At 38.5% G+C, this 72,089-nt stretch overlaps 2 protein-coding genes across 2 annotated transcripts in view; one reads left to right on the top strand and one right to left on the bottom strand.

Annotated features, from left to right (window-relative positions):
- Positions 1–3,854, bottom strand: part of LOC125614069 (spermatogenesis-associated protein 31E1-like) — a 5,551-nt gene extending 1,697 nt beyond the window's left edge. Inside the window, exons 1-4 of the mRNA XM_048796263.1 lie at positions 3,757–3,854; positions 2,979–3,097; positions 2,363–2,423; positions 1–2,105 (exon numbers count right to left, since the gene is read on the bottom strand). The exon at positions 1–2,105 is cut by the window's left edge and continues 1,697 nt beyond it. Coding sequence (XP_048652220.1) covers positions 1–2,105; positions 2,363–2,423; positions 2,979–3,097; positions 3,757–3,854 — 2,383 coding nt within the window. The remainder of the gene's footprint in view (positions 2,106–2,362; positions 2,424–2,978; positions 3,098–3,756) is intronic.
- Positions 3,855–28,573: 24,719 nt separating this feature from the next.
- On the top strand, positions 28,574–45,582 carry LOC107159597 (rho guanine nucleotide exchange factor 28-like). The gene is given in 7 exon segments (XM_048796262.1): positions 28,574–28,648; positions 28,957–29,064; positions 29,664–29,836; positions 30,806–30,897; positions 31,943–32,151; positions 39,656–41,268; positions 41,950–45,582. Coding segments are annotated over 6 exon segments (1,284 nt in total). The 3' UTR covers positions 40,283–41,268; positions 41,950–45,582.
- Positions 45,583–72,089: the final 26,507 nt, after the last annotated feature.

The following is a 72,089-nucleotide window of genomic DNA, read 5'->3' as shown; positions in this document are numbered from 1 at the left end:
CACCTAAGTTGCAATTAATGGTATCAAGAGCCTGGAGTGATGGATTCCACCTGTGCCTCACCCGAGACCTCATAATATCTGTTTCTAGCTTCAGGTGAGTTCCAGGGTCAAGGAAGGAAAGCTGCTTAACAGTGTTTACATAGGATTGCTGGTACTTGGAGGAAGCTAGATAGATGGTTTTTGTGTACTTTGGAAGAGTACAGTTGGCAGCAAGCCAGGATCCACGCACACACACAGGGAACATGCCCTCCTTGATCTGCACTGACTTTCTGCTCAGATGGTCTTGCAGGATTTTTTCCACAATTTTCTTTTCTAGGCCTGTAGATAAGTCACTTTGTGAAATACCCTTCCTAGTCCTCCTCAAATAACTTTCTGAAACCTCCTTATTATAATTCTGAGCCTTCCCTGAGGTGCTTCCTGAGCTCCAGGATAAATCTACTGGCTGCTTCTGGAGTTCTGGTTCTAGACCCTTGTTTGAGAAATCTAGTTTGAATGTTACAGAGCCCATTGTAGAGAGTCTTTCAGAGTGTTTAGTCTCCATCTTCTGCAAATCATTACCAGCGAGTGCTGACTGGCTGGGCTGCTCCATCTTCTGCAGATCATTGTCAGTAAGTGCTGACTGGCTAGGCTGCGAAGAGCCAGGCTTGTCATTTTTCTGGCACTGACTCTTCCCTGGAAATTTATCCTGAGGATGCATTTGTTCCTGAGATGCTAGAAATCTACAGTGAATGTCTAGCTGTGGTTGATCACTGATTAACTCCCCTTGAATATGTTGCTGGAGTCTGTTCTCTAGCTCCTGGCTGGCAGAATCCCCAGCAACTATGGAGACAGAGTTAGAAATTTGGGAGGCCCCGCTTCCCTGGGGAAGGTTGAGAGCTGGCTGGTTAATGACTTCCAGAGTCTTTATGATCTCAGAGAATAAGACCTTCTTCCATTTCCTTCGGTTCTGTAGGGGACATTCTGAATGTTGATCTTCAGTTGGGAGGAAAGACTGTACCTCCTTCTCAGATTTAGTGCTAGTTGTGCCAGACTTAATCTGGGATGAAGAAGGTGGTATGTTTGGAAAAGTGTATGAAGTGCTAGCCAGAGTCTGACCCAGAGCCACAGATGGGGACAAGTTTCGTGTCAAAAGTTGGGATTGGGCCTCTTCCTGGGCCAAGGGCTCCTCCTGGGAAAGCTCTGGAGGTTCTTCATCCTGATATTGTACTGAGAGAGATTCTGAGGCTTTGTTGAATGCTACATGTTTACACTGTGCAGTAGAGGACCTCTTAGAGACCCAGGCAGTAGCCACCAGGGACTCACTGTGCAGAGAGGGCAGACCCCAGAACAGTTGGCTGTATTTTTTCTCTAAAGGCCCCCCCAAGACCTTGTTGTAAAAGAAATTCTGAGAATCATGAAGCTTCTCTGGTTTTTCTTTTGTGTTCCAGAAGGTTTGTGCAGTGGTGTCTCTCTTGCTACCCAGTGACTCCAACATGTTTCCCAGAGAATACAGGGTGTAATCTGGACTCATTTGTTTGAAAGAGGACCCGTTTTTAGAATTTTTCTTCCATACTTTTAGTTCCACTCTTTTGGTGATTAGCATTTCCAGCAGCATCTGTACATCAGAGTTGATGAAAGAGAGGCCTCCAGACTCTACCTGCCAACGTGTGGGGTCTACCCAGAGTGTGACATCTGAAGGATGGTGGAAAAGATGTTCTTGCTTGGATTTGTTTACCCAGGTAGAGAAAAATAAGAGCTTTGCAGTTTCCCACCACCAGGAGAGGAATGAAATTGAATAGCTTATGCAGTCTACGCCTGAGATGGCTGTGATCAGGGATGCCCAGTATGAGTGACCTACAAGGGAGCTCTGTGGAACAATGTCCAGTGAGATTCTATTCAAGTCAGACTTGTGTTCATGTTCTTCCGATAAGGATGAGGCCAGAGGCAGAGTGTGTTTTGTCAGAGGAGCTAGAGAACCTAATGGGGGTAAGATGGTAGAAGGATCTCCCAAATGTTGATGAGGTAGCTTTTGAACTTCAGTAGGCTCTTGCCTGAACACCTCACCTGCAACATCTTCATATACCAGTAGAGGAGCACTGTCCTTGTCCCAGAGCTTCCCTAGGAGACTGCAGGAGACAAGAGGCACAAGCTAGAGCCAGGAGCAGGAAGGACCAAGAGGCTGGGCGGGGGTGAAAACCTATGGCCTATGGACCCTCGACTGCCCCACACACTGTCTTCACCAAACTCTTCCTATTCCTACCACCAGGACTTCAGTCACATTCCACTATGACCTGGAGTATTCCTACTAAATCAGCCTTGAACCTCAGTGATCACATAACAGATCTTGATGGGAAAAACACTGGAGAACTGGAAAGTTCCTCACCTTTGCAGGAGTAAAATCAGATTCTGAATCTCCATCAGATTCTTCAGGCGATTGCCTGAAGCTGAAAATGGAAAATGAATTGGGTAGAGAAGGGAGGATCCCAGATTTTACAGGATGTTAAGTGCAATGCCCCCTTGGGGGAGATCATGAGAGATGAGACTGGAGGCTAAGCCTCAGTGTCCAAGTCCAAATGACCAGTGAGGGTCATATAAAGACTCTGGGAAGAGCCACATTTTATCATTTGCAGGGTGTTTTTACCTCCATCCACCTCCATGATCCTCACAAGCACCTTATCGTGGGAAAGGATTGGTTACCTCAAAGAGAAATTGGCCTTAACAAAATGAAACAGCTTGACCTCAGTTGTACCTGAAAGTCCCACCTCCATATCTAGGCACTGCTGCTCTAGTGCCACCAACACCACCCTACTGGACATCACACACCTCTCATCCACCACACCTTCTAAGAACAGAATCTGAGAAGTGTCTCTGGTATGATGATTTCCTTTCCAGCATCTTCCCTCTCAGGTCTCTGCAACCAACATCCTCTGGGGCACTGATCTGGACCCTTGGAGAAAGGGGACAGTAACCACCTCTGGGGTAAATGGGCAGGGACTTACCTTTCAGAGTTCCACTCTTTTTCCTGTTCTTGTACAGCACCTTCTTCACCTTCACACGCTGACAGACAATATAGAAAAAGAGGCTGAGGCCCAGTTCTCCCTGTGATCTCCTAGACCAGCTGTAGACATTCCATGTTTCTGAACAGCAGAACTTCTACAGTTACCTAGTGGAAACCCTTTTATTCAGAGAACATTATTAAAGAGGCAAAATACTTTATTTTTTTTTCCTTTGGAAAGCAGAAAAGGGGATTTTTCTGAATAAACTACACCATTAATGTTGTCAGTGACTGATCTTCTGCTTAAAAATATACTCATTTCCACAGGCTCTTCTCAGCTGCCAGGCATGGTTCTGTTTCCTAAGGCCAGAGGTGACCTGAGAGCCTGTGATGGAGGCCCTCAGGCCCACATCAGCCCAATACAGAGGGAAGCCTTGTTCCAGAGACACTTACCAGGAGAAGGTGACTGATGGAGCAGTGCTCAGGGCCTGTCCTTCTCTAGAGGTACCCAGCACTCTCAGGAGTCCAGACCTCTCTATATGGTCTGAGACATTCAGATAGGAGAAATCCTAGTGCACTCTCTCTCTATGCCCTGCCCTGCCTACCCCAGAATGATTCTCTATTCTGTCCTGAAATTTCTCTTTTGTGAAGTGTGTCTACCTATTTTGGAAAAGTGGAAAGTAGACAAAAGAGAATCGTTTTTGTTGTTGTTGGGTGTGACCTGAGGGTTCTTACCTTCCTGAGTTTTCCTTTTTCCCTTGGTTGTGGCAAGGATGGATTACCTTGGAGGCGGAGCAATAAAAGGAGAAAGATTCCCAGTCCACATGCAAAGGCCAGGATCATATCCATTGCCCAGGTGGTGAAGCTGGGATTCAGCCATTCGGCATTAACATTATTTAGAGGAAAGAGAGGATTCTCCCTCATCTGAATTTCACTGTGTCACTTGGACAAATGAGTCCTGAGAGTTCTCTTCAGGAATGGGGAATGGGACCCAGGCCTATGTCACAGAGCTGTGCCTTCTCATCACAAAGGAATCCTGTCATTGGGGAATAGGCAAGAAGAGGAGGCAGCACCACACCCCTGCCCCACCCTCCAGCCAGCATGTCCTCTGTCTTTCTGAGCTTTCTAGATCTTTACTTCCAACTCCAGTTGCCCACCCTGTCAGAGAAGACCTCAGTCTATTCAATATTCTTTTCTCCTGGAAACCAGACATCACCTGCTTCCTTGTAGGTCTCTGAGATCCATCAATTTCATAGCTTTTGAAAATTTTTATTACCCCTGGAATTTTTATTTCTCCAGGATTATTACTTTCAGGATCTCTTCTCTTTGAAATTTCAACTCTTCCATACAATATGTTCTTGCCTTGATCAGTTCAGCAAAGAAGTGAAATTTCTCTTATGCTTATTTACCTATGCTAATTTTAAATAAAATTTTTCCAATTTTATTTTACTCTCTTCATCTAGAGGGTTTAGACAAAAAAAATAAAACCCAAATTGATACATTATTATTACAACCTTACAAAACTTAAGTATAAAAACTGAAATAACCCTCAAGAGACATTTTTGTATGTTTCTAGTATTTTTGTTTATAAAATTAGTGTAAGTTAAACTTTAAGAGAAATTTTGGGAACATGTCTATACACACAGTGTGAGGATGGCCTTAGCTTAAGCAACTCCATTTTAAAACTCTTTGTTAAAGTAAAACTGGAGTCCCTACCAGACAAGTTTACAGAGCCCTCTAATATTGTCATGAGGCATGGCCTGAAAAAATAAGTCACTTCCCACAACCCTGATAAAACTCAGAGTGAAGTCACTGTCATTTGCCTTTGTCTGATAAGAGTCACAGGTGAGAGATCAGGGCAGAAACCACCAGACCAGATGTCCTGACCCCAGAGTGAAAGACATCACTAAGAAACCCAGTCATATGTGATAGGGACTGAAAGAACAAGCAGAAACCCCAAAATTTAATATAAATGATGTAGCAAATGAAGAGACATTCAACCAACCCACACTGATGCCCCCATCCTGGAGAGCCTGATGAGGACATGTGGACTGACATCCCAACTCTTTTCATTATCTACCTGATCTTCTGTATCCTCCTCACCATTCTCCAACTCCACAGCCACATCTTGATCCTGATGAGAACAAGGACTTCTCCTTATCACTATCTCCTCAACCACTCATCAGCTCCATGCCATGATGAATGAAGCCTCCATGGATTCCTGACCTGATCACTAGAGTCTGAGTGAGTGTGCATCTGGTGGACTTAAGGCCCAAGACTTGAGACTCTAGATCTGGCACTTAAGCTTAGCAAGCAGAGGGAATGTCTGTAATAAATCTTTCATGATTAAGTATGTTTACAGTGCTTAGAATTGACTTGGAATTGTTTGTTTTGAATTGATTATGTCTATTGCAGTGGCCAGAATTAAAGATTGTCGTTTTCTTTATTAAGAACCTGTAGAAGGGCAAGAGTTGTTGCTCTGTGGTGGAGGGCTCACCTAGCACGTTTGAGGTACTGGGTTCAATCCTCAGCACCACATAAAAATAAAATACAATAATGGTATTGTATCCAAGTACAACTAAAATTAAATAATGAAAGACAAAATAACCTATAAAGTGAAATTATATTGAGATATTTGAGTGAATAAAGCATTGAAAATAGCATAGTGCATGTACATTTTTTATTTCTCCTCTCAACTGCATGTGTCGCACCTATGCCCATCACCCCACCCCCACACACACACCAATATATCCATCTTCCCCCCACATACCCTTTTACAAAGGGGAAGCATTGAAACAAGATGACTCTGTTTTATATCAAATTTGGTAAGTTTCCAGCCCTCATTTCTATAAGTATTTTTTATATCCCTTCTCTTTTTCTAAGGAGTAACTTATGTATAGAAGTAAAAGCTCTGCTATGCTCAGGTCTCAGGCTTTGGAAATAATCCCTCTGAGCAGCTGGTGCAATTAATAAACTGTTGATTTCATATCTCAGTTTCCTGACCCTCATTTCCCACTAAAATAATGCCAAACTTAAAATTGTTCCTATCAAATTGTTTGATGAAAAAATCAACAGAACTTTATATGTACTTTGTGAGAATAACTTGAAAGAGCAGTACTGTAACAGTACCTACAGGCAGCTTCAATTGATGATGTACTTTAATTATCAATGTGCTCCTTGAAATTAGTCCCTAGATGAACTATTATGATCCATGAGTTCATTTCAGATCATGTGGGCAAGTTCTCAGTCTTTAGGCACATGTGCCATTTGTACTGCTGTTCATTTTAAATGGAAATGGCAATTGCAGTGCATTTCCACTGGAAGTTTCACAATTAGTTTTCAACCGGGCTTTAGAGAATTCACTTTCATTACTTTACAATTTCCACATTTCTCCTATGTGCACATAGGTGTGTGTGGTCACTAAGTACAATATTATCTCTATTAAAAAACCCTCATAAAAGTGCCATAGAATTGGAATTGTCTGCGTTTCCATAGCAGTTTTAAACTGAATTTTCGGGAGTTTCCCAGAACAGCCTCCAACTCAAAACACACAATTCACATCTTTTCCACTAGTCCATGAGATGTAGCACTCATCAAGGTTGAATATCTCCTTTCTGAAAGCAACTTAAAAGAGAAAATATGAAATAGTATGTACAGGTAGCTTCTGCATGCAGGATGAAAATTAATTCATTTTATAGATTAATTGACTTGTATTACAAATGTACCTAATTGCTTGGATTCATAAAGTTTAAAATCAATACCCTATTTCCTGTATTGCCATACAAAGTAAAGTTTTGTTTTGTTTTGTTTTGTTTTTTTACAAATTAAATATTTAAATTTTGACAAAAATATTAAAATTATATGCAAAACAGTTATAAAAATGTTTAGTCTCTCTTCCAAAAAAGAGGTAATCTTTCCAGGATATTATACAATATTAATAGCATTCAGCATTTTTAGAATGGGTAGCTAAATTATATTATTCTGTTAGTGTACAAAAGTCTTTAAAGTAACAAAGTTTATTTTTATGTGCTCCAGTTAAGTATGAATGCCATCTGATTACAATGCCATCTGATTACAATGTAGTCAACTATCTTTAAAGAGTCAATTTTCAGCAACAGGGATAGGGTGGGGGACAAAGTAAATTTTTAGTGGCTTCGTGGTGATCTCTATTGATGAGGGTCTTCTGCATGGCAAGTGACATGAACCCCATCAAACAGGTTTAAAAAAAGTTTTCTTCTCTGGTTCATGCACCTGTTAAGTTCACAGGTGTCTTTTCCAGCAATGGCCCTATCCCACCCAGATAACCCTGGGACCTAAGCAGGATAACTATCAGTCTCTTAGGCACAGGGTCACTCTCAGGTCAACTCTGAAAGAAAGCATGTTTCTCATTCCCTTATGAGTTCCTCCTGACATCCACACATTTCTCTGAGTCACTGTCTATGGGCTCTCACAAGCCTGGTGCTGGGACTGAAGTCAGATGTCTGCATCACAGGATGCAGCTCACAGGTAGAGAAGAGACCCACAGGCCAACATTAGGTGCTGGCTAGAGAGGTGCTGGCAGCCAGACATTTTCACTTCTCCTGGGCAGTTGCAACTGTTTGTAGAGACAAACGAGGCAAGGCACCGAAGATAGCAGGAAACAGTTTTATTTGGCTGCAGCCAGGTTCAGAGGGTACAGCCTTTGCTGTAATCAATCAATCCCCTCAACCCCGAGTTCAGGGAGTTTCAGAGTTTTATACCCAGTGTGTAAGGGGAGGGGCTCAGAAGTTCACAGTCTGCAGAAGTTCACATAAAAGCAGCTTTTTCTTTCACTGTTCTGGGCAAGTTAACTCCTCAAGGACAACACCTGAGAAGGGGAGAGCATCATCTCCCCTTTCTTTCCTCCCCCTGCCAGCTGTTACCATGGGCCCATTTGTAACTTATCTTAAAAATGTAGACATCTCTGTGAAGCCCAGCTCAAGGCCAGAGGCCTTGTTTGCACATTTCTTCAAAGTACTATACTGGATACCTTTGTGAAAACTAGTAAAGGGGTGTCCAGCACCTGGAGTGCTAGTATCTTCTCGGCCAGTGGCCAAGTAAACAGGGTGACACGAAAATAGGAAGTTTATCTACAATGGACTCTTTTGCTGACAGTCCTAAAATTAGCCATGGTGAAGAGGGCTTTTCTATGGAGAAAGGGGGTGCCACTTCACAACCACTAGAAGTGCCTGGAACATCCCCTTCCTGACCCTGCAGAACACTGCCAGTAAAAGAATGAAGGAAAAACTCAGCATTGCACTCCAGGCAGTGGGTGTCCTTTAAGTACAATTCACATCTTCACACTTGATCTTTCTCAGAGCCTTCCATAGCTCACTATTGCAGCCGAAATATCTCAGCCACCTGATTACAAAAGATGCATGCAGGGAAATGACTGGTACAGTCTGGACTCCTCTTGTTACATTTGAGGCTAAGTCAGCATCAGGTGCCAATAAAAGTTGACTCAGTCAGACTTAGAGGAGGCAGCAATGCCAGACCCAGAAGTAGACAGCAAGTGTGAAGCTATGTCCAGACTATGGACAAACTGCCAAAGCATTTCAAGGAGATTCTAGTGCCCAAAAGCAGAAATGGTGCATATGGGAACATTTTCACAGTTGGAACCTGAGGTGCTTGCTAGCACAGGGCACAGCTAGGAAAAGGTAGAGTAATTGGGGTATACATAGAGAAAAATGTATGGAATAGGGTCTTAGAGCTGATTTTCAGCAACAGTGATAGGGTGGGGGACAAAGTAAATTTTTAGTGGCTTTGTGGGGTTAAAATTCCAGCACAGTTGGTCTTATTAAGCACCTTGGGCCTTGTTTTGTTATCTGTCAGGTGAGGCTTTTGCAGGGGCTGTTCCCTCTACTATTAGTTTTCTTCCTGGCTGCAGCTTTGAGGCCACCCCCTCAAGCAGGCCCCTCCTGAAGGACTTCCTGCTCTTCCAGCAAAAGCTGATGCCTTTCCAGGTCTCTGTGACATCACTTTGATTTGGCTCCCCTGGCTTGGGCCTGTTCTTCCAGCAGTGCTCTCAGAGGGCTTTTATGTGTTAGTTTTACATTCCTATGATGAAATTTTGGAGATAACCAACTTCAAAGAGGAAAGGTATGTTGTCACTCATAGTGTTAGTGGGGTCAGCCTATGGTCACTTGGCCCTGTTACTCTGGACCTGTGTTGGCAAAGTATATCAGGGCAGGAATTTTGAGAGAAGAGACCTGTTCACCTCCTTGAAACAAGAAAAAGAAAGAGCTGAGGAGGGTCTGGAGTACCTAACTTTTTCCCACTAGGTCCCACCTCCTAAAGGTTCAACCACTCCCCAAAGGGCCACACACTGGGGGTCAAGTCTTTAGAATAGAGGCCTTGGATTCATTTATCTTCCCAGTAACTCTATTCTGTGCAGAGTTGTCATTCCCCCATTATACAAAAGCACAGAGAGTTTAAACAACTTGCCCTAGGTCACACAGTTTATAAGTAAAGACATTCCCAAGAAAAGACCTAAGTTCCCCATAGTTTCATACCAACTAAAAGACCACTCAAATAGCTCACTGTGGGCCTATCTCAGAACCTTAGCTGTTCCTTTTTCCTCCATTAGTATTTTCCATTTTTTTTTTACAGAAATTCCCTGCTAATTGTACAAATGTTCCTTATGGAACTGATATTTACATAATTTACCTGCTTATTGAGGTACCAAGTAATCCCCACGCCCTAAAAGTCAGGGTAGGTGAGAAATGGGAGGTGATGAAATATGAGACAAGTTGCGAGCAGGTTGTAATTACACCCTCCAGCTGCCTCTTTCAAAGCAGGTGGAAGGGAAGTGTCCATGTCCGGACCTCCTCCTCCTCTATCAATCATAAAGTCCTTGTTGATTCCTAAAAATTGGATACCCAGAGTTTAATTTAAGACCTTCCCTTTGAAGAAAAACACAGGCTGTCTCTAAAAGGCAGGAATTAAGCTGAATGCCATGGTGGACTTGAGGGTATGTCTGATTCTGATGTCATCTGTGCCAATTGAGGTAGTAAGATCCACACTTAGGATTACATGTAATTTTAAACCCAGAGCATTGGAAGCATGTGTATTTCTCCAGTTTCTCCCCTGCTCCAGAGGCAACCAGCTTCACAAGAAGAACACCTACCTACCATTGATGCTTCCTCATGATACACACAGAACTTTCTCTGGAGATTATAATATATCTGTATATATTAACCCATAGTCTGAAAAAGAGTTGAAATGGCATTCTCTTCAAAAATTTTGCTTGGGGACAGGGGTTGTGGCTCTGTAGTAGAGAACTTTCCCAGCAGGTGTAAAGCACTGTGTTCAATATTCAGCACCCCATAAAAAGATTTAAAAAATAAAGATATTGAGTCTATCTACAACTGAAAAAAATTAAAAGTAAAAGCATTCTTTAAAAAAAAACTTGCTTGGAATGCAACTGTTTTCCTTGTCCCTCTTCCCAATCCCAACAGACATCTCTCCCATGCACCAGTGTTCACTAGGAGCTACAGTCTCCACTCACTCTGATTAGGAAAACTCACATGAGAGGGTGAGAATTATACTGACTCAATGCAGCCAACATCAGAGTTCACAATACTAGATGGGGAAAATACTATCAAAGGAAATTATTTAACAATCACAGTAAAGAATAGAGCATTTAAAAGTGTCTATTTTCTACAAGAATCATCTATTTCAAATATTGGTTTTATGTTTGAACACAAAGCCTAAGTTCTGACCTATAGAAATTAAAACAAACAACAAAAAACAAAACAACAAAACCACCATGTGTAGAGTGAACTAAAGTCACGAATACACAAAGGGGGGTGGGTAAACTTTCAGTAACCATTCAAGGTCACTGAATCAAAGGAAAATAATATTTATCATTACATAAGCATTAAACAGAATCATGTTTTAAGAAATTATTTTGAGACATAATAAACTATAACTACTCTTTTATGCAGAATATAAAAATATATAGTTCTATTGAACTGGTAAAATACATTTTGAAATTTACAATTTCTTTCATGAGCAGGGCAAACAAAAGGGGATGGAAAGGGGAGAAAGGAATGTAAGAAAAAAAAAGGTATGCCTATTGGAGAAGGAAGTTGATGTGGAAAATAAGGGGGCCTGAAGAAGAAGGAGAAGGTTTTAAAGTTTTAAAATCAATGTACATGCCCTAAAGGGGCTACCCTCCCTACCTTTTTGCCCATTTGGCTGCATTTAAGTGAAATGGGCAAAAAGATAGGGAGGGGAGCCCCTTTAGGGTATGTGCATTGATTTAAAAATTTAAGTTACACTTATTTCTATATACATTGTTTCAGATCACCATTTCATATGTAAATCTATCCAGAACATATTTTAAATGACAATAACTTTAGGCTTTTTGTTGCTAACTTTTGTTTTTATGTATAATTTAATGTTGTTGTTTTTTTTTTTTTTTTCAATTACTAAAGACAACTGTGGCTTTCACAAAGCCCAGGGGTCAATCCATGATGTAGAAATTTGTAGATGAACTTCAGAAAACATACTAGGAAAACCAAAAAGAGCTACTTATTTTTTAGGGTCAAATAAAGCTATGAGGCTAAGGTGTTGGAAGAATGTAAAAGTTATAACAAATTGTAACCTCAACAATGATGTCCCTTTCTCATTAAGAAGATTTAAAATTAATTGTGACATAATTTATGTGAATCTTTCTTTTTGTGAAGAGTTCCATGTTGTATAGTAGCTTAATATTTAAGGTTATATCTAAGCTGTTTTAGATCAGCAGTTAGTGAAACCTTTGTAAGTGGGGGGGTGACATTTACAATAGAATCATCCAAAAAAACATAAGAGATTTGGTTTCAAAGGATCAGCCTGGAAAGGCCCAGTATATACAAGATTACTAATGAGCAGAAAAGGCCAAATGCACAGTGTTATAAAGTGAAAATTTTGTCAAAATTGTAAGGGCCCAGCTAACACCGGAGGAAGAGACCACCAAGAGACTGACTTCATGCAATAAGCAGAAGGGGATTTTTATTGAGGATCCGATTCAGTGCGCTGAGGCTCCAGGCTCACTCAGGAAGGGGGAGTAGCCCAGAGCCCAGAGCCGGGGTTGAACAATGCTTAAGTACACTTTTTTGGGGGAGGGCGGGGACTTTACATACATCACAGTCTCCTTTAACAAATCACCATACACCGCGGGAAAGTCAAACAACAATCCTTAGACTTGATTAGTACATACATTGGCGGGAACAGGGCTAGCTGGAGTGATAGGTCATTCCTAAGGAGGGGGTTACATTTAAACTGATTGGTTTAGGCCCTGCGGTGTGTACGTGCTGGACTGCACAGGATCTTAGGCTATAAATCAACTAAATGGCCAGTAGGGCATTGTCTTAACTGCCTCAGGAATTTAACCCATGCTTTGCAGTTTAGAAGCAGGTTTACAATGCCTGGTCCTTTACATTTTAACTCAGGCTTTGCAGCTTAGAAACTTTACCCTTTCAAAATGTGGAATTGGTTGAGGATGAATTATTTTCTATCAGTAGTTACACAAATTACAACCAGTTATGTTTTCTTGCAATGGATTTGGAACACCTAAGGGCAGAATAATTTTATGATTTTTAGCACTTCTATGATCTTTCACCAGTCAGTCAAGTTACTAGGCTTGAGTGAGAAAAGAGCCAAAATTGATATTTTGGAGATTTACAAATTTTTCATGTTTCTTAGAGTTTCATGTTATTTGTCTTTCATTTTTACTATACATCCCAGCTCTGCTTGCTAAAAATGTATATTATTTTATAAATTTTGTGACTTCTAGTAATTACCACATAAAAGGTTTAAAAATAAAAGTTTCATGTTATTTTCTACATTCTACACTGAGCTTTTAAAAATTGCAGTGCTAATTAAAGTTTGTAGTGAATTTATACACACACACACATACACACACACACACATACACACACACATTCAGTACTGTGGAGTGAACTCAGGGTTACTTGTATGCTAGGCAAATGCTTTACTACTGAGATACATCCCCAAATTTCCCAAAATTTAATTTCTATTTTGCTACAGGTTTCCACTAAATGGCCCAGGCTGCCATTGAACTTGTGATACTCCTACCTCAGCCTCCTGAGTAGTGGTATTATAGGCATGGACCACTGAGTCTGGGTAATTTTTTTTATTTTTTTGTTGTCTCTACATCTATTTTAAATACGTTTAAATGTTTTGTGTCAGAATCAGGGCTCATTCACCCTTGACATAGTTCCTAGACCTCCTAATCCTCCTAGATCCTCAAAGGGGTCTATCTAGATATCTGACTCACATCCACTTCTTGGTGAACATCTCCCCATGGGACAGAAAGTTACAACTATTTGAAGCTCTCCACTGAGCCCCACAGCCTACACAGACAGTGCAAATCTGTCACAGTGACCATCACTCAGTCACAGTGTGATCACCTGGAACTCCTGCCTGCTTGCTTTAAACCCACTAATTAAAACTCCCCACAGGACACCTGTTTGGATGATTCCTTGAACCCAATAAAAGTGTAGACACAGGGCTCTCTTGCATTCTATTTCTATTTCTTTCTCTCTTTCAATGCTTGACTCCAATCTGTAAGTACAAAAATATTTATTTCCATCTGGTATCTCTCCTAATCATTGGAGAGATCCTGAATTGTAACAAAGTGTTTCTTAATTTTTTGGTATTTATTCTCAGAAAGAAACAAAAAAAAATTCTGTAATTTTCATTCAATCCTGAATTTGAGCCACAGAAATATACACTTATATTTAAAGCCATATTTTTAAAAATTATTTATTTTTTAGTTGCAGTTGGACACAATACCTTCATTTTACTTATTTATTATTACATGGTGCTGAGTTTTGAACCCAAGGCCCCGCATACGCTAGGTGAGCATTCTACTTCTGAGCCACAACCTCAGCTCCAAAAAGCCATATTTTCACTCAGGTTCTTATTACTTCTGCTTACAAAATATTCTTAGTACAAGATTTAAAAAAAAAAAAACTAAGGGAAATGAATTTTTGTAAAAGCCTCATTTCTCTGTGATGGCATATGATGGGGAAAAAAATTCACACCTTCGTTAGTATACTGATTTTAAGATATCTAAAATTATCTTGGCATATTTGTACTTGTTGCAGAAAATAATCAGAAGAAACCAAATTTTTAGTGTGTGAATGGTGCATACCTATAATCCTAGCAGTTTAAAGGGCTGAAGCAGGAGTATTACAAATTCAAAGAGAGCCTCAGCAAAAGTAAGGTGCAAAGCAACTCAGTGTGACCCTGTCTCTAAAAAAATACAAAATAAGGATGGGGATATGGCTCAGAGGTTGAGTATCCAGAGTTCAATAGCTGGTACACACACACACACACACACACACACACACACACACCATTTTTTTTTCTGGTGTATACAAGAGAAGAATGCATTTTGATTCATTGTACACAATTGCAGCACAACTTTTCATTTCTCTGGTTGTGAAAGAATTCCCCACGCAAAGACACTTCGCCGGGAGAATTCCAATTTTATTGCAAAAAGCTGTGTGCTTATATAGAACTAAGGGGGAGATGGTAGGGCTTAGATAAATGGCAGGCAACCCGTTTATTGGCAAGTTCTTCCAGATATCAGCTCCAGAGCCCAGGAATTAGTTCTCATTGGGGCTAAGGTTCCCCGCCAATGAGATTTGAAATTGGCGCCGGCGGGAGAGTTCACACGGGCGGGAACTTTTCGCGCCATTGCAGAAAAGAAGAACATAGGAAGAAGAGGTCCTTAGGTGCCATGTTGGGGTTTTTTCTCTGGGGTATGGCTGCCGTTTATACTTTTCCCAACAGGTTGTACATGATGTGTTCAGTCATACATTTACCTAGGGTAATGATATTCATCTCATTCCACCATCTTTCCTGCCTACCCCAATGCCCCTTCCCAATATTTCCTCCCCTTTACCCAATCAAAGTTCCTCCATTTTTCTCATGCCCCCCTCCCCATTATGGATCAGATCATCATTCACTTATCATACAGAACATTCAGCCTCTTGTTTTGGGGGATTGACTTACTTTTCTTAGCATGATATTCTCCAACTTCATCCATTTACCTGCAAATGCCATAATTTTATTCTCTTTCAATGCTGAGTAATATTACATTGTGTGTATATACCTATTTCTTTATCCATTCATCAACTGAAAGGCACCTAGTTTGGTTGCATAATTTAGCTACTGTGAATTGAGCTGCTGTAAACATTAATGTGGCTGAGCTAATAGAATATGCTTATTTTAAGTCTTTGGGTATAGACAGAGTGGGATAGCCAGGCAAATGTTTTAATATTAAGTTAAAAAGTAGGAAGAAGATTGTGTTCACATTATAACTAAATACATAGAAAAAGAGATATAAGCAGGGAAGTAATAAAAGGATATGCAAATAAAAGAAGTCACTAAATACAGTGGGAACTGTAGAATTTTTCTTTTCCATCAATTCTGTTACTTCCATTAATATGAACTTGTGACTTGTTCAATTACAGAAATTTCTAAACAAATTGCTATAGAACTGAATTTGAAAAGTATTTTGGCTTTCAGCATTTACAACTGTACACTGGTCAATTCTATTTCCAAGTGTATTTGCACACACATGGACATACACACATACAAACACACAAAGTAGAATCATGAAATACAACCAGAATAAACTACTGAAAGCAACAGCCATTATCTCCAAACAAACTCCCATAGAGGAATTTGGAAAATCAAAACAAGATTAAACGCTCAGATCAGACACTCACTATGCTTTTTCTTTAGCCAGATGTACTTGGAACTGGTGCATTAAAAAAAAAAGGTTCTATTAGGACTATTTTAATTCATTTAATGCTGCTAATTCCCATCTATTTGTAAGATCAGTGCAATAGGGGTAATAGTGGGAATTCTGCATTGTCATAGAAGATATGTGTGTGTGTAAGTGTGTCTTTGTGTATATATCTATTTATCTATCTATATACATATATATCCCAAAGAATACATTGACTTGATGTGGATATTTTATGATAAAAGTTAACCTAAATGAAGCAAGGCTTTGTCTTTCTGGGCATTGTTATGTGGCTATCATTTAAACCTTGAGATTATCAAATAGATTTTTAAATATTTTATTAAATATCACAAATAATAAAAATGAAGCAAAATAATTAGGCCTTTTTTAATAAAACTATTTCTCATTTATTCATAAAATTCTTGCTATGCTAATAAAATTAGTTTATTTCATTATTAATGGTACTTTTTTGTACTTAATAAAGATTTTTATTTGGCCAAGAAAATTGTCAAAAGTTACTTGTTATACTTGTGAAGATTATTAAAGTCAATGTTATTGAGCTGAAAAGGGCATCACAGTAAAAGAGCCTTGTTTTTTACCAAATGTATAATTTGATTTTGTCTCTAATAATAGGCTAAGCAACAAAATAATAAAGGCGAGTCTGTATAGATGTTGAAAGTTAAGTTTGACAAGTTGTGTGTTCTATAGGTAATAGCCTTATTATCTTAAATTAATTTCCATTCTTATATTAGAATTGATACTTGTATAGGCATTAATGAACTATAGTTTTAAAGTTTGTAAGAGAAATGCAATCTGAAATTAAAAAGAGAAAAAACATAATTAGTATAACAGCTATACATTGAGAAATGGAATTTTATATAATTGATCTCCCTATGTATATATAGTATTTTTTTGTTTAAGAATATAGTAAGTTGCATAATAAAAATAAGATAATGGTACTTTTTTATCTTGTTGTTTCACATTTTGCCAATTCAAGTTTGAGGAACATAACTTTAAGTGTAATATATTACATAAAATTGAATTCCTTTTCCACCTAGGTCTTTATTCATGCTTTTCTTGAGGGAAAATCTCCATTAGTAATAATTTGTATATAGCAATATATTTATTCTTAGTGCTTTTATTTCTTCAAAGTGTAAACTTCCTACATCTCCTGTTTCTCATATCTAGAAATACAATGTTACTCTAATGAACTATTTCAGAATATATTCCACAAATTTTCCACATGACTACTGAGAGAAATGTGATCATTCAAGTACCTGAAATCAATCTGTATGCATTCACTATTGCACACCTATTTACAGCAATTTCAGCATAGCTGTAACAACTTTAAGTGAAGAGCATTCCTTGAACATGAAAAGCTATCAGTTGCATTATGGATGATTTCATCTGGAACATTACAGATTGTAAAGACAGACACAGTACCACACTTCTTCTCATCTAACAAAGGTATGTTCTCACTTTGTAACTTTTCTGAAACTTAGTTCAAATTTAGGAGCACAGATTACTGTTCAAATTCAAGTAGCAATGGTGAGATGGTGATGATTCCTACTACAAGTGAAACATGCACACAAACACACACACACACACATGCACGCACAACATTCACAAAGGTTTCTCCATGTTGTACTCTGGATTTTAATTAGAAATTCCTTTTTTTCCACTTATCAGTGAGCAAGTTTTAAAAAACTCTCTTTAGCTCACACCAATCAGAAAAAGAGAGACCATATTAGAAATGAAAAGTATAGTCACAATACCAGTGGTTTTGTCTATGTAACAGGCTAATCACTTATATGGCAGTTCCCCTCTTTAAGGTATGACTTAGTTTCAAGCTCTTAGGTGTACAGCTTCTAGATGTTTCCAGAAATGGCCATTTTATTGAGCTTATACAAATTTTAGTACAGCCTGGGGCTGAATAAGTTCACTGTGGCCTGAGAGAAGTCCTTGACCCCCTTGAAGGCCCTGCAAGGTCAAGGAGAAATAAGGCAGGCCACAGGTACTGCCTCCACCCCAGGAGGAGACATCTGGCTGGAAGAAAGCCCCTCCCAGCTTCCCACAGACGTTTCAGTCTATTTCAGAAGTTTCATGAGTTTTGGTCTCTATGCATAGAACTTCCCATATGAAAACTCATCTCTAATTAGACTGTAAGGATCTAACTGTGGAAATGTACAGGACAGTGCTCCTCTGGTAAGCAAACTCTTGGGGGCACCCTGTTTTCCACATTTGGGATGTTTTGTAGTTTCTCCCAGGAACTAGTAAGATAACAAATGCATGTGCAATGCCTAGCTGTTGTGGCAATTGCCTTCATGAGGAGGCTCTGTGCTAGAGTCTTATCAGCCTTGACCTTGACCTCAGGCACTCAGATCCTGGAAATAAAGAAACTCTCTTGTTAGACAACCACAGTGTTTCACCATGCTATGCTGTGCCTGAACCTGTCCACATAACAGTAACTTTAAACAATGGACTTTCTTGAGAGCTACACAAAGCTCCTAACATTGCACATTGCTAGTATGTAACTGAGGAATAAGCTTCATGATATTACTAACTCTGTAACCTGCCTAATGACACAATGCACAATAATGTACTACTAATGCCATTGACCTAATATAAACTATTGATATGAATAAGGCTGACAGCTTGGGCAAGGGCTTTTTGCCTTTCTGCCATTCTGCCATCCTGCTATTCTGCCACTTTGCCTCTGCACCTTGCTTCTGTCTCCTTTTGATTCTCTTTACATTCGACTGCTTGTGGGGCATTATATAAATAATACAAACAACTGATGCTCATTTTCACCCTGAGAGGCTGTCCATTGTTTTAAGATCATTTAACTACAGTTGTCACTAGGCTTTTGAACACTTTTATTTGCTACCATTATGATTGTCCTTTGTCTCTTGCTGTATTCTCTCTGTGTCTCTGTCTCTCTTGATACAGTAGTATCCACACCTCTCCCCCTATTCATGGTTTCAATTTCCAAGGATTAAGTAACACAAGAGTAATGAGAATAGTGAGTAAAATATAATATGATACTGAGAGAGAGTGAGAGAGAGAGAGAGAGAGAGAGAGAGAGAGAGAGAGAACAATCACCTAAAATGTATTACAATGTAATTTTTTAATTTTTCTATTTTATTATTATTGTTGTACTTTAGATATGACGTTTCCCCCAAAAGCTCATGTATGAGATGATGCAAGAATGCTTATCAGTGAAATGACTATATAATGATAGAGTTAAACATTGAATTAATTCACTACATGAATCATCTGCATGGAAACTGTCGGCAAGTAGATGTGGTTGGAAAGTATGACCCTGAGAGCATTCCTTTGGGGTTTGTATTGTGTCCCTGATGAAATGAAATTATTTCTCTCTCTTCCCCACCTTCTGATTACCTTGTCTGGAGCTACTTTTCCCCACCACATCCTTCCTCCATGACATTGAACCTCAGCTCAGGCCAGAGCTATGGTATTAGTTGTTCATGAACTGAACATTTCTGACACCAGGAGCCTAAATAAACTATACCTGTCTTGTCAGAGCAACAATAAAGTTAGTGATGTACATTTAATTATTGGCCAGACTCAAACACAACCCTCTACTGTGTGGTAGTCTGAATTTGTAGCACAGGCACCCATGTAGGGCTTCAAAGTTTAGTCAGCCCTTCATAAACTACCCTAAACTTGTAGTTGAGAGATTGTTAAAGAAGAGGCAGAGGTAGGGAGGAGACAATGAAGAGTTTTGTTGGGCATACATTAACCTAAAGAGGCCTGCTGGGAATCAGTTCAAGAGCTTAGAGGGAACTTCACTGGAAAGAAGTGGTGTGAGTGGTGGTGTGAAGCAGGGATCTAAGGAATCTCTGCAGAATGAACTGGGTAGTAGCCTTTTTTCACCTATGCTTAATATTGGAGACAAGAAAGGTACATGGATTAGAGAGAGAAGAGCCAGTGAGGAGGGGTTAGCCCAAAGTGACCATCAGCTAAGCAGGTGCAGATGGGAGAAGGGGACCATTGTCCCAGAAAATACAGGCCCAGAGACTGCAGCTTGAACAAAGCCAACATCAAGGGAGGGCTATGAGAAGATAAGCTCATGTAGGTAACCATCTCCAGACAATTTTCTGATAGAAAAGTACAGGAATAAGGTGCAAGTGGGGTGCCATGACTATTGGCTTTTAGACGAGGAGCCTCACAATATGTTGTATTCTGAAGGAAAAGATACAGCTACCAGGGTAGCTCAAGAAAGAGTGAGAGGACACCATCAGTGAAGAAGTTAGGCTAAAGAGGATGTTGAAATTCCAGAGTATGGGGGAATGTGTAGGAAAGACTGAGATGTTAAGTAAAGAAACAATTCCACAACACATCTTAAAACATGGCAGAAAAGACTTTACTCCTGATCAGTTGATGCACTAGGTATAGGGACCACTATAATGTAATACCACTACACATGGGAAAAAGAGATTAGGCTAATCTGTGCATACAGCAAAAACAAATGGACAGAGAGTCAAAAATCAGGTTGGGGAACAGTGGATAGAAAATGAATTAAGAGGAGATAGAGGTATTATGGGTCAACCAACCAAAGATTCTATGAAGATAGACCTAGGTGATCAGAGATGTTACCTGGGCATGGCAGAGGCTGAGGAGCCTGATCAGATTTGGAGATCTTCTCAGTCTGGATTTGATATTGAAGTGCACAGAGGAGCATAGAGGAGAGTTAAGGGACATGACTACTACTTGGCCCAACCAAGAATCTCTGTCAGTACAGACCCAGAGAATGAGTGCATATGGCTCCATTTCTGGGGTGATGGAAATGGAGTGATGGAGTGTTGTGGTCATGGGGTGATGGAGTGTTGTGGACTGAGCTGGGGCTGCACTGAATGCAGACCATGTCTCTGTTTCTCTTTCAGCTTGGTGAAGTACAGAAGAGCCTACTGGGTCTGGGTTTTGCAAGGGTGAGCAAGACAAAAGGATGAGGGAAGCAAAAATATACATTTAATGGACATGCCTGGAGGCTGGGCTGGTTAGGAAGAAATAAGGACACCAGGGGAGTGTAGAGAAATGCATAGTTATAAGCTAAGTGTTTGGATCTGCTTATATCCCAGCCCTGGGTCCCACCCTGGGGGTTTCACTGCACTGGCCCCTGCAGCATTCCACTGCTTGACCAGCCTGAGTCTGGCACCAAGTTGAAACCATTCTGTTATAGGTTCTGCAGTGTGCTCTGAGAATGATCATCTTAGCCATATGGAATTGTTGTGAGTACTAAGTGAGATTGTCTGGGAAAGTGCCCAGCAGAAAGAACCTGGCAAAAGCAAAGTGCTCAATAAAGGGAACCTGTTGTTATAGCCTTTATTATTATTACCAATTGACTTAGAAACAATTGAAATGGTAATGAGATCTTAAATGCCCACTCTATAAAACTCAACTTTTCTCTTTGGAAGAGGTCTAGGTGAGCAGACATACATCATTTATTCTTTGCATTTTATCAGTCACATTTAGAACTAAGTCCAGGCAAAAATTATAGTTTGTTTCTTATGTCTCATTGTTATTACTTTCTATAATTTAATGTACAAAAAATATAAAAATAATACAAAAAGAAAAGCCTCATAAATTTTGTTCTCAGTAAAGGAATGAAAGCAAAATTAAGGCTATTTAGTTTATATATTCTCTCTTAAGTTTACTATAGTAGTATGAGAACTAAAATCTGTCAGATCATGGTAATCAACTAGTGTTACTCCAAGAATCATCCCACACCAAATTTCTGGTAGAATGAATAAATTAATGTATGTTAGAAGCTGTAAGTTATGGCCCTTCTGGCATAGTGGCATGGTGACCAAATGGAAGCCTTCTCAGGTCAGACCTTACCAATGGTCAGTCACTCCCTGAGCTTCTGAGGACATTAGTTTCCATGACTCTGTTACAGCAGTGTTTCTCAAACTATATTAGCCATATCCTTTACCTGGAAACCTTGTTTAGGTGCAGATTCTGAATGAGTAGGTCTGGAGCAGAGCCCAAAGCAAGCATTTTTAACAGGATTCCCAGGGAGGCCCATGCTGTTCTCTTTGGGTAACTAAGCTTTGCAAGAAGTAATTTGTCAAAATAGAGCCTCTTCTTGACCTTTCCTTGACCTTGTAACTCAACTCTGATTTTCTCTACTTAGCTTTTCTAGTAGTAAAACAGGCTTTTAAGAAATTAGAACCTTTTGTGGAGGAAGGGCTATGTGCAGGTCAAGAAGTGAGGTGTGTTCTTTGACAGGCAGCGAGAGAGAAAATCTTCCTTGTACAGATGGGCATCAGGATCTGCTCCTTGAGGTTTTCTGATCAGACCCTCCCAAATCTATGAAGATGTTTATATCCTGGAACTATTTAGACCCTTTTGAGGGTTGATTCCCATTCTCCACTGACTGCTCATTCTAAGATATATTTCTTCAGTTCTAGCCTCTAGAGAGTCTTTGGTTTCTCTCTCAGTTTTTCTTTTGTCATCTTCTCTTTAGCCCTTGAGTTCCAGTCACCTCATAAACATCATTTAGGTGACCTTATCATCAAATACAGAAAAGAGCTCACTTCATTTCTGTGCATCTTCAGGAGGCTATTTCAGAAACTCCTCCAGAGTGCTTTCTTAAGGTGATACAGAAATGAGAGCATGTGGCCAGTGGTTGAAAGTGTAACTACTGGAATTGATAATCATTTGCTCTGGTGACATGAGCATGACTGACTTGCCTATTAAGCACTGTTTGGAGCTCTTAAAAAATAGATTAATTTATTTCATAGCAAGTGAGAAAACTCTGAACGTCATCTTTGTTATTGAGCACTGTAACACACATCCACCTCAAAGAAAATATTGTAATTATAATGTTCATAGGTATGCCAACATGGCTGGAAAACACAGTTTTGAATGTTATTTTTTATGGAAGAAGGGATCCAGGAAGGCAAATAAATCTGAAGTTCACTCAGGTTACCCATGGCTGAGTTTGTAAGAGGATGGAGACTAGATGCCACGGATGGCTTCAGTTCTTAGAAACTTGGTGCAGTAATTACTGGATTGCTGTGTCTAGGAAGGTGTAAGGAAGCCCTGAATTGGCTGTGACAATTTTCCTACTACAGGGGATAGAACTCAGCTATCTTATTGTCCCCGAAAACATATTTAATAATGCAAATCTTTTATAATCAAGTATTTTAATGTTTCTTTTTGGGGAGTGGGAAGTGCAGAGTGATAATGTAGTATTTGAATTTAATCCAGCACTTTTCCCATGGAGTTTTTGCTATTTGGATATAACTATATTTAAAAACTAAAGGAAAAAAAAAAACCCTTTCTTTTCTAGTGCTCTTATTGGATGGTGTTCTTTCAGTGGCTTATTGTATGGTGTTCTTTCTCTCTTTTTCCCATGCAGAAAGAACTGAAGAACATAAAGACTTATGCAAAGCTCTTTGCTTAATTGAAGACATGATTGCAGCCATGGGTCTGAAAGTCAACAAATATGAGAAAAAACAAAAATGGCTTGAGATCCTAAGTAAGATCGAAAACAAAATGTACACAAAGCTGAAAAATGGCCACGTGTTTAGAAAGCAGGACCTGATGAGTACAGAGCGGACCCTGCTGTACGATGGCCTCGTTTACTAGAAAACCACCACGGGACGTTTCAAAGGTGCCTACACCAGACCCACTCCTCCCTTCATTCCTGTTGTTCAGGCAACAGAAGACAGGTTTTCAGAGGAAGGATGGTTCTGAGTGGCAGGACTGCATACACAGACGCTTGATTTTTCAGTTGAAAGATCAAGTTGTGAAGTTCAATAGGCAAGTGTGACCAGTGATCATGTCTTTGATGGGAATTTGCTGTCCCGACCAACAACTTTCCTATGTATTTTTATGAATGTGCATCTTTGTGATGTCTAAAATTAAAGGAGCTGAGAGTTCTGCTCATCATTGGCACAGGAATATTATTCTGTCAGTTGTGTTGATAGCAAGGTATTATCACACCTACACAGGTAGGGTCCATTGTGTGCCAAGTCAGCCTGAAGCTGTCAGACTGTGAAGGGAGCAAGTGAGAAAACTCTGAATATCGATTTTGTTATTGAGCACTGTAACACACATCCACCTGCTTGTTGGCCCTGTTGTAAGTACTTCCTCAGGCTACCTTTTGCTCATGGCATTAACTCAATTCTGTTAATCTGGTTAGACTCTAAACCAGCTGATTTCCATTCTTGAGGTCGTATAGGTAGGACCTTGCCTGACCCAGGCTTTTTTACTCTGGCTACACGCTAAAATCACCCCTGGAGCTTAAAAAAAAATCAATGATGCTTAAGTCTCCTCCCAAGATTCTGATTTTGTCAGTGAAGGGATGAAAACCAGCTCAGAGGGATGTTTTAAAGTTCCCCCAGGTAAGTCTGCTTTGCAGCCAGGAATAAGAGCTACAGGCCTGGTCTTCTTGTTTTTAACACTTCATCGTAGTAATGTTCTCAGGTGATCAACAAGAGGAAGAAAATGTTAAATTCTAGTTAAATTGTTAAAATCAAGGTCATTATCCACATGAGGATGATCAGGTTTTGTTGGAAGTTCAGCTAATGTCTGAAATGGGATTTGTTGTTTGACAGGTTGCAACGTTGTATTGAAAAAGCATTAACCACTATCCATAGATCTGATTGTTCCTTGTCCCTTTAAGAGATTCACTGTGCAGGTCAGCCTGTGTGTGCAGTGGTTCCAGTGAAGGTGGGCTTTTGTAAACAATTTGCAAGAGAAATCTAAACACTCAAACTTCACTCAACTCTCCATGAAACAAAGGAGCAGGTTTTCATATATAAGTTGATGTGGAAGCTGCCTTTTTATATTTTTAAAAAATATTTATTTTTTAGTTGTAGTTGGACACAATACCTTTATTTTATTTATTTATTTTTATGTGGTGATGAGGATCTAACTCAGGGCCTCACACATGCTAGGTGAGTGCTCTACCGCTGAGCCACAACCCCAGTCTCCTTTTTACATTTTTAATTGAGCATGGTTTTCCCCTAAATGTAAGGGCTTGCTCCAGTCTATTATAACTTTCTTTCTGTAAGATATTTTCCATCCATTTTGAAATCTGCAATTTAAATTCTGTATGTATATGTATAGTTGTACATACAAACATGCACACTTAAAATTGGCTTTTTACTAAGTTGTTTGTATATCCTTCATGATCATAATACTGGGGATTTAATAAAAGTTTTATAATTAGACTAACCTGAGTCACTTAATTTTTATTCAATTTATTTAAATTGGAAGCATGAAATTAGAATATTTAATAAAGGCATTTGAAATATGATTTGCATCACTAACATTAGTAATGTTTTTTTTTTTCTTTGAAGATATCCTAGCTATACTTCTATCTGATGTGCTGTGCTTTTTACAAGAAAAAGACCAGAAATACATCTTTGTAGTGGTAGTAAGTATATGACTATATGATGCATATTTTTAATAAGACTTTATTCTGCATTTCCTTGGGGAAAAAAATGCCCGAAATTCTTAGTGAAATAAAATGCACCTCATATAGTTCCATTATTATTAGTGATTTTACAGCTGATTTAGTAACTATTTGAATTGTGAAAAGATTGTAGTACTTTGGTACTAGATAGTGAATAGGCACTTCCCTGAGACCCCCTGCCCCCCAACCCCGGGTAGTTCTCTGTTATGTCTATCTCGGTCTTTCCTCTTATCCCCAAACCCTATATCCTTCTCTCAGATCTAATGACTGAAATGTTAAATGCTGGGGACAAAGGGTCACTTTCAGCATCTTGCTCCTTCCATTCCTACTGGGATTGCCTTGTTGTGCTGCTTGCTGGCCCCATTTGTAACTGTCACTATAATGTTCCCTCTGCCAAACAAGTGAACACCATCCTGACATCTGAAGAAGAAGATTCTGAAGAAGATTCTTTCTTATTTCTACTACAACCGGTTCTGATGACTAAGGTTGTGAATAACACTTACCTTTGTAATGTGTAATCTTATTATTGAGTTGTAATTAGGTTTAGTGAAAGCCAACAATTTATCACATTTCTTACATAGCATCTATGTAGTCCACAATGGTGTGGAGAAGGAAGATAGCATCCATTTACTTCTTATGGGCATCATGGAGCATCAGGCTCTGTTAACAAGAAGAATCCAAGAGACAGTACTGACAGGGGCAGTACAGTGATGGCTCTGTAAAATGTATCTATTATCCATTGAATGACATGCTATTTGGTACATTAGCAGATAGCATTTATTCCATCTGGTTTTGGAAAATTCAAAGCTCAATGAAGTTTCTATCTTGCTGTTCCAAGAAAACAAAGAAGCATGTCTGTGGTGATGAGATTCTCGGGTGAGATGGCTGGAGCAGTGTTTGCTGGTATGTGTCAGTTGGCTAGAGAGGCTTCTTCATTCTGCTCAGCCATGCTGAGTTGTTCAAAGGTGAAATGTTTTTCACAGAGCTAAAGCAGAGGATGACAAGAAGCCTTCAACAAGCCCCATGTCCCTGATGCATTTGCATTGTAACTATTGCAACTTTCATGAAAACTTGCTGATTTTTCCAGCTGCCTCTCTGGTATCTGGGATATTCTGAAGGAATATGGAGAAAAAAAATGGCAAGTGAAGGGAACAGTTTTGATTAATCCATGGGATGGTGAAAACCAGGCTGGAAGAAGGAAAATCTCAGCATATCTTTATAGAAACTGAGATTTCTTCAAAACTGAAGGCCAGAAAGAGAAGCAAATCCTGCTTCTTGGGTGGTATTTCAAGCCAAATGACTGGCAGATTAATCAAGAATTAGATACAGTATGAAGACGATCATCTTGTTTTCTAGGCAATATAGCATATGGATGCAGGTCAAGCCATGATGCTCAACTTACAGTATGACTTGAGATATGGATCTGGGCCTCTTATCTCACATGATCTGCATAGACCACCCATAGACCACACTTAACTTTAAACAGGCAGTTTGGAATGCAGTTAGTCAAATATCAGAATGAAGGCAGCCACTACTTAGTTTTTGGTAAAATGTGTTTGGCCATGAACAATAGTAAAATGTTGCTAATATTGTTTCTGCATTCATATCATAAGGGTGATACCAGGGAGTAAAAGAGAAAGCAGGATTTTATCCTTAGTGTCAAGTGCACCCTGCTGTTTGCTCATAGACCTTTTAGTTACATCTGTCTGACATCTCTTATATCTGTCCGTGCGCCATCAATCTCTTTTAGTGAACATCTTGGAGAATTGAAGCATTAGCTAGGGGTACACAGATACCCTCATTTCCTAGTTCCCATCCTAATGTTTCAGAAAATTATTCTCACTCTCAGATCAAAAAGAGAGATTCTTCATTCCTTGTGCCCTTTAGAAAAACCTTCATTAGTACTAAGATGTTTATCCTGCTGCATGTTATAGAAGACATGATGAACTGGGAAACAGCCAGAAGCTAAGTATCTGAAAGTAGTAAGAAGATAGAGTAGTGTCCTTACCAGATGGTTTTGTTTGTTTGTTTGTTTGTTTTTAAAGAGGACTCAGCTGGGAATGAGTGGGAACCAAACCTACAAAATGTATAGATAAGTTCAGAATCAGTGCAAAGTGGATATGATATAACAACAGAACTAAAGGGAGCAGCTCCTTTTTGTCTTTCCCTGCATCATTGGTCTTCAGCTTCATATGTCCATAAGGATTGGGCAGGAATGGAAGTGAGTGAATCCCAGTTCAGCATCAAGGAGTCAGTGTGTCGGAGGCAGCAGAGAATGATGGAGACTGTCGTCAACTAGTGATACACATTCCAGCTTAGCAGAGCCAATACTCAGCCATAGTCAGTGTTTTTAAATGAGAATATGTACCTAGTATTGCCAATCTTCTGTTTTACCAAGCACACAGAATCCTAGAGGTTTTTTTTTTCAATGGTAGAATCTCTCCGTTTTTAAATGTTAGCAACTTATTTTGTAAGAAATGGTTTTTAAATGCTATGGCACAAATAAACATCTTTGCATTACCAGTGTTTAATATCTGTCTCCAGAGAAGCCATGTTGCCTTTTATCCTGGGAATTTGAGTTCTTGTTTGCAGCTTAGTGGTTCACATAATTACTATGAGTAGTGATGGGCTTGCCTCGGTATGGTATCTTCTGGCCTAAAGGTTATTTAATGAGTGAGACTTTATATCCCTTTATCTATTCTTCACTTTTTAAAGATCTTATCATGCCAGGTGAGGTGGCACCTGTAATCCCAGTGGCTTGGGAGGCTGAGGCAGGAGGATCGATCGTAGGTTCAAAGCCAGACTCAGCAATTTAGCGAAGCTCTAAGCAACTTAGTGAGACCCTGTCTCAAAATAAAAAATAAAAAGTGCTAGAGATGTAGCTCAGTGGTTAAATGCCCTTGGGTTCAATACCTGACACCAAAAACAAAAAAATAAAAACAAAACAAAACAAAACCTTACTCTGCCAGTGCCCCTCCCCCAATAACTCTGACTCAAGTGATTTCACTCTTGCTTATGTCTTAAGCAATTTAAACCCACTCTGAATTTTTACATATAGACACCATCAACCTTGTAATCTGAGAAAGTTGAAACAGTACATTGAATCAAGGGAGGCAGATGATACTTCAGGTAATAGGGCTGTAATAGAACAACATTGCTCAGAAGACCTTTCCTCATTACAGAAGGCCATATTGAAGAAGGCTTGCCAAAAAATTGCTTTTGCTTCCATTTTCAGAGGCCAAGCACAGAACCAGGTAGACCAATTGTCTGTCTGTCCCATCTTATATTTTCATGCTACTTTAAAAAACATGGAGGAGGTACTCCAGGTCCCCCCTGGCACAGAACTCCGGATCTGGCAGTGATGACTGCAGAGTCAGGAGGGCAGACAAGCCAGTGCCAAGGAGCCAGCAGCAGTGCACAGAGCAGCATGTTTTGGGTAAAGGTGTCACTCAGTCCATGGGGGAGAAAGTAAACCACATACTGCAGCCAGCTCTGTAAACAGTGTCGAGAGCCACAAACCAAAGCCAAGTTTTCATTTTTACCCCCACACTGCTCAGCGGCAGGCATTCTTTTGGCCGTTATTTCAGCTCCTGGTCCAAGTCAGTGTCAATCAAGGTTGTCTTCATCTTTGGGTCACCAGAACTGCACGTGAGGCATCTAAGGACTACAGTGAATGTCCATAGAACAGGTGGCTGAATCACAGTGTGGCTTCACATTTTAGGCTTTCCTCCTATTTCTCTCCAGTGGAATCATGTTAAATCTATTTGTTGTGTGCCTGCTCTGTGCAAGACAGTGTGCCTGGCGCAAAAAGATGAATTAGACACACTGTCCACTAATCGGCTTATCTGGCTGGTGAGGAGAGATACCTACAGATAGAGCTGTAGCAGTTCTGTTGCTGGGTTGTACAGGACAATAGCAGAAGAGGCTGGTGACATCTGGGGAATGTAAGGTCTGGCCTTCTCTTTCTTACCTTTTTTTTTATAGTCAATGTTGTTGATATCTGGGGATTTGTGCCCATTAAATAATCACTGAAACTATATTGCTATTAATTGCCAAATTCAAGGGACTCTTCAGGTCCATCATCCTTCTCCATCTGTCATGTTTTAGAGACTATTTCCTTTCTCATGTCCTCATAGAAAAATCCCTCGTCCCTGACCACAGCATTTTGATATTTTTTAAATGAGTTCTCTGACTTTTCTCTGTCTTTTTAAAAAGTTGACTTTTTAAACCACTAATTGTTAACCACAAACATTCCCCTAAACCTTTTCTTTCTATTCTTTCTTCTCCATACCCTCTCCCTTAGAGATCTTATCGACTTCTTCAGCTCTTTTGAAAAGTGGGAAGTGAAATAAAGGTTTCCCTAGTCCTGTGTTTCCATGGCTCATGTGTTCAGCGTGACCCTTAGAATCGACACGGGTTCATCTGCACATCCTATTTTATGTAGGGATTAGAAGCCATCCGTTATTTCCCTTCAGAAGCTTACTGCTAGAGAAGTTGCTAATGAGGAGAGAGGAATGTTTCTAATCAGTGCTTCATCAACTGGTCCCGAGATGTATGAAAATCACACCAATTCCAAGGAGGAACGGAATAACTGGATGAGGTGGATCCAACAGGCAGTAGAAAGGTAACATTGCCTTCTGTCTTTGGTCCATGGAATGTGCTTGTTCAATTGGGAAAATATATTAAAACCGTGTCTCCCCTGCATGAAAATGCTGCTTCAGCCAGAATGGTCTCCTCCCTGCCCCTGCACCTGCCTGTGATAGTGACAGCGCATCACCTGCAGGTCTGTAGTCCACACTCCTCTTTGCATGCAGTGCCCTCCCCTTCCCTCTGCCTGTGCACTGTGGTACAGCTTCTGTCCTCACCTGATTCATGAAGACTTAGCATTTGCTCTCTAAGGCATTTATCTGGTGCTTGTGGATCTTATCTTTTACATGTATGTACATATATATGTGCTTATTTCATCAGATTGGAAGCTCCTTGAGGGCAGGGACATGTCATGCATACCTCTGGGTGCCTTGTATTGAGGAATCATTCAATAAATGTTTTTAGATTAGTGGAACTAAAGGTTCTAAATCAATCTATTTCTCTTGGGTACTCAAGGACAGTTTGTATAAATGTGGGTGCAAGACATCACTCTTAATGGTAATTTGATTAGTTGGATTTTACTATTATGTAAAATTTCTCTATCTCCACTGTATCCACTCAGTATGGCTCCCTAATTCCACCCCCCAATGCTTTTACTCTCACCTGTTAAAACACCCAAATGTTGTAAAAAATAAAAAAATATTATCTTATTTGTACCAAACATGGGTGTTGGGTGTGTGTGTGTGTGTGTGTGTGTGTGTGTGTGTGTTGGAATATTTGAATCATCCTACACTGCTGACTTTGAGAATCATGTTATATTTTTCACAGTCCTTTTCTCTCAAGAAAACCAAGCTCTTGGCCAGGGAGCATCACTAATTCTCTTTATGCTGATTTTTTTTTTGCTTTTATAAATTAATTTTATTACCAAGTTTCCATGTTTTCCTAATGATCCTACACATACTTGGATTTAGTTTCAGTTGTGTTCCTTGACTATTGTGTCTTAAAGTTGCCCAGAAGAAGAAGGGGGAAGAACAAGTGAATCCGATGAAGAGAAGTGGAAAGCTGAAGCCAGAGTGGCCAGAATTCAGCAATGTCAAGGTATGGTGTGGGCCCTTCTGGCTCCCTGGTCATGGTGTGCTAGTTGGGTATTGGGAAAGCCCTGGTGTCATGAATGGAAGGTTAACTGTGTGTTTCTGAGGCTTGCACTGACCATCTTCCAGGAAGACATCCTGATACTAGCCAAGCTCCTTCTTTTACCTTAATGATTAAAACACACAGAAATGCATGCATGAAACAGTAACTGGGCAGTGTGGTACTGATGAATGTTGGAACTGCTTCCTGATGGTTTAATTTTAGGTCCAACACTGTCATATTGTAGTTTTATGACTGCACAAGGAACCCAATAGGTCTGGCCATCAAATGCAAATCTGTAAAGTAAGATTAGCTCACTTGAGGAGATTGCTCATCCTCAACCAACTGACTCAGAATCAGTGAGGTGTGCAGAGTAGACCTGAGTATTTTTAAACTCCCCCAGGTAATCTTGAGGAGCACAGAGGGCTGAGAACTCCTGGATTAGATTTTGGTTAAGGTTTCTTAGGTTTAAGAATTTTGTAACATAGTGAAATCAGGAGAGAAGGATGCATGCAAGGGTGGTCACAGAAATTGGGTGTTTAGAAACAAAGAAATAAGCCAGCATGCTTGGTTTTGACCATGACTGGCTGAGGACTTAGGAGTTTCAGTCTATTTGTGTTTATTTGTATGTCTATTTGTGTTGTTTTCCCCTGTGGGCATTCGCTCATTCTGGACAGGGCTGCCTCAATTTTTATTCCTGAGCAGGGTGTCTAGTCTTAATAGGAAACAGCCTGCATAAACAAAGAAGAACTTTGCAGGGTTTTCTGGAAATAGGGGAATGAAGTGCAGAGGAAGCTGAGAGTGTTGATAAGTCAATTGCTGGGGGCCACAGTCACTAAGTAGAAGAAGCAAGATTTGAACCTGGGTCTGTCATACCCAATGGAATTAGCTTTACCTTTTAGATCACACAACTCACTAACTAAGTAGCATCTTTATCTCCTAACTTGAATTTGTATATAATTTGTTGTATTCATGGTAGTGATAAACTTCTATGGTAAATTCTATTCCACAGAAATACTCAGTAATCAAGACCAGCAAATTTGCACATATTTGGAGGAAAAGCTGCATATCTATGCTGAACTGGGGGAGCTGAGTGGCTTTGAGGATGTCCATCTAGAACCTCACCTCCTTATTAAGCCTGATCCAGGAGAGCCTCCTCAGGCAGCCTCTTTACTGGCAGCAGCACAGAAAGAAGGAAGGTTGTTTTGTAAAGATTTGTTTTGACAAATGAAAAAAATGTTTATTGAGTACCTACTATATGTCGTGTACCATCGTCTTGGTGCTAGGATATAGTAGAACAAGACATGAATACCTGCTCTCCAAGAAGTTAAATTTAGGAAGAACAAAATATAAAGAAATAAACATGGAGGCTGCATCAAGTGCTATAAAGAAAAATAAGCAAGGCAGAAGAGATAGAGAGTGACAGACTTAGAATGGTTCCATTTTAGATAGGGTGGCCAGGGAAGGCCTCTTTGATATAATGCTATGAAAGCAGACATGAAGGAAGTGATAAGGCCAAGTGACAAACCACTTGACTTGTGGTTTAAAGGGAGACATCTGACTGTGGCATCAGAGGGGCAAAGTGCAGATATTGCACTGAATGAGGCCCATTATCAAGTATCAGCATGTGCCAGTGTAGGAAAGAACATAAATGTGTATGTCATCTATATGTGGTAAATGTAGCATTTTGTATTTGGTATAAAATATGACATCAAGGGCTGGGGATGTGTCTCAAGTGGTAACGCACTCGTCTGGCATGTGCTGGGCACTGGGTTCCATCCTCAGCACCACATAAAATAAAGATGTTGTGTCCACTGAAAACTGAAAAATAAATATTAAAAAATTATCTCTCTCTCTTAAAAATATGACATCAAATAAAGAATTTTAAAAAACAGCACCACAAAGTAAATATCTTTTTCATCAGCGTCCTGATTAGACATTGTTTCATTGAAATACTATGTGTGAAAGGGCCTCAAAGGGTCTAGCTTTAATCAGTGTAAGGTGATGTATGTATTACATATGGCTAGGAGAAAAAGTTCAAAGATTTAAAAAAAAAACATAGGAAAGACAACTGTAATTTTAAAACTTTATAAGACAAGTGAATGTGACAAAACAAATATATATATATATATATATATATATATATATATATATATGAATGTTTTATGTTTTCTGATTGTAAACTTTCTAACTTATGTGTCTTAAAATGTTTCTGCTTTTCATCCTTCTCAGTACAGACTTCACTTTTAAATCTGTTTTGTAGCTTTTAACTGTTTTCATGTTATCAGGAAGGAAGGAAAGAGGGAGGGAGGTAGGAAGAGTTGGTCAGTGATAGTTTAATCTTGAATGGAAAGCCATCGCAGCAGCTCCCACTCATGATTTAGTCACAGGAGGATAATCGAGATTAAGTGTCCAGGTTCCTCTTTGTATTAACCTATCTAGAAAATTTGGCACTTAATAAGGCATTTTGAGGAACTAAGCTGAGGTACCACTTGAAATCACACTCTTAAAAATTGTATAATGGATAGTTTCCAATTATCTCACTTAATAAGGTAAGGTTAAAACATATTACTGAAAGAATTAAAAAAACAAAACACCACCACCCACTTCCAAAAACCCAATGGCAGAAATCCTGTTAACCACCAATTGCAGTTATGCTCTTGAACCACAAGGTGGCAGACCAACTCCATTAAAAGGATAATGTGCAATTTCCTTTCTCACTAGTAATGGTAGTTCTTGGGTAGCACAAGGCAACTCATTTCTATGTGTTTAATTTTTAGAGTATAAAAATTCTATACCATTGGATTTCTTGCTACAAAAATAATAAAATTTGGATGGGCAAGGACAGAAGCATTAGAAAAGCAAAAACTCCAAAACTCACTAAAGAATGGGGATACTTAGTCCTTGTTATCTTCCATAGGGTTGATCACAGATCTAATGCTTTTTAAATCTCATCTCCTTTATTCAGACTTTGTCTTTTCTCTATTGGAGGGTCTTCTCAGTAATGAAATTTTTAATTTGCCATATGGGGGAAGAGAAGATCTGGTTAGCTCATCATCAACCTGAACTGATTGCATTTAACAACAAGCTGAAAGTTACCTGAGAACATTACCATGGCTGACTGTTTTTTACACTTAAAATTAGATCTTCTCAGATGAAAACAAGCAGCATACTGGAAACTATAGGCTCTTGGAGATCAGGGAGTCAAATGATCTCCCATAGGATAAAGCATAGAGTCGATAGTGGGTGATCAGTACTTATTGAGTGGAGTGCAATCAAATTCAAGTGTTTGTTGCATGCCAGACATCATTCTTAGGTTTGCAGATATAATATTGAATATGCAAAGTCCTGCTTCTCACTGGTTTACGTACAATTTGAAAGATAGACAATAGATGAATAAGCAAAAGTTTAATTCAATTCCGGAAACTGGAAACCCTTAGTATCCACATGTTCCGTTAATGTGTGCTGTGGGCAGGACAAAGAATGAAGCATAGACCCACTTCTCAAGGAACGGATGTCTCCTGTGACCTCATTTATAGTCTTTGCACTGGCCCAATGAAGTCTAACTGAGGCAGGCTCTGGGGGAGACCAGTTTTCTTATCCCAACCAGGGACTATCTTAGCCAGTGAGGCAGGGAGCTGGAGGCCTGATATAATGTTCTCTGTCTTCTAAATCTGGCCTCTAGGATGTAAAGGGTCAGTGTGACTCAGGAGACAACTTCAACCTGGGCACAGAGTGCTCAGTTTATAGTGCGGTCTGCATGCAGTAAATATGTGTCCCTTGCAAGGCTTCCTCTCAGTCCTCCCTTGTTTTAAGACCTGGCTTGGTAAAACTTGCCATGCATCCCTAACACCAAGTTTGCATGAGGGAGGCTCTTGCTTTCAAGTGGGGGTTCCTGTAGGTTTTTCTTCCTAGGAGGATTCAGAGTCACTATAGATGAGGTAACTGAGTTTAGAGAGGATGCAGGTCATGCATTTTAGAACAGCTTTTTCAAAAGGTAGAGTGGCTATTCATTTTCTTATGTTTTTATGTGTTGTAGATGAAATATAGATGTTTTTCAGAATCTTCACAGTCAGAGGTAAGCTATGTATGCTTTAAATATATGACTATGCTTTTTTGATTTGTAGCTAATGAAAGATTTTCAAGAATTTGATATATACCATCTTATTTTTCAGATTGTACAAGCTATACAGAATTTAACCTGTCTTTTATATAACCTTCAGGTAATGACCTTCTGCTAATCTTTGACCTTGTGAATGTTTCTCTTAATGCAATTCACTTTGATGATTCCCAGACTTTAGAAATTAGAATATCTTGAGAGGTAGTAAGTGATCTCAGAAGAATACCAACCCCCTAAGAGTAAGCCAGCCAGATGAGCTGAACTTCACCTGGTTTTGTAATCATGAGGCAACACCACTACTACATTTTATACCATTCTTCTCTGAAACCATAAAACAGTTCACATCTTTAGAAAATAATGATGAATATGTTCTGGCTTTACATTTACAATGAAGCTCTTAGGTGAGTGTAGCATGACTTCACATTTTCTGGTGAAAACTTAAATTCACACCTAAACTTTTTCACTTCCACATGTGGCCTTAGGAGCATTTAGGAGCAGTTAAATAATCCATCCACTCTTTTTTTTTTTTTTTCCTTTCCCCATTGCTTAACATTTTTTGAATACCCCCTCTGTCTGTGCTGGACACTGTGCTGAGGGTTAAGTCCACAAAAGCAAAAGGACCACAAGACCTATTCTCAAAGGTCTTATAAGGAAAAATAAGCATAAAAATATGTTTGAATTGAGGATTAGAGTGCTGAGGGATCCCTCAGGTCATGCACAATAAAAGAGGGTCAGGGCACCCAGTTGCTTAATTTACTGATTAAAAAATTGTAATGCTATAAAATCAATGTTTATCTAGTAAAAAGGATTTGAAGAAATTTGGAAATACAAATAGATAAAAGAAATGGCTTGTGAGTCTGTGGAGAGGAATCACCACCATCATCTGGTGCACATCCCTCCAGATTCTGGATTGTTTTGTGTATATATGTTAGCAACACCTGTCTGTGCCATCCTCTATTCTGCAGTAGCATGATTTTCAATGAATATGTAATATTCAAGTCTATGAAATTTATGCAATCACTGATTAACTACACTTTTGTACTATTAATAGCACAAAATGTGGACATCCTTGTATGCTGATCTCTGTAGCCATAATTTATCCAGTTTCTTCAGGATAAATTACTAGAACTATTTTCTTTTTCTTTCTCTTTCTTTCTGTCTTTTTCTCTTCAATTTGAAAATGGGTCAAGAATCTGATTATTTTAATTTGCATTTCTGTGATTACTAGTGAGACTAAACTTCTTAACCCTTCCTGGTTTATTATTCATTCATATTTCATATTTGTATACCTTTTGAATCTTAAAAGAAGTTTAAGTCTAATTTGTCACCAAAAAATGTTAAATCATACTGCATTTGCTGTGTCCTTATTTATACTTCAACCCAATTACATCAAGACTTCATTATTATCACATTGATTAATGAATAAACTTTGGATTACATTTGAATATATGACAGTGCTAGTCTCCTCTTATTTTTCCATATATTTACATATACTTTTACCAGAACTTTTGAATCACTCTGTCAATTATTTCCTACCAAGGCCACAAAATCAAAATTTTATTTTATTTATGAATTAAATTGGAGAGAATTGGAACTTCTGCCATAACCAGTCCTCTTGTCTAAGAACATGGGCCAGTCATCTCTTATTTTATTTTCTGTTAGAAAGATTTAGAATATCTTCATATAGGCACTATATATATGTTTCCCTAATGGTTGTAAGTAAAGGTATTGATATTTATGTATTTATTTTTTAACTGGTATACTCAATTAACTTTTTTATTTTAATAGTTTTCCCATTGATTCTTTAAAGTATATCCCAGGTAGAAAATAAAAATTTGAAAATATTAGTTATTTAACTGCTCTTTAATAGTCCTATCAATTTCATTTTCTTGATTTATTGCTTCAGATGAAACTTCTGAAAGTCTGTTAATTAACAGTGGTGATAGTAAGTTCCTTATTCACAGTTTGTGGAATTGCCTTTAGTGCCTTACATCAGAGATGCTGATCTGGAATAGGTGTTCTTAGAGATGAATTTATCATGTAAAACAAATATGTTTAAAAATATGCTTTCTTTTAAATGTCAACTAAGGAATAAAAAAACTTGAGCATCCTGGGTTGTGTTACCTGGTAAAATACAAGTTCATCTCTCTTCTATTCAACTCTGAATGCAGCCAGCCCCAAGTGGATTCAAGTTTCAAAATGCCCTGTGACCTAAATGACCTCATTTTTTCAATGCATTAGGTTGAAGCCACTTGGGAAACACCAAAGTCTACAGTAGACTTTTTCAACCAGGCTAAAACTTTTTGGCTGCTCTAAAGATATGGTCTCCTTCCATTTCCATGCAATTTCCCTTCTCTCTCCCTTTCCCTACCGATTCTGCAATCTGTATACGGGGGGAAAATGGGAGTTCATAACCCACTTGAATCAAATGTATGAAATATGATATGCCAAGAGCTATGTAATGTTTTGAACAACTAATAATAAAATAAATAAATAAATAAAATAAAAAAAAATAAGGATATGGTCTCTGAAAGATTTTCGTTCATGGTACAGTCATCTCTTTAGAAGCTGAATTTCTTATCCATGCTTAACGTTTTTACATAAGCGTGTCTGAATGAGATGAAAATGAAATTTTATCATTTGAGAATAGGGTCAGAAAATAGGTAGAATGAGTGAAAAAAGGAAAAGGCACAGATATTCTGGCAAAATAAGTGAAGAGAGAATGAATTGTGGATTCCTAAAAAAGTGCTGTTCTCTCCTAAAAATAAGTGCAAACTTTAATTTGGGAAATGAATATCCAATCTTTGAATCCCACCTCTGTGTAAGGGAAGAAAATAGTCTTATCCCAAATGATAAGTAGACAAAAGAAGTCTTCATAGTCATGCTGAATTATTCTAATGGTAATCCTTACCTGAGAGTTATCATTGCCCATGTTCTGCCAGGTCAGCGAGTCCTGAGTGGTTTATTATGTGCTAATTATTTCATATTTAAAGAGCATTTTAAATATCATCTATTCTCAATGATAATCATTGTTCTCTAACAGCTCTTAAAGGTCATTAACCAAATATTCAAGGGAGCCTGAAATTTTAAAAATAATTCTCAAATCTAAAAATATGAATTTCATTTCAAAAGGCCCCATTAATGTCTTTTTGAGTCTTACTCTAAAACGGGTACACATTTAAAATATATTTTAGTTCTCTAACTTTCAAAAGTTTAGAAAACTGCTGAACAAAGAACTAATAATATTCAAACCCCCATCTTCCCAGCATATGTTATATGGACTGTTTAAAAAATTCTTAGAAAGGAAAAATGTGAATTTATTCCTAAGAAAGTAATGATTTCTCATATAAGTCAAAATACACACATACCCAGATACCCAGTATGTGTCCATTTTCAATCTGCCCCTTCTGTACATCTTTGCACTTTAAATGGGAACTTTCAAAATGAAAAGCTTCCAAGGACATTCACAGAGAATTTTTTGGCTTAGTGGTATCTATCCAAATCTTGGCAATTATTTTCTGTGATGTTGCCAAACTTTTCATAGGCAGATACCATAACTCAAAATGTTTTTTTAAAATATGTTTGGTAAGTCCTCTGGGATTTAGAGTATCTATTTTAATCATTCCAGCCTCCTGTTAGCAATCTATTAAACAAATGAATTTCAGCTTAGTGTTTTATGCATGACCTTCCTGTGAAAATGCAAAGACATAACAGTAAGCAGACTATTCAGCCACTTACATATATCCTGAAAATAGCATTAACTGCTATCCTTAAACATTATGCTATAAAGAGATATTTATCAAATCTCTCCAAATAGTTAACTTTTATTTTTATGTCTTTATGAAAGCAACCTATGTGACTCAAGTAATTTCTGGTTTGGGATTCAAATAAAAGATATTACTAGGTTTACATAGATTTTAAAATTAATGTGACTATTAATTTATTAATAGGGAGAACTCAGAATGAGAATGAGGTCTAGAATGAGAATGTAGATTATGAGTTTATGTACTATATTATTATTAAGTAGACTTACTTAAATATTATCCAATAGCTGGCAATCAATGACATTTCCAGAAAAGGGATTGAGTAAAATGAACCTTCTGTAACCACATTTTATGCATCCTTTCATTCAAACAACATTGGATAGAAAATGTAGGGAAAAAAATTCATAAAGTTCCAAAAAGCAAAACTTGAGTTTGCATCTTGCTGAGTATTACACTGGCTTTGTGCACATGAAGTGATGTGTGGGCATTGTATTAGGAATTATGAGTCATCTAGAGATGATTCAAAGTATGCAGGAGGATGTGTGTAGGTTATGTGCAAACACTAAGGGAGTCCTGGAACCAATCCCCTCAGACACTAAGGAAAAATGATATTGATTCTGTGCATGATTTCTTCTCTCTGTAATTTCCCAGATAATGTCATTAAGAACTAAAGATAAACCTATTTGAAATGCCAAAGTCTGTCTTTACATGTGATTTGGAAAAAGGACAGAATATTAAAAGAAATAGTTTGATTATACATTTTGTGTTCAGGGATGTTTCCAACCCAAGAGGCAAACAATACACAAGCTTGTTTATTCATTTGTCCTCTGCTGCCCTATAGGCCTCCTTGACCATTCAGGATAGCCACATTGAGATCCACAAGCTGGTTCTCCAGCAGGAGAGCCTGGCTCCCAGCCGCTCTTTGTGAGGCGGCTCCTTCCAAGACCAGGAAAAGTCCCGCAACCTGGAGAAGCAGTGTGAGGAGCTGGCTAACATCCATAAGCTCCAACACCAGTTCCAGCAGGAACAGCAGTGTTGGCACCGCAGGTGTGACCAGCAGCAGCGGGAGCAAGAGGCCAAGGAGAGCTGGCTGCAGGCGCAGGAATGGGAGTGCCAGACACAGGAGGAGCTTCTGCTGAAGAACTGCAGTGAGCTGGACCATCAGCTCCAGGAGTACCAGCAAAACCTGGAGTGGCTGAGTGAGGGCCAGAGGGTGGTGGAGAGGGAGAGAGAGAGAGAGAGCATGGGCACCCAACAGGGCCTGCAGTGTCCCAGGAAGCACAGCCGGCAGAGTAGACTCCCAGCAGCCTTTCCACCAGGAAGCAAGGAGGTATGGCTCTTCCAGGGTGTCGAAGCAGCTTTCAAAGGCAAGCTCAGTCCTCCCAGGATGCTATACACACACTGGTGTTACTCATTGTTGTGTAAGAGCTCACAAAAGCGTCTCAAATTAGTATATAATAAAAGCTAGGAGCTTTCAGAAGCAATGCATGTGTCTTGACTTAAAACATGGAAATTTTAAAGACCAAGGTTCTATTGGATCATTGTATTCAGAGACACCTTTCCCTGAGGAAGGAACATAGAATCAGATTGACCCAGTGAGGTGAGGGCAGGTTTGCCTTAGAAGCATGTTCACTGTGAGCATGCCATTTTTCCAGTATTTTAAGGACCCTGTTTATATAATCTATTCTTATAGGATATAATAAGAATATTCTATTATCTATGATTCATGCACCAGTTAGGTATGAATATATATTATATGCAAATAAAACACTATTCTGTTATGCTAAGCTTATTCTCTCTTTGTGAATTGGATAGATTAAATTCCAAATCCATATCACTAATAATAGTTAACATGATTTGCACTGTCACCATAATGGGACTCAAAGAGATCTGTCCAAAGAAAGATGATACCTCTACTCTACTTTCCAGGCTCTTGACCTATCACAGAAAATAATTTAAGAATGAATCAGGTTTTAGCAAAGAGGGAGTGCTTCCTTAGAAAGTGAAAAGCAAAAGCCAAAAGAAAGTGAAAGTGCAGATGTGTTTTCAGAGCAGTGCTGTTGAGTGTAAGAAGCAGCTTTGGGGTCTCAGATGGGCATGGAAATGTAATTGGGAATGGCCTCAGCCTGGTGATTGTGAGGCCATTTATGGGAGCCTGGCCTTTCTCAGGCCCTTAGTTCCATGTTGTCTCCTCTATCTGATCGGTAGGTAACATTGGGAATGTATCCTAGATTATAGGTTTCTAAAAATATTACATCTCCCTTTGTTTAGTCTGAAAATACGTTGTGTAAGCTAATAATGCACTTGAGCTTAATCAAAATGAGGCAATTTTCATAGATGAGTGAATTTATAATAATTCTAGGATTCATACATTTGTCAGTAATTATTCATTTTCTACTTTGCTGGATTCAGTTTGCTCCAGGTGTGGAGGAGAAACTGGCCTGGGGATAAAAGGTGAGAGGAGCTTTCCCATAGGCTCTGGAGTTAAAGATACAGTTTCTTTTCCTCACCCTTTTGTTTCCTTTCTACCTATCTTTTCTATCTTGCGTCAATGCTAATTAATGACCTGGGATGTGTCTGAGTAGGATGAAATCTTTCTCAGCAGATTATGTGTTTTCTTTTCATCCTCTCTGACAAGGCTTGGCAATTCCATTATCCCAGGAGTTTAGTTTTCTGTGCTATATGTGTTGCATGTATGCTTTTTATTGATGATGCATGAAGTTGTAAAAGCTAATGAGTATATAAGAAAGAACTGTGTTGCATCTGATTTTTCTTTCAAGTTTGCTAAATTACATTTATTGCAAATTCCTTACGTATATATGGATATGTTTTCAATTTTTATTTAGTAAAAATTAAAATGTTCTCTCTTTGATTAAAATAAAGTAGAAACTCTTTAATAGTCTAAGACACTTCAGCTTTGTTATAAAAGACATTGTACATAGTGAATTGAAAGCTTTGGTTCTAGCTCATTTAAATGGAATGAGAAGAAAGAGTAAATGGTGATATTCTTATTGATGTCACTCTTATTGAGGTCTTGATTGTGAGATTCTAGTAGAAATAAACACTTTACTACATACTACATTTGTTTAAGTTGCTGGATAAATTATAGTACTTTTTCTGTATTTCTTTACACAGGTAATGGAATTTAATCGATCTGAGGGTTTGTGTCATGAAAATTCACTCCTCATCCATGAAGCTTTAGTACAAATGTCACTTAACACTTTCAGTAAACCGAGTCCATCAGACATCCACGAGGATGCCACTTACCCCCCAAATATAGCTAATTCTGATTTGGTGAGGACTAGTGAAAATCAAGTAAACCTCAAGACGGAAGTTTCTCAGCCTTCAGACGTCAACCATGAACTGTGGACAGCTGTTGGGCCCTATCATCAGATACCTCCTCTCCATGAAAGTAGCAAGGATTCTTGTAAATATGGTAATTAACACCTTACACATCGCCTGTGTAGTTTCAACAAGAAATTGTATTCTCTGAATGATTGGCTCTTCTGTAGATTGAATCAAAGTGAGCCCTAATATGGGAGTCAATTGGTGATGACGAGCTGGAGTCTGTACACACACTTTTCTGTGGGGAAGTCTGGGGATGGCCTTCTCTCAGAAGCATCTAGACAAACAAAGCCACGAATGTAGGGTTTAGGAAATGAGATGAACACATAAGAACCAGGTGGTTTTTAGGCCCATGGGCCCAAAGGGTCATGTCCCCTTAAAAGTGAAGCAATTTGTTCTTTATTCCCCACTGTAGACCCTGCTATATCCTGATACACATATCCGTTGACTCTCAGAAATAAAAGATATGAACAGTGTTTGCAATAAGACTTTATGGTCTATCACAGCAATTTCCTGTAACATTAGAGAAATCTTCTGTACTGCTATTAAACACCCAAAATGAAACTGTTAACATTATTTGTCATTGTAAAAAAAGGTGTCCTCTCTCCATAAGTACCTCATAATAACACAATTTGCTAATCCCATTAAAGCATTTGCCAAATATAAAGGAAGGGCAGCTCGAGTTTCCAACTGAACGTGAATCCAAATGATTTAAATCTATGTCTATCATACATTGTTTTCTGTGGGATATGAGGTAGGGAATGAGAAGAACTTGAAACCTCTCTACTGAAAAACAGATGGTATGCAATAGAATAAACAAATGGCTGGCCACATGGACCTGAAATAAATCACTGACAGTAAAATGTTTCAGAAACATAAAACAAGCAGTGTATAGAGATCTTTAGAACTGGACATGGACTTGTGTCTGAGACTAATATATATTAGTTTGTCAGTTGGGAGGATGATTTTTCAGCAACAAAATTATTTGAAGGTGGTGAGCTTCTTTCAATTAGGGAATCATAATTCTGACACTACCTTCAAGTTGATTTATTGCTGATGCAGAAAATCTTGTTCTTAATAGTGAATAATTTTTTATACCACTTAGCCACTGCTGTGATATTCTTACTTCTCGTCAGCATGTAGGAGATAATGAAATAGTTCTTAAAAGTATCATTTCAAATGTTCCTTAAATAAAAGAGAACAATACATTGGATTAATAGTTTTGACTATAAAAAAGGTTAAGCAAAATTTAGATAATAGGACTTCTTTAATGTATTATCTTGCAGTTTAATACTGTGGAGACCACACTGCAGGGTGCTTTTTTTCTAGGCACATGTTGCTTTGCTCTTCTGATTCATTAACTTGCTACTTACAGGGCTTTATGTGTTTTTGCCAGTGTGGTTTTGCATCCTGGCTTTGATATAATTCAAAAACTCAGTTTGAGTTTAACCACATTCAGCTTTTGTTTAAGAGAAGTATTTCTCTTTTACTTGTTTTGTGTATCTGCCATCTTTTTCTATTGCCTTGTGCTTCAAAGTAGAAGGCTTTTAAACATTTTTTTTTACAGCATACCTGTAGTAGATAGAAAATGTACCAAGGAAATAAACAGTGACTATACACAAAGCTATTCTATCTGCCTGTAAAGAGCTAGATAGGGCCAAGACAATTGCTGAGAAAATGGACTTATGCTGAAGAAATCGAATGTCCAGTATAGGCCAAGGACACTCAGCACATTTACAGCAGGGAGGGAAATCAACTTTGGCCTAAATCTCTCAGGAACATCCTGGTGTATATAAGTACAGATTGGATCAGAAATGCTATGTGCACTGTTAACCACCAGAGTTTTGCAACTAGTCAAAAAACCCTATTTATATTTGCATGATAAACAATTTCTCAAAGAGACAGAAGAACAGGGAATAGGAGGTGATAGGGAAGTGGAATGAAAATGTGATATATTTTCTTAAGAGGGCAGTCAGGGCCAGATAACATTGTTGAAATGGGTCCAGACCTTTCACAGTACTATAAATGAAAGTAGCAGAATATCAGCTGCTGGCCAGGGTCTCAGCTGGGGTGTGGGGTCAGTGATGGAGGGGGAAGGGCTGGTGGAGGCAGGCCCCTGGTGTGTTGGGTGGTTAGGAGCACAGTCTGTGTGCTGGAGTCAAGGTCTAGTCAGAGTGTCCAGTGCCTTTCATACTGTACTACTGAATCTTTGGATGAGTGGTCACAGAGACCACTACTGAGAATCCAGTCCCTGTGGTTCACAGTATGCTGGCCAACAATATTTGCCCATAATGTTCTGGGCTGGTGAATTTGTCATTTAACCATTACTTTAACCATCAGCTGTGCTGATTATTATTTCATCTATAGGCCCTAAGGTCAGCTGTTTCAGGCAACACCTTAAAAGATGGTTTGCTTTATTGTCTGGTCCAATACTGTGTATGAGCCCAGCTCAGATCAACAGATGTGAATTTCAGGAACATTAAGGAACATTCAGGAACATAAAGGCTGATGCAAAAAATTGTATGTAAACAAAATTTGTGAATGTGTTTAGAAATCACCTAGTCTGGAATTTTCATCATTTTTTATTGTTTTTTGTTTTTGTTTTTGTTTTTTCCCCAATCCAGCCTCACCAGTCACTTTATACTCACTCTGCTCTGATTTTGGTTAGTTTGAATTACTCTACCACCAATAACCATATGGCACATCGTTATTTCATTCACTAAGGATTTATATGGAGAAACTTCCTTTAATATGACAACCCACTGACATGATTCTGGTTATCTCCATTTAAGAGGGGAAACTAGGATGCATAATGGTTAAGCAGCTTGTCCTAGATCACATCGTTAGGAAATGGGAGAAATGGGAATTGAACCCAGAAAGACTGGCTCATGCTCTCAATGATTGCATTATAAATTATTAATTTCTAGAGAACCGGGTCGAGTTGTACTTTCAACTTAAGTTGCAGTAGATATAAAATAAATCCTTTTGTAATGACTGGCAGGATGTTCATGATTAAGGGCCAGGTTTTTATTTTTGTTTATTTCCTTTCCCTCCCTTTGTTTTTAATATTTCCATTTGGAAACAATTTCTAAGTGCTTTGGATTGCGGTGGCCAACTCTTACATGGAGCTTGAGCATCTTTAGATGTAATTAATATCCTTTAGTTTCCCTCTTTCCTCATAAGGCACCCTTTCTTAAGAATACTTTGTTTCCTAATGTTTAATAATAATCCCATATTATTGGCAAATATTTTTAAGGTGGCACTTTCAAGTTTACTTTGTAATTTTGGAAGTTATTCCATGGACAAAATTCTTGGATGTTTGCATATTAAATCCAAATTCGTATTTGACTTTCTTCATAATAGAAGAGATGGTTGGTTTAAAAACTTTTTCTGCCCTCTTCTGAGGGACACCAGCCAAAACCATACATACACACACACACACACACACACACACACACACACACAAATTAAGCAATGAAGTCTCTGTGGGGCGATTGCTATGTATTTGGCCCTGTGAGATTCTCAACTGCATTACCCCTAAAAGAAAAAAAAAATGCTGCTGTGACTTTTTTCCTTCTAACTTGAAAATTCTAGAACATATTTAATGCATCTGTTAATTTAAATTATTTGTCTTTTTTGTTAATCAATAAAGAAAACATTTTATGAAATCAAAAATCTTCATAGTATTCTCCTTCAATTATATTTCTATCTGTATCTCCATACTATATTTTCAAGTTACCTAAACAATTCTTTGTGAGGCAGTTAAACATAATACTGTAATACATATGATAAAATTTAAATCAAGACTCAAATTTTATGGTAATCCTGTAGTACTGAAAAAAAGTAACTTTATTAAATTTGAATTTCCAAATGGTGTTCTTTTACTACATATTAGATTTTGGTACCCAGCAAAATGTTTTAAAAATTTAAAGCATCATCTTCAGATTAATTCATCTTAGCAATGTTGTTTTTGTAAAAAAAATAGACAGCTGTGTTAAATTTTCAGTAACAAGTTTTTTTTGTACATAGAAAATTTCTAAATGAAAAGCTATGCTATACTTAGTATTTAAGCAACAGTCTTCAAAAAATGAGAATATGGTAATTTCCAGTGTTTAAAAAATATTCCATAACTCAGATATTGGCACCTTATTTATGTAATCTGTGTGGAGAGAAGCTTTGCAAAGACCTTCAGGCAATCTCCCATGAAACTGAAATTGGCATTAGATATCATAAACTTGGAGGACAAAGGTGCATTTGAGGAAGGAGTTATATAAGTTTTCTAGGGCTGCTATAACAAACTACCTCAGACCCCGTGGCTTAAACAACAGAAATGTATTCCCTCACAGTTGGGGAGACTAGAAATCTAAGATCAAGGTGGTGCAGGGAGGGCTGTTTTTTTTTTGTTTTTTTTTTCTGAGCCCCTCTCCCCTTGGCTTGTAGATAGCTCTTCTCCCTGTGTCTCCACATGGCCTTCCCTTTGTGCCTGTCTGTATCTTGATTCAGTCTTCTTACACCCTCATATAGCATCAGGGCCTGTGCTAATTACCTCATTTAACTCGTTTTCCTCTTAAAGGCTCTGTCCCCTAATATATTTAGAGATACTTCAATATGTGAACTTTTAACGGACACAATTCAGCCCTTAATGGGATAAAAGGCTTATTTTAAATGTTACAAAAGCCTGATTTTTTAATGCACAAAGTTGAACTATAATTTACCTGCATTATTAATTTTTTTATTTGATTAGGGTAGTGATTTGAATTTAGTTTTTAAAAATTTGCTTAATGACAAGACTATGTTAAAAACATATTAACAACAACAAGAAAAGAATAGTTCTAGAAGTTAGGCCTGGCTCTGGGTCATCCTTAGCTTAAAAGTGAAACACACACACACATACACATACACACACATACAAACGGCCTCTGGACCACATATTTGACCTCTCTAGAATGGTGTGACTTTAGTCTCAAGGTGATTACTCACATTTTGTCCTGTTTCCTGGGAGATTTTATTTTATCCTTTTTTTAAAAAAATATTCTTTTATCATTTTTGTTTTTTAGTTGTCAATGGACCTTTATTTTATTTATTTATATGTGGTGCTGAGAATCAAACCCAGGACCTCCCATGTGATGGGCAAACACTCTACCACTGAGTCACAACCCCAGCCCTTTTTTTTTCTCCTGAACATCCTGCTGTTCTGTCAATTAAAAAAAAAATCACTACCGTAATTTTAATTTCTAAGATATTTTCCTTGTTTCTCAGGGGTCAGTATTTTATAGAATCTTGTTTTGTGGCTGAAAATTCTCTTAAATATTTCTTTGAAGATAATAATTATGATTTGGGGAAATTTTCTTTTGCTTTCCACATTCTTGAGTTGTGTTCTTGACTTTTCTAGTTGGATTTGTCTGTGTTTATTTTAGGCTTCCTCTGCCATGATCCATAGTATACCTACCATTTGTATAAGAGATGTGTGCATGTAGAAGAGTGCCTGGAATTTAACAAGTACTCAATGAATTGTTTTGTCATTTTAAAGGCTTTCCACATGCCTGGATATTTATAGATCACTTTGAAGTACCTTAAAAAATAAATGTAAATACTGAGACTTTACAGGAAAAAATGATGAAAACATAAACCACATTAGTGTTCTGAGAAATATAAGAAATTTTTCAGTTCAAAATATATAAACCTTCATCTGTTTTGATCAGTTGTGAAAGCCTGAATAATACATTAGAAATAATGGAGAAATTGCTTAAGTTTGTAAACCATTGACATTTGACATGTATCATTTTAAGTTGGAGAAAATTCAGGTTTGCCCGAGCAGTTCTCACTTGCATCCTGATGTACTTAGTAGCTCAGGAATTACTAATAATTTGTGACCTATTTTATGTGTGGGACCCCCAATAATTTGAGCAAATATGTGGTTGTGTGCTCTGCTGTGAATGTCATCCAGTGTTGTGGGGAGATTTGAGGTCTTCCACCTAGTTCACATGCCTCAGTAGAGAAATAAGGACATGAAAGTTCACTATATGGTTACCTAAGATCAAACAATAGTAGTAGCTTAGTGGGAGAAGCCTGGTTATGCAGTTCTAGCTTTGTTACATCTCAGTTTGATTCTGCCAAGAGGACAAGGATCAAACAAAATGAGATTTTAAGGTCTTTTCTAAGAATAAGAATTCCACATTAATGATTCCCTGTGACTCTCACGACAGTAGATAGAATTTTTGAGCCAAATATTCACAACTCATTCACTCATTTGACAATATATATTGTTGGAACTAGCTGTACTATTGTATTTCTTAAATGTTATTTTTTTTTGATACCAGGGATTGAACCCAATGGCATTTAGCCACATTCCTAACTCTTATTATTATTATTATTTTTAATTTTGAGACAGGGTCTCCCTTGGTTGCTTGTAGTCTCACTTTGTTGCTGAGGCTGGCTTTGAACCTGTGATGCTCGTGCCTCAGCCTCCAAAGCCACTGAGATTACAGGGGTGCACCACTGCACCTGGCTCAAATGTTACTTAAAAATTTTAAATGAATTCAAACTTTAAAAGCCAAAATTCCAAAACAAAATTATCAGTTTATTGCTAATGGAAAATACACCCAGGGTATAAAATAAGTTATTTTTGCAATCACCTAGAAGGTATTACTGTATTTTCTAGATAAGAGCAAGAACTATACCTAAATCAATATCATTTTTATCATATAAACTCAAATGAACCATATTCATTTTATCCACTATTTGTAGTATCTTTCTACATAGATAGAAGCCTATAGACACACTTGCCAATGACTTGTCATACAGTTGCCTTAAAGTTGATACAAACATGCTCAGCATCAGAAGGAAGCCTCTCATTTATCACCAAAGTGTTCCATTTATATCAGATATATAGAAGCTACATTGTTGGAATAGCAGAGAAGCCTTTATAATATTGTAGTCCAAATGTATGGAAGGCTATTGATTTTAAAATGTTATCATAGAAAATTTGAAACATACAAAAGCAAAATAATTTAATGAATACCATCTGCCTACACTGAACTTGACAATTATCAACTTGCAGCCAGTCTTGGGTGGATGTCCTTTTCTATTTCTTTCATATTGAGTTATCTTTAAATGAATCCAGGGAATCTTTTAATTTCACCCCAAAATACTTCAGTATCTTTCTCTAAAAGTAGGACTTGCTTTGTAAACATATCCATAATATTGTTATCATATCTAAAATGATATTGATAATTGCTACTTAAAATCATGATGTCAGTATTTGTCTTTGATTGTTTCACAAATGTCTTTTCCCCTTGGCTTCTTTAAATTAGGATCCAAATAATTTCATACATTGTGTTTGGTTGCTGTCTCTCTTAAGAGTCTTTTAATGTTCTCTTTTCTTTAATCTTATAATTTATGTGCAGAAAAGACCACATTGTTCATTTGTTGAAAGACCAGGTTGTTTGTTTTTTTTTTCTAAAAATATTCCCAACTCTGGACTTTTCTGGTTACATTCCCATGGTTTCATTTAATGTATTCTTCTACTCCTTAGTTCCTATAAACTAGTATTTGGAAACAGAGATTGGATGCAATGCAAGTCTTATTTTTCTGACATGAAAATATCTCCATGGGTGGTATTGTATGTTTCCTATTGCATCCTGTCATGTGACACACAATGTCTGTTCCTCTCTTTAAGATGTTAAGATTGATCCCTGGGTTCAGATGTTGCCAGCCTGATCTTTTATAAAGTTTCCCATCAGCTTCTGTCTTAATAGTTTCAGCAGCCATTGATGATTATTGCCTGGGTCTCCTATAGACATTATATATTGGGTTATGAGCTTATAAATTTGGAAAACTTAACCTATTTCCACTTTTCACCCCTAATTTATTCTAGCATCTCAATTATTTACTTTTTTTCCTCTCTCAGTCTATAATGGACTTATAGTTCTCTATGACCTGGTCTCTAAAGGGTGTTACATGGAACATAATACTATAAGATACACTATCGAGAAAAGGCTTCTTGAGTGGGGGGTATGCCTCATAGTGTCTGTTTTCTTCCTTTGAGGAATTATAATATTCATGAATGTACTCAAGTTCTGAGCAATTTGTCAAATAAGAATCTGACTTACCTGGAGTTTCACCATCTTACATGATCACTGTTTTCTTTTATTATGAATACTTATTGATATCCTGCTTAGAAAAACACTTTGAAATGCGCCTCAAGGATGAGGTGAAAAATGTTCCCCTCAGGCTTGCTGATTTTGAGGTCATAACTTAACAATGACACCTTCTTGAGAGAAAGATAAATGTGAGAGCCATCAAAGTTCAGGTGGCAGATTCATGCATTTCACTTTTTTGTTAATATAATTTCGTCTTCATTGTATTGATTACTTCAATTTCTTTGTTTATTTTCATCTTTACTTATAAAACCAATATAGAATATTCCAAATATGTTGATTATGAAGGAAATAAAGTCCAACTGTCACAATCACAACTTAAAAAAATTATAACACAGTTTGCTTTCTTGACAAATTCGTATATGCACACACACACACACACACACACACACACGCTCCAAAGCGCATTTCAATGATTTTATTTCAGGTGTAACATTGGTACCAGAGGAATAGAAAGGGAAATCATAAAACTAATTTAGATTTTTTTTTTGCTTCAGATATCAATTCCAGATTGGTTTTCATGCTAGAGGCTCACATCCTGTTTGTGGCTGTCTATGGAAAATTGAATTGAGCAAAATTAGGGACAGAGACCAATTTTCCTTTGCTCTGAAGATACCTCAAGCTCTCTACAGTAAAAGTTGTCCACTAGATGGAAAATATTGTTCATTAATGCTCCTCAGAAAAAACAGTGATTGCCAGTAATGCCATCAGGAAATGATTTTTCAATGTTTCAGAGTGTAAGCATGAATCAATCACTAAATAGGGAATACAATTATTTTGCAGAGTTGGAACATTAATGATAAAATCATAGATATTTCAGATACAGTTATTCTAGGAAAGTGTGAATTTTTATTTTAGGAATGTGCACGAGGAATATAGTCATGAGAAGTACAAGTTAGAGCACTTGATTAAAATAAACAAGGGCAGAGCCAAGACTAGGAAGGAATGAGGTTCTGTTCTGTGACCCCGTTGAAAAGGATGGAATGGGATGGATGAGACGTGAGGGGCTTGAGTGTTGTGTTATAAGTGATTTTGATAGTAGACTAAACATGCTTTGGTGCTGGACTTCTGGGCTCTTGGCCATTGGGTACACAGTTGAGCTAAATTCATACTTTGGTAGTTGTTGTTTATGATGAAAATTACACAGTGATTTTGAGTTGAAATAAAATCTTCATTTAAAAATGAAAATGATCATGATTTTAAATGTGTTTCTATTCAGAAGAAGGCCAAGACTACATTAATTCAATATTTTTACATTATAGACAACACTTTCCTGCTTGTCACAAATTTATTCTTTATGAAAGTTGCTATGAGGTTTAACAAGAGGAGAGATCAAGTGTAGATTATGAGTGTGGATGTTATTTTCAACTCATTAGTTAGCCTTCCGAATTCTATCCTTTGAGGATTGTGTGTGGGCTTGCCTCAAATATGTTGGGAAAACCAAAGATAGAGGGGTGGAAAAATGTCTGACTGCCACCATAAAAACATTATTTTAAGTACACCTTCAGGTAATGAATTTGATTGCACTTCCTCAGTAAAAAAAAGGAAGGAAAACACATTTTTTTAACTTCTAGTATGTTACTTGATAAATCAATCTGCCAAAACACACATGTAAAAATTCACATGCTATGTAACAAGTTTGAGAGGCTTTTGTGATGATTTCAGTTCAATCCTTCACGAGCTGATGTTCAGAGGGGATGTGAATTGCCCAGGGTTTTTTCATTTCACCTTGTGGTTTAGGAGATTTCATTTGCTTCATAGTTTAGGGTCTACTTTATTCATTCTAAATATGACACACAGTTGTATTTCACACATGGAGTCTTAGACTGATCTTTAAAAACAGCCAATTATTGAGTTGGCTCAAAATAATAATAATGATGAGCTGATGGGAGGGTGACTGATTCTCTTCCCTGTTAGTTAGAATTTCCAATACTAAGTGAGCAAAGTCTGAAGATGATAAATACAAATGTCAACAAACAGGTTTCCACTAGGGGATAAAGATCAGGAGACTCAGGGAATTGCCCCTGATTATCATTCCTCCATGTATGCATGTCCCTCGGCAGTTTGGGTATTTTTTTGCCCCATGTATCCCCAAGAGAAAGCAGCCATGCCAACTAGAATGTAAATAACTGTAATTCTCATTCTGTTTCATTTCCATAGATTTGGTTAGGATCAAATTAGTTCTGTTATGTCAAAAGAGACAGTGTTGGTTCTTTGCAGTCTGAAGTTTTGTTTCATTATAATAGTATTTGATTTTTAGTGGACCAAAATTATGATTGTATTAATACTTCTATGTTAATTAAAAATAAACCATTCAATTTTTATCTCTTATTAACAGGCATTTTGATCATAAATGGAATTGGATGATTAATTTTATACCCCAAGAATCCTGCTTTTGGGATCAGCAATGTTTAATTTTCACAAATGTTTCTTTCAGCTTGGGGTTCTATGTGATGAAAGTATTCTCTAGGGTAAAAGGTGTGGAAAAAGGTGGCTGGCCCTGAGAAGCCCACTATTGCTGTGCTGGAGTTCTTTCAGGGTTAAAAGGGAGTAATAAAGCCAGAAATCATGGAACGATTTCCAATTTCAAAGACAGACTGTCTGACCTTGCCTGCATAGTTCAGGTAGAAACCAAGAAGGGACACAGAGAAGGAAATTGAGTTTCTGTCCAGGTGACGCACAACCACAACATCATCCAGCAATATATCTGAAATTACAACATGGGCCATTTTACCGTCAGGCTCAACAAGCTCTTGTTAGAAATGTTTTCTACTATACTTTTGTTCTAATTTGAAAGCATTTTGATTAAATCTCTGCATTGTCTCTGTCTCTCTCTCTCTCTCTCTCACACACACACACACACACACACACATACACACACACAAACACACACTCACACGGTTTCCCCACCTCACCATTCCTACTTGTTCCTCTATCTTCCTAAACTCAAGCCTACAATTTAATTTAAGGTAATTCATCCTATTATGCATTTGGTTCCCTGGCTTGTTCTTTGGACAAGTCTCTTGTAGCCATTAAAGGGATTTCCTAGGTTCTCAGGCCCATCAGTGTTCAGGACCTTTTGCTACATGTTTCACCTCCAGAAGAAGTAAACTTACATGGATTAAGGGCTTCCAGTGTGCCTGGCATTGTCACAACTCTCAGCAGTCACCTCCCAGATCCTTGTTCAACAGATGAATAAGGATCTCAACGTAATATTTCTTGCCCTGGCCAGATTCTTTTTTGAAAAGAAGGCTGTGACTACAACAGCTTTGGTGTCTGCTCACTCTGCTACATAGAAGTTTTAAGAGTTTTTTTTCTTCCTTTGAAGTTGTGTGATCTTTACATGAGCAGTTGAACTGGGGCTTTTTGTATTTAGAAGTGGCTTCATTCAATGGCTGGAGAAAAAAAAAATGGAGCGTATGAATGTGTGTCATGGCCACCAACAGACATACTCTGTCTCCCAATGGGTAAAAACGATGGGGAACATTCTAGATTGATATGCTCTGATAGTGAAATCTGTTGGGGATATTTGTGTTTGCCTGATTAAATGGACAAGGTTCCCAGTTCTGTAATAACTGTTGTCAGTTTTGAAAGGCTCATGATGTCTTTGCTTTTGTATTTTTTTCTCTTTTGGTAAGTGACGGTTCAAAATGTAGAACACTTTTGGGAGGGCAAGCATTAAACATCCAGATTCTCTTACCTCAGAAAAAAAGCACAAGTCATTTCTGGCACACTGAGAAATGGGAACCCTGAGACTCTGGAGCTGCTTAAGCAAGGTGTCTTCACAGGTCATGGTCCTCTGAATGGAGAGCTAAATAACTTCCTAGCTGTGTGATGTCCTGTTTAGAGTTTAGCCTGAGAACAGCTTCTGCAGTCAGAGAGGGTTCTGGATAAATGGTGGCAGTTAGAAACATCCTCTGTAGTTGTTTTTTTTTCTGTTGTTATTGAGTTATTGGCATTCGAGGTAAGGTATCAGGGGCAAGAGAATCAAGTCATCTCATTGTAGGTAGATTTTTTTCTTTGTACCCCATGGGCATGTAAAAGGTCAGGATCTGAGTCAGGGCCAGGGCTGGCCTAAGCCTTTGAACATGCTGTGGAGGGCAGCCTCCCTCCCTCCTTTCCTTTCCTTCAGAGGCACAGTTCAGCTTTTGCCGCAGTCTGGCTGGGCACAAATAACCAAGCTGCCACAAAGCCTTGTAGGTTCAAACAACAACTACTTTATTTCAACTCTCACCGGCACTGCACGTGCACTTTTCTGCCAACACCACACACGCGGTCTTCTCCCGGGACACACCACACACCAACCAGAAATCCCGCCTCCAGAAAACCCTCCTTTGGCACTTCCCCAACCAATGGGAACTCTCCCCCGGAATCCCCAGGAGAACTCCAAAGTAGCGGGCGCCAGAGGCAGCAAGAGCCGCCCCATTGCCTGATAGTAAAGGTCAAATATACAATACAATCAATCCAGCATCACAGCAATTATATATAGCTTAACTCAAATCATCATCTCAATGGTTCGCTGGCGTCACCTTTCAAACATTCCCTCTGCCAAATGCCAGGCATCATTCTGACTGGCCGTGGCTCTCAACATCTCCCTCCTTCTGTTTAATTAAACAACAAGCAATGTGGCTTAGGGACCCTGCCTGTTAGGTTGTCCAATACTATATATGGTTCTTACCCGTCATGGGATGAGCTGACCTCAAGGTGTCAGCCTCCTGTCTTAGGTTGGTACCATTACAATTGGATCTTACCCGTCACTGACTATCCAGCATACAGCCATACTTGTGGATAGGCCTATGCACCAGTGTGGGGGTGAGGTTCTTTGCCTCACCTCTGTTGGCCCCCAAATTTGGCCTTTGCACCATTGAGGGGGTGAGGTTCTTTGCCTCACCTCTGTTGGCCCCCAAATTTGACCTTGGTGCCAGTGGGGGGGTGAGGTTCTTTGCCTCACCTCTGTTGGCCCCCAAATTTTAGACCATCACTAGCAGAAGGGAGGAGGATACAGAAATGCCAAGACACCAAGCCAATTGATGGCTCCTTTGGAAGAATTGTACCACCGGTGACACCATCAGCAAAGATACGCCAGCAATACCACAATTCGCTGCACCAACAGATAGTTCACAATGTATACAAGTGATACATAGACCAGGCAAGTACTGCAAGCAGTTCAAAGCAGAGAAATCTAGGCAGGCCCCAGAACAGCTGACTACGTTTTTCTGAGAAGATCCCCCAAAGACCTTGTGGTAAAAGAAATTTCTGAGAATCATGAAGCTGCTGTGGTTTTTCTTTTGTGTTCCAGAAGGTTTTTGCACTAGTGTCTCTCTTGCTACCCAGTGACTCCAACATGTTTCCCAGAGAATACACGGTGTAACCTTGACTCATTTGTTTGAAAGAGGACTCATATTTGCAATTTTTCTTCCACACTTTTAGTTCTACTCTTTTGGTGATCAGCAATTCCAGCAGTGTCTGTACATCAGAGTTGATAAAAGAGAGGCCTCCAGTCTCTACCTGCCAATGTCTGGGGTATACCCAGAGTGTGGAATCTGATGGATTGTGGAGACTGATGGATGGTTCTTGCTTGGATTTTCCATGTAACAAAGTAGAGAAATATAAGAGCTTATCGGTTGCCCACCATGAGGAGAGGAATGAAACTGAATAACTTATGCAGTCTAGGCCTGAGATGGCTGTGAGCAGGGATGCCCAGTATGAGTGACCTGCAAGAGAGCTCTGTGGAGCAATATCCAGTGAGATTCTATTCAAGGAAGACTTGTCTTCATGTTCTTCTGATAAGGATGAGGCCAGAGGAAGAGTATGTTTGGTCAGAGGAGGTAGAGAAGCTAATGGAGGTGGGATGGTAGAAGGATCTTTCAAATGTTGACTAGGTGGGTCTTGAACTCCAGCAGGTTCGTACATGAACACCTTACCTGGGGCATCTTCATGTAACAGTTGAGGAGCACTGTCCTTGTCCCAGAGCTTCCCTAGGAGACTACAGGAGACAAGAGGCACAAGCTAGAACCAGGAGCAGGAAGGACCAAGAGGCTGGGCAGGGATGAACACCTGTGGCGTGTGGACCCTCCATTGCCCCACATGCTGGCTTCATCAAGTTCTTGCTATTCCTCCCACCAGCGCTTTGGTCACATTCTACTCCAATCTGGAGTATTCTTACTAAGTCATCCTTGAGCCTCAGGGATTAAATTACAGATCCTGATGGGAAGAACACTAGAAAACTGGAAAGTTACTCACCTTTGCAGAAGTAAAATCAGATTCTGTATCTCCTTCATATTCTTCAGATGATTGCCTGAAGCTAGAAGTGGAAAATGAATTGTGGTAGAGAAGAGAGGATCCCAGATTTTTATAGGAAATTAAATGAAATGTCCCCTTGGGGGACATCATGAGAGATGAGACTGGAGGCTAAGCCTCAGTGTCCAAGTCCAAATGGCCAGTGAGAGTAATATGAAGACTCTGGGAGGAGCCAAATTTTGTCTTTTAGAGGATGTTTTTACCTCTACCAACCTCCATGATCCTCACAACCACCTTATAGTTGAGAAAGGATTGGTTACCTCAAAGAGAAATTGGCCTTAACAAAATGAAACAGCTTGACCACAGGTGGTCCTAAAGTCCCACCTCCATATCTAGGCACTATTGCTCCAGTGCCACCCACACCACCATACTGAACATCACCCGCCCCTGGCCCACCACTCCTTCTGAGCACAGAACCTGAGAAGTATCTCTGGTATGATGATTTCCTTTCCAGCATCTTCCCTCTCAGTTCTCTGCAACCAGCATCCTAAGGGACACTGCTCTTGACTCTTGCAGAAATGGGATAACAAGCCACCTCTGGGGTAAAAGGGCAGGGCCTTACCTTTCAGAGTTCCACTATTATTCCTGCTCTTAAAGAGCACCTTCTTCACCTTCACATGCTGACAGACAATATAGAAAAAGAGGCTGCGGCCCAGTTTTCCCTAGATTCTCCTAGATCAGTTGTAGACATTCCATGTTTCTGAACAACATAACTTCTACAGTTAGCTAGTGGAAACCCTTTTATTCAAGAACATTTTTAAGTGGCAATAATTATTTTTTTTTCATTTTTTTCTCATTGGAAAGCACAAAAGGGGATTTTCTAAATAAACTACACCATGAATGTTCTAAGTCACTGATCCTCTGCTTAAGAATGTACTCATTTACACAACCTCTTCTCAGCTTCCAGGCAAGTTTCTGCTTCCTAAGGCCAGAGATTACCTGAGAGCCTGTGATGGAGGCCCTCAGGCCCACTTCAGCCCAATACAGAGAAAAGCTTTGTTCCAGAGACACTTACCAGGAGAAGGTGACAGAGCAGTGCTCAGGGCTTGTACTTCTCCAGAAGTTCCCAGCACTATCAGGAATCCAGACCTCTCTATGTGGTCTGAGACTTTCAGATCAGAGAAATCTTAGTGTGCACACTCTCCCTGCCCTGCCCTGCCTACCCCAAAATTATCCTTTATTCTGTCCTGGGATTTCTCTTTTGTGAAGTGTGTCTAATTATTTTGGAAAAGTGGAAAGAAATGTAGACAATAGAGAATTGTTTGCTTTTTTATTTATTTATTTATTTATTTTTTGTTGTTGCTGAGTGTGACCTGAGGGTTTCTTACCTTCCTGAGATTTTCTTTTTTCCTTGGTGGTGGGAAGGATGGATTATCCTGGAGGCAGGGCAATAAAAGGAGAATGAGCTCCAGTCCACATGCAAAGGTAAGGATCATATCCATTGCCCAGGTGGTGAAGCTGGGGTTCAGCCATGCGGCATTAACACTATTTAGAGGAAAGAGAGGATTCTCCATCATCTAAATTGCACTGTGTCACTTGGACAAATGAGTCCTGAAAGTTCTCTTCAGCAATGAGGAGTAGGGCCCAGGCCTATGTCACAGAGCTGTGCCCTCTCATCACAAAGGAATCCTGTCATTTGGGGAAGGACAAGAAGAGGAGTCAGCACCACACCTCTGTCCCACCCTCCAGCCAGCATGTCCTCCACCCTCCTGCACCTTCTAGATCTTTCCTTCCATCTCCACTTGCTCACCCTGTCAGAGAAGACCTTAGTCTATTCAGTATTCTTTCCCCTGGAACCCAGACATCACCTGCTTCCTTGTAGATCTCTGAGCTCCATCAATTTCATAGTGTTTGAAAATACTTATTATCTCTGGAATTATTATTTCTCTGGGATTATTACTTTCAGGAACTCTTCTCTTAAAAATTCAGCACTTCCATACAATATGTCCTTGCCTAAATCAAATCAGCATAAAACTGAAATTTTCCTAATGCTTATTTACTTCTGCTAATTTTAGATAAACTTTCCAAATTTATTTTACTATCTTCATCTAGAGGGTTTAGATAAAAAACAAATTGATACATTATTATTACAACCTTACAAAACTAAGTATAAAAATTGAAATAAACCCTCAAGAAACATTTTTGTATGTTTCTAATATTTTTGTTTGTAAAATCAGTGTAAGTTAAATTTTGGGAACATGTCTACATACACAGTGTGAGGATGGCCTTAGCCTAAGCAACTCCATTTTAAAACTCTATGTTAAAATAAAATTGGAGTCCCTACCAGACAAGTTTACAGAGCCCTCTAATACTGTCATCAGGAATGGTATTCTAAAATAAGTCAATTTCTACAACCCTGATAAAACTCAGAGTGAAGTCACCATCATTTGCCTTTGCCCTGATAAGAGTCACAGGTGAGAGATCAGGACAGAAACCAACAGACCCAATGTCCTGACCCCAGAGTGAAAGACATCACTAAGAAACCCAGTCATATGTGATAGGGACTGAAAGGGCAAGCAGAAACCCCAAAATTTATTATAAATGATGTAGCAAATGAAGAGACATTCAACCAACCCACACTGATGTCCCCATGCTGGAGAGCCTGATGAGGACACGTGGACTGACATCCAAACTCTTCTCATTATCTACCTGATCTTCTGCATCGTCCTCACCATTCTCCAACTCTACAGCCACATCTTGACCCTGATGACAACAGCGATTTCTCCTTAAAACCATCTCCTCAACCATTCCTCAGCTTCATGCCATGATGAAGCCTCCATGGATTCCTGACCTGATCACTGGGGTCTGAGTGAGTGTGCATCTGCTGGATTTAAGGCCCAAGATTTGAGACTCTAGATCTGGCACTTGAGCTTAGCAAGCTCAAGTGCCAGATCTAGAGTGAATGTCTGTAATAAGAGGAAATGTCTATAATAAGTTTGTCATGATTAAGTATATTTACAGTGCTTAGAATTGACTTGGAATTCTTTGTTTTGAATTGATTATGTCTATTGCAGTGCCCAGGTTTTTTTAAAAAATGTTATTTTCTTGATTAAGAACCTATAGAAGGGCAAGAGTTGTGGCTCAGTGGTAGAGGGCTTGCCCAGCACTTGAGAAGCACTTGATTCAATCCTCAGCACACATAAAAATTAAATAAAATAAAGGTTTTGTGTCCAACTGCAACTAAAATCAAATATTGAAAGAAAAAAGAACCTACAGAGTGAACTTGTATTGAGTGATTTGAGTGAATAAAGCATTGAAAATGGCATGAGTTCAAGTTCATTCTTTATTTCTTCTCTCAACTGCATATGTTTGCCCCTTGTCTCTCTCTCTCTCTCTCTCTCTCTCTCTCTCTCTCTCTCTCTCTCTCACACACACACACACACACACACACACACACACAGAGAGAGAGAGAGAGAGATAAACAACAAAATATACCCCCCACCCCCCACACACCCTTTTACAAAGGGGGAAGCGTTGAAATAAAATGACTGTTTTATATCATCAGTAAATTTACAGCCCATATTTCTACAAGTATTTTTCCTCCCCCTTCTCTTTTTCTGAGGAGTAACTTATGTATAGAAGTAAAAGCTCTGGTATGCTCAGGGCTCAGGCTTTGGAAATAATCCCTCTGAGCAGTTGGTGCCATTAATAAACTGTTGTTCACATATCTCAGTGTCCTGACCCACATTTCTCACTAAGATAATGCAAACATGTTAAAATTCTTTCTATCAAATTGTTAGATGAAGGAATCAACAGTACTTTATATGTACTTTCTGAGAATAACTTGAAAGAGCAGTTCGGTTACAGCACATGCAGGGATCTTCAATTGAGGATCTACTTTAATTATCAATATGCACCTTGGGATTTGTTCCTAGGTGAACTATTATGAGCCAAGTGTTCATTTCAGACCATGTGGGCAAGTTCTGTCTTTAAGCACATGTGCCATTTGTACTGCTGTTCATTTTAAATGGGAAATGGCAATTGTAGTGCATTTCCACTGGAAGTTTCACAATTAGTTTTCAACTGGGCTTTAGAGAATTCACTTTCATTACAGTACAATTTCCACATTTCTCCTATGTGCACATTGGTGTGTGTGCTCACTAAGTACAGTATTATCTCTATTAAAAACCCCCGATAAAAGTACCATAAATTGGAAGTGTCTGCATTTCCATAGCTGAATTAAACTGAATTTTCAGAGGAGTTTCCCAGAACAGACTCCGACTCAAACACCCAATTCAGATATTTTCCACTATCATACGAGATGTAGCACCCATCAAGGTTGAATATTAGCTTTCTGAAAGCAACTTAAAAGAGCAAGTGCGAAACAGTATGTACAGGTAGCTTCTGCATGCAGGATGAAACTTAATTCATTTTATAGATCAATTGACTTCTATTAAAAATGTACCTAATTGCTTAGCTTCAAAAAGTTTAAAATCAATACCTTATTTTCTGTATGCAATTACAAAGTAAAGTTTTTTTTTTTACAAATTAAATAACTAAAAATGTGATAAAAATATTAAAATTGTATACAAAGCAATTATAAAAATGTTTAATCTCTCTTCCAAAAAAGAGGCAGTCTTTCCAGTGTATTATACAATTTTAGTAACATACACCATTTTTAGAATGGATAGCTAAATTATATTATTCTGTTAGCATAGAAAAGTCTTAAAACTAATAAAGTTTATTTTTATATACTGTAATTAAGTGTATGAATGTCATCTGACTATAATACAGTCAACTATCTTTAACTGAATTCTCACTCTTATTTAAAAATTTGCAGAGTTTGAAAGGGATACATGCTATTATAGTGCTGTTGTCCCAGTCAATGAGTATTTGCTCACAAATGAAATGATCTGTTTTCTTTAGGCAGGGTTAAAATTACTAACAGCTTTCTCCATGACATGAAAAATCAACTGGAAGAGTTAACCATCTCTAAAAATGAAGGCTTAAAAAATAATGGTATATTTTGTGTTAAATTTTAACCCCTCTGTGGGACTACCAAAAAGTGAAACTTTAAAGATATATATTTTTTAATTTCCCTGATGATTATGGTTTCTATTTTCCATGGCTTTTGAGAAGCTAAAAAACAGTTTGTCTTTCCTCACCAGCATGCTTTTCCATTTGGCAAATATTTGTCTCCCTCCAACCTATATCTATTAGAAAAGCCATGTTGGCTTCTCTTAAGAATTCCCTTTGTTTTAAAGGAATATGTCATGACTTCTACTGTTCTGGTTAGTTAACTTTAGCTCTCTCTTTGGATGGATGATTGTTACTTCAAATATCAGCATAATAAATAGGAGAAACAAATGAAATCTAGCTTTAAAGCAGATATAGGGATTAAAGCAAGAATAAGACACATGGATTTCAAACCAGGATCCTGAATAAATATATCCTCTTTAAATCTGCAGCATAGGAGTAGATTAAGATCCCACTTGTGAGAGTCCCTACAGGCTGAGAGCCGATATTCTTAGAACTATTACACCACAGGAATCTAGGTTGAGTGGTCACAACCCCCCCCCCAGGTGCCTGGCAGGAACCCACACCTCCTTGCAAAGAAAATGCATTAAAATTCTCCAAGTGTTCATTATCCTTCCCAATGCACCCTTACAATGTGTGTTTCTTTCTGTCATTGTCTTCCTTTTTACTCTTGAGATGGACCTTGTCACAAATGATCCAGGACTGGCCTCTTCTATCTCTTGTAGAGGATCCTCAGCCTCTGAGACACCTCATTATCAAACTGGTACCCACAAAGGAAATCAATGCCTCACCTCTGAGGAAGGTAGAGTCAGAACATCAGTTACCACTTGGTGTGACAGCATGATGTGGTACTACCGTTTGGGCTAGGAGCTATTGATGGGCACTATTGAGTTCCATCCTTTCTAGGGTTCTGCACTTGGAGGCAGCTCTCAAATTTGTGCAAAGCCACCCTCCACCAGTCTCAGGGCCTGCCAGCTTTGGGAGGCCATCCTACCAATGGAGCTATTGCAGGAATGAGACAGAGAGCCCTGAAGGAAGACTCAGATGTGCTGATGTTTCACCCTCCAATACCCACTCTAAACTTGAGGGAAGCAGGGCTCCTAGGCTACTGGGGCTTGTCCTACCTCTCTGAAGAACAAAATGAAAATATTTCCTGGTTATTTTCTCACAGAGACCCATAGTACTCAGAAAGCAAGATGTCCCAGTTGTCCTCTATGGAAAAGACTATCTGGCAACATGTCTCATCAAGAGTGAGCCATTTCTGTCTTTAAAGAACTGAAAGGAAGTGTTCCTTCCAGTAAGTGGTAGTCATTGGTGCTCCAAGTGCCCCAGGGACAGGCTAGCTGATAGATGAAAGGATTTTACTATTTATATCAAAATGCCCAGGCGAAGGGTTCTGAGCTGGGGCTGAAAGATGCTGATGAACTGTGGCTTGAAACCCTTCCAGTATCAGGACCAAGAAAATATGTCACAGAGAATGTGGCTTAGGTCCTAGGCATGTTCACACTATGTCCCTGGCACAGTGGTCAGTGAGTCAGAACAGGTGCCCAAGCAGGACACATTGGTTAAATGGTGATAAAGACAGATCTCCACCTTTGATGTTCCAAAGAGAAATGAACACATACAAGCTAGCTGAGACAAAGCCCTCCCCGTAGCCTCTCCTGCCTTCTTCGGCACTGAGGCCACTCTTAATAAGCAACTGCTGTTGAAGTGGCACCCACTATCTCCACAGAAAAGGCCTCTTCACCATGGCTGATTTTAGGACTGTCAGCAAAAAGAGTCCATTGTAGATAAACTTCCTATTTTCATGTCACCCTGTTTACTTGGCCACTGGCTGAGAAGATACCAGCACTCCAGGTGCTGGACACCCCCTTACTAGTTTTCATAAACATATCAAGTATAGTACTTTGAAGAAATGTGCAAACAAGGCCTCTGGCCTTGAGCTGGGCTTCACAGAGATGTCTACATTATTAAGATAAGCTAAAAATGGGCTTAAGTTACAATAAGTTACAATTGAGCTCCATGGTAATAGCTGGCAGGGGGAGGAAAGAAAGGGGAGAAGAAGCTCTCCCTTTCTCAGGTGTTGTCCTTGAAGAGTTAACTTGCCCAAAATAGTGAAAGAAAAAGCTGCTTTTATGTGAATTTCTGCAGACTGTGAGGTTCTGAGCCCCTCCCCTTACATGCTGGGTATAAAACTCTGAAATTCCCTGAACTGGGGGCTCAGGGGATTGATTGATTACAGCAAAGGCTGTACCCTCTGAACCTGGCTGCAGCCAAATAAAACTGTTTTCTGCTGTCTTTGGTGCCTTGCCTCATTTGTTCCTACAACACTATGACAGTGAAAGTTTACCCCTTATGAACATCAATATTTAAATCCAAGTTGCTTCATTCTGATCTTAAAGATATTTCAAAAATCCAGATGACTGTGCAAAAAATGCAATGTGGAATTTTAAAGTCAAAACAATTTTAATATACTCTGCTTATTCAAGTTAGTTTCTCCTCCAGAAAGTTGAAGGGAGGTGTGATAAGTTAAAGATCATACAAACAGAACTGTTTCAATAACTTAATTATTAGACTCATGCAAAAAAATCAACTTGCATGAAATGGTAAATATTCACAAAGCAATTTGGGCACAATCATACACACAAATCAGAAGTGCCAGTGGTTTTGTCTGTTGTTTTTTTGAAAAAATAATGAAAACACAATTAGAGGTAAAAAAATATTTTCTTCAGCTCCATTTCTTTCCAAATTCCACATCTTATCTGGATGTTCTTCAGAAATATTTGTATGCGTTTCGGTCATCTTTTTCATGCCTCAAGTCCAAATTTTTAATCAGTTAGCCTGTTAAAATTGTTCCAACCTACTGTTTCAGACAAAAATTATTTTCAATGATAATCTCTTCTTATTGCAAGCAACGTTTTTGTGTTCTATGAAATTACCATTGAGATTCTTTCACTTTGAAATTCCCTCTCATACCTCTCCCTGCTTTAGAGTTCATTTCTAATGCTTCCTCATCAAGAATGCTCTCACCAATCACTCAAGTCAGCTGACTGTTGTTTGTTTGTTTTTGTTTGTTTGTTTTAATACTGGAGAATAAACCTAGAGGCACTTCACCAGTGAACTACATTCCTAGCCCTTTTTATTTTTTTATTTTGAGACAGAGTTTCACTAAGTTGATTAGGGCTTCTCTAAGTTGCCCAGGTTGGCCCCAACATTTTGCTCCTCCTGGCTCTGCCTACTGATCTGCTGCAATTAATTACAGGCTTGCACCACAGTGTCCAGCTAGGTACCTCTTTTCTTCTTTTTTTTTCCTTTCCTTGGTATCAGGGGGATTGAACTCAGGGGAACATCTCCAGCCCTGTTTTGTATTTTATTTAGAAACAAGATCTCATTGAGTTGCTTAGTGCCTCGCTTTTGCTGAGGCTGGTTTTGAACTTGTGATGCTCCTGACTCAGCCTCCTGAGCTGCTGGGATTACATGCATTCAGCACATGCCCAGCTACTACCTCTTTTTTAAAAATTAAATTTATCATATATGTATTTTAAATTCTCCTCTGTGTTTATATGAATATTACCCATTCAGAACATACTCATTACATGGATTATCTAAATTGTGTCTAGGGAAGAGAAACAAAGAAGGTATGAGTCATGAAACTTTCACTATTGAAAATATTTGCATTATGAATCATTTTTAAGAAGGTATATACTATATTTTTCCTCAGGAATATTTAAAAATTACTCTCACATGACTTTGTAAAATCATATTTTGGTTTTCTTGGGCCTCAGTTTTTCAACTAATTTGCCTTAGTGTAGCTTTTCTGAAGTGGGAAGAAAACTTCACACACACACACAAAAAAAAAAAAAATTAAAGTTTTGTCTTTCTTTTCTTTTGCACATCATTTGATCTTGATGGATACCAAGAGACATATATCAGATCCTGAGCAGGATCCCATTGAGAGTTTCATGACACTTCAGTCACTTAGAAATGATCTATGCTCTCAACAGTTGAAGATAATGACTTCAGGAACAATCTTTCACAGGTTTCATATTAAATGAGATGAAAGTGCAGGCATGGCATTAAAGAACCTTTTTATTTGCAGAGTACTTAGGGTAACCTTAAATATGGAGATGATCAAATTTCATGACCTTTACTTTTAATTCTTCTATCTCATCTTCTTGTACAATTACTATTTTTAATAAAGATGAGTGTGTGTGTGTGTGTGTGTGTTTCTGCCTAAATTAACCCAGATACTGAATACAACATTAACACTTTAGAGTTAAATACAGAGGCTGAGAAAAGACAATATAAATATGATTATTTTTATTGTCAGCTTATCTATATTACCTCTATGACTATATATTTTTAAGGGACTATTATTTTTAAAGCATGCTGGGGGCACATTACAATGTTAAGAGTCTCCATCTTTGATTTTCTTTCTACTGATTTGCATATTTCAATTTATAATAAAATTCAGTGTTTATTAAATTCCATTTTTGACAAGATGCTTTACTTTTAACATTTGCCATTAATAAAAACTCTACTGTGACAACAATGGCAGAGTTTTCTCCAGAGTATAAATCAACCTCCATGAGGTGGTGGGTGAATTTGAAAATCACACATCCTTAGAGAATGAATATATATTTGCCCAGAAAGAACCATATATCCCTGTTACAATTCATAAACATAAACTGAAATGAGTATTTATTACTTCTGATGAGCTAAACCCATAGGTTAATATAAAGTCCAAAAGCAAAATATGCCACAAGTTTTATTCCCAGGGAAAAACAGGAAACTAGGTGACACACGAAAGTTCTAGAAAAAGTAAAATTCTCAAGACTGAAGATTTCTTTCTGACTGCATCTCCCTATCTTGCACAACCCATGTCCTGCCTGTTGCAAGAGGGCCCTGCATAGCATTCGAGTTGGTAGAATGATCCTTTTTTGACATTTAAATAAATGAATGAATCAAAATGAGAAATAGACAGAAAAAGAAATCAAGGGAGAGGGAAAGTGCAACACACTTGGGGTTGACCTAAAGAATAGTGTTTTAAATCATCTGGATGTAGAAACTAGTTTGGCTGTCTTCTTTGCCTTTTTTAAAAGACATTATTGGTGTAGAACAGTTTTAGAGACACAGAAAACAGAGATTTTCCTTACGCCTTACCTCCATACATGTTTAGTTTCCAATTATCAACCTCACATGGAAGAACAGTGCTTTTGTAACACATGATGGACCTACTGTGACATCACACTCACCCAAGGTCAATAATTTACATTATGGTTCATTGTTGGGTCTTTTACATTCCATGGGTTACAGTGAATGTCTAAAAATATGCATCCATCATTAAACCATCATTTACAATAATTTCACTGTACTCAGTCCTCTGTGCTATGCCTAATAATCTCCCAAGTCCCCAGCCTTGGAAACTGCTCATCCTTTCACTGTTCCAACAGTTGAGCCTTTCTCAGAATCCCATGATATAGGGATCATGCAGAATTCCCAGGATGGCTTGTTTCAATTATTAAGATTGTTTCCTCCATGCCTTTTCATAACTCAATAGCTCAATTTTTTAGTGTTGAAATGCCGCAGTCTAGCTGGGCACAAATCACGAGCCACTGAAGCAGGAATAAACTTTATTTCTGAACTCCACCAGCACACTCCACACATGCTCCCGGGATAAAATGATGAACCACGCCATGCAGCTCCTCCCGGGACACACTACTCCAACAGGAAATCCCTCCTCCGCAATTCCCTCCTACCGCACATCCCCAACCAATGGGAACTCTCCTGGAGTCCCACAAGAGCTCCAAAGTAGCAGGCCTAGGCAGACAGCATGGGTCTAATCTCCAATTGAATGCGCATCTTAACATAATCATCATCTCAATGGATTGCTGGGGTCACCTTTCAACCAAAAATGCCATGCATCATTCCTACTTGGCTGTGGCTCTCAGCATCTCCCCCCTTCTGTTTAATTAAACAACAAGCAATGTGGCTTAGGGACCCTGCCTGTTAGGTTGTCCAATACAACATATGGTCCTTACCTGTCAACAGATGTGCTGACCTCTAGGTGTCAGCCTCCTGTCTTAGGTTGGTACCACTGCAATTGGATCATACCCATCACTGACTAACGGTCCAGCATACAGCCATACTTGTGGCTAGGCCTATGCACCAGTGGGGGGGTGAGGTTCTTTGCCTCACCTCTGTTGGCTCCCAAATTTTAGACCATCACTAGCAGAAGGGAGGAGGATACAGAAATGCCACGACACCAAGCCAATTGATGGCTCCTTTGGAAAAATTGTATCACCGGTGACACCATCAGCAAAGATACGCCAGCACTAGCACAATTCGCTGCACCAACAGATAGTTCACAATGTATACAAGTGATACATAGTCCAGGCAAGTTCTGCAAGCAGTTCAAAGCGGAGGAATCTATCAATATGTCCATTTCCTCCCAAAGTAAATTGACTCCTCGATTGAGCATTACTTTTTGAGTTATTATTCATTGATGCATCAGTTTATACAGTTTGTTGTGATAACTATCGAAGAAGCTGTAGTTTGGTTTTATCTTTGTCTTCACCGGCACTGGGATGAAGATAGGAATTCTGGCAATGATGCTAAAAAAAAAATTATGTAACATTCCAACAGGCACTAAGAAAACAATTTTTTGAACAATTTACATTATCCTGAACAGAATTATTAAATATAATGAGAAGGAAAGGTGAAAGTAAACAAACAGATCTGTTAACCTCCTTATTTGTACACATATTAAAACAATCCTCAACAGCTGTTTACCCAATTTAAATTAAACCATTAAAATCACGTGAATAAAAAAATTCGGATCCATTTATTCATGAGCGCTCCTCATATATGATATATGGACATACGCACATACAGACATACAACACAAAACAGAAGTGTGCACACATAACATACAACACATAAGACAATAGTAAAGGCCTTGTAGCTTTACCTAGGTGAAATCTCCATTGCAATGCTTAAAAACTCCACAGTCAAAAAATAAAACTGATCAGAAAAACATTAACCTAGGTCTGTATGAGCTCAAAAAATAAAATAAAACTTTATGATGTGGCCAAAGGCAATAGTAAAATAGATATTGAAAAAAGCATCTTGGTTAATCACTGTCGCAGATGTAAGAAGAGCCAAGCTGGAGCTCTGGATATCAGCTGTTATGGATTTGAGTAAAATCATCTTCTTTTTGGTCTGTAGAAATCGCTTTGGTTAGTCTCTCTGGAATCCAAATCCGCTGCTGTTCTCCCTGTGGAAACACACAAACAGAACCCCGAACTCCAGACAATCACTGGGTCAGGACCTTTCCATTGTCCTGTTAGAATATCCTTCCAAAGTACCTTAGGCTTATGTACATGTTTTGGACACATATGCCTTTCTGCAGTACTGAGCCCTGATCAATCCAAATTTAAAAAGTTTAGAGTAAAAAGGGTTATTTTAAGTTTATCTTTGGGGGATTTATACCCCTTTCCAATTCCCTCATTTTGCTTTAATAAGTACGTTTTAATAGTTTGATGAGCTCTTTCAACTATGCCTTGTCCCTGTGGAATGTATGGGATTCCTGCTATATGAGTAATGCCAAATGATGAGCAAAATTGTTTAAAAGAGGTAGAAGTATAACCAGGACCATTATCTGTTTTTAACTGTTTTGGAAAGCCCACAGTGGCAAAATTTTGTAAGCAATGAGCTATAATATCTTTAGTTTTTTCTCCAGCATGAAGGGAGCCCATCAAAAATCCGGAAGAAGTATCAACTGTAACATGCAAATATTTTAATTTTCCAAATTCTGGCAAGTGTGTGACGTCCATATGCCAAATATGGTTAGGTATCAATCCTCTAGGATTGACTTCTAGATTAACTTGTGGTAAAAAGGTCACACAATTTTGACATTGTTTTATTATTTGTCTAGATTGTTCCTTAGTTATTTTAAAACGCTTTTGTAAAGTATTAGCATTGACATGGAACTTTTTATGAAAATTTGTAGCTTCTTCTAGTGTAGAGAAAATATGTATGTCATGTGTAGTTTTATCTGCTAAATCATTGCCCAAACTAAGGGCTCCAGGCAATCCTGTATGTGCCCTGATATGTCCTATAAAGAATGGATCTTTTCTGTCCCAGATTAGACTTTGTATAGTGGAAAGCAAAGAGAAAACAGTAGAGGAAGGGGAAATCCTACCAGCATCTTCACAAAAATGCCATGCGTCATTCCTACTTGGCTATGGCTCTCAGCATCGAATAGTATTTCCTCATCAGAAGGTACAAATGTATCTAGTTACATACCATTATCTTGTTGTTTCCAAGTTTGGGGCAATTATGAATGAAACTGCCACAAACATCTGCATGCATATTTTTTGGTGAACATAAGCTTTTGAATACTTTTAGGTAGATTCATGATGACAATTCATATTGTAAGAGTAAGCTTAGTGATCCTTTTTTGACATTTAAATAAGATTCAAGTAAAATTCTCCACAACCAAATATCTCATTTTTTGCTTTTTTTTTACATGTGCAGTGTGGCTCATTGTTTTCCATCTCCATTTTGTGCTGCCAGGGATTACCTGATACATCTGTTTTGCTACTTGGCTTCTTCTAAGTAAATCAATGGTAGGAGAGCACAAGCTGTCATGCACTTTCTTGGAACATCTGTCTGTTTTGAGAGAGACATTCCAACCTGCACTCACTTGTACATGAACTTAACAACACCATTAGCAATCCCTCTCAGCAGTTTTCTTTTGATTTTTTAAACTTACTTAGATTTTTTTTCAGTGTGTATGCACATGTGTGTGTATGTGTTTGTGTGTTTGTGTGCACACACATACACACATGGTACTGTGAATTTAGCCCAAGGGCTCTTCTCTACCACTCAGTAATACCCCCACCTTTTTCTATTTTTATTTTGAGACATGGTCTTGCTAAGTTGCCCAGACTGGACTCCAGGTTGCATTCCTCTTGTCTCAGCCTCCTGTGATTACGGGTGTGTGCCACCATGCCTGGCTTTTCACAGTGTTGTCGTGTCTTCTTTTCATGTATGTTTTCTTGTTTTGCTATTAAAATAGTATGCTTTTTGATGAAAATCATTTCATTCTGTATTTCTTTTGTTATCCTTGGTCTTATCAATTGAAGTTAGGTAAATATATCATTTGCCTGCAATAAGTGTTGTTGATTAACTGGCAGGCATTTATTACCTAAATAAAAATGTCACATTCAGAAAGGGATTTTGAAAGACTCTGAAGATTACTGCTGAAACTCGGCAACTCCTCCAAGCTAAAATAGTCACATTGATAGGACTACAGGTACACAGCTAATAAACTGCCCAGCTTCCATGTTTCGATTTAAAGATCTTCCAAACACTGGTTCTCTTTGGGTCACCACACTTGTCGGTTTGGACTTTTGAAACCTACTAATATGGGCTGACATAACAAATTAGCAACAAGAAAAGTTCACGGAAGGACAAGTGTGAGAAAGTGTGCCAAGTATATTAGCATTTGCAACTTTGTCTCCAGTTTGTGTGAAGTTGAAGGTTGGAGGTTATGCTTTCATTAAAAAATTGACAACGTTTTAAATGCTAATCAAAACTGCTTGTCTTTTCTACTTCTATTTATCTTGGAAGGAAAAAAAAGAGAAAAAGAGGGAGAGAGGAAAAAAAGACAGACAGAAAGGACAGCTTGCTTTGAACTGCAACAAATATTTTATCCAAGAGCCCCCAGCCCCATTGCCCCCTTCTATGTAGAACAGACTTGAAGATTGCACATCAGTACCTCATCCTGAAGTGTGAAGGCCCCACACATACATTAGAAATGTGTTTCCCCTAGGAAAAGAGAGCACTCACTCTGTGTGTGTGTATGAGTGCACACACATGTGTGCAGGAGTGGCCTATTCTAGTGAGTCTTTATAATTGAATATTATAAAAGAAGTGTGGAGGTGTAGTTGGCTTTGCTTTTTCCTTTGGAAAAAGGAATATATCTGAAGAAAATGGAGAGCCATATGGTGTGTGAGCAAAAAAACATAATAAGAAATTATAAAATTAAAAAATTTTAAAAAATGGGGAAAAACCTTTCAAGAATGTAAAGCAAAACAGTATTAGTGATCAACCAGTGGAGACATAATACCTTCCTTCAGGCCTTTGTGAAGAAGCTCAAAAAAGAAAAAAGAAAAAAAATGCTTGGCTTGATTTTTAATGTATTGCAAGTTGAGAGTATGCAGAGTTGCACTTTCCAGTGTTTTACATGGAATTTCTTTCTTTCCACTTATTGTTGTCTGGTTCCAGTAGCTCCCATTGTCACAGCTCCAGTACCAATAGAAAAGGATGAAAACAAAGAAAAACTCTTTCAGATTTTTGTGTACACCAAAAGACAGTTTATATTTAAAAATAGAAATTGCTCAATTTCACTGAGTTTCATGGTCATATCCAGCTACAAACATAACTGTTCACATTCTTAAAAAAATGAGGATTCATTGGACCAAAAGA

The sequence above is a fragment of the Marmota marmota genome, unplaced genomic scaffold (genome assembly GCF_001458135.2).
Source record: "Marmota marmota marmota unplaced genomic scaffold, marMar, whole genome shotgun sequence".
Lineage (NCBI taxonomy): Eukaryota > Metazoa > Chordata > Mammalia > Rodentia > Sciuridae > Marmota > Marmota marmota.
Note: the sequence above shows the minus strand (reverse complement) of the source record. Positions and strands in the feature narration are given on the sequence as shown.